General features: G+C 38.9%; 2 protein-coding genes, 2 long non-coding RNA genes, 1 other non-coding gene and 1 pseudogene across 5 annotated transcripts; 4 read left to right on the top strand and 2 right to left on the bottom strand.

Annotated features, from left to right (window-relative positions):
- Positions 1-11,107: 11,107 nt before the first annotated feature.
- Positions 11,108-16,709, bottom strand: LOC103833331. The gene is made up of 4 exons (XR_626166.3): positions 16,488-16,709; positions 16,226-16,410; positions 15,342-15,717; positions 11,108-11,747 (listed from the first exon to the last, which is right to left on the bottom strand). It is a non-coding gene; the product is annotated as an uncharacterized LOC103833331 (long non-coding RNA).
- On the top strand, positions 11,781-15,284 carry LOC103833330. Its single transcript, XM_009109420.3, has 5 exons — positions 11,781-12,836; positions 12,919-13,457; positions 13,563-14,372; positions 14,455-14,573; positions 14,665-15,284. The coding sequence occupies exons 1-5, from the start codon at positions 12,730-12,732 to the stop codon at positions 15,151-15,153; spliced, it is 2,064 nt and encodes a 687-aa protein (XP_009107668.1). The 5' UTR covers positions 11,781-12,729; the 3' UTR covers positions 15,154-15,284.
- On the top strand, positions 15,641-16,180 carry LOC117127316. Its single transcript, XR_004450249.1, has 2 exons — positions 15,641-15,874; positions 15,924-16,180. It is a non-coding gene; the product is annotated as an uncharacterized LOC117127316 (long non-coding RNA).
- Positions 16,710-29,322: 12,613 nt separating the features above from the next.
- Positions 29,323-29,428, top strand: LOC117127551. Its single transcript, XR_004450571.1, has one exon. It is a non-coding gene; the product is annotated as a small nucleolar RNA R71 (small nucleolar RNA).
- Positions 29,429-33,151: 3,723 nt separating this feature from the next.
- On the top strand, positions 33,152-34,316 carry LOC103833382. The gene is made up of 5 exons (XM_009109467.1): positions 33,152-33,213; positions 33,306-33,450; positions 33,529-33,692; positions 33,775-33,895; positions 33,960-34,316. Exons 1-5 carry the CDS (start codon positions 33,152-33,154, stop codon positions 34,314-34,316), a joined length of 849 nt encoding a protein of 282 aa, XP_009107715.1.
- Positions 34,317-49,612: 15,296 nt separating this feature from the next.
- Positions 49,613-50,288, bottom strand: LOC103833332 (annotated as a pseudogene).
- Between the last annotated feature and the right edge of the window lie 10,660 nt (positions 50,289-60,948).

Genomic DNA, 60,948 nt, shown 5'->3' with positions numbered 1-60,948 from the left:
TCTAAGTAAAAAATATTATTATCTTTTAGAAGAATATTTTTAAATTTATATTCACAATTTTTGTGAATCTACGTTATATATATATATATATATATATATATATATATATATATATATATATATATATATATATATATATATATATTAAAAGTTTATATATTGTCCATTTAATTTAGGTTGTTTTAGGTAAATTTAGAAAAATAATTAAAGTTCGTTATATGTAAATTCCCAAATCTATTAACCCTAAACATTCAATCTCTTCAATTATATTGAATACATTCAACCTAATAGTGAAACCACTCAGACATGGAACCAGAAACACAATTCAATATGGAAAACATCATTAGATAAGCAATCGGAGTTTAGGAAATAATCTCTTGCCTCCCCTCAACTCAAAAACCTAATAACCTGCTGCAAAATAAAGCTTAGCCTAAACAATGGCTGAAAATAGTAAATACACGTTAAGACATGACAAAGACTAATTAGGTAATTTAGGATAGTTTCAGGGAAAATCAGAAAGTGCATAATTTTTATTTTTCTCGTCCAGGAGTGGATCGATTGATCTGAAATCTTGAACAATCGATCGGTGTTCCCGTCAGCCTTCTCTTTTCGCTTTATACGGACCACTCTCGGAGGTCTGGTGAAGTACACTCCTCATGTTCATCCTCAGAAGAACCGAATGCTGCTCAATGTAAAATGAAGTATTCCACGACCTAGAGGAAGGAGAAGGAAGCTGACTAGGAGCATGATCACTTTTAAAAACCTTAGTACCTCCTATTTCGGGCTGCAGGATAGAAGATCTGTCATTTTCACCGCAACCGGATCTTCAAATACATAGACTACCGGTCTCAAATACACCACCCGTCTAAGAATCAACACCCGACCTGTCTGACGACCTGAGACACGCCTTGTAGTAACCCTCCCAAAGGGGTAAAATGGTCGAGATCGACAAAGTAAGAATTTGGAGCCGAGCTTTTGGGAATCAAAGCATCTCGAGGAATTTTGAGTTTTGATCATATAAAACTTGACATGATTCGAATAAAATAGAAGATTAGTCGAACATCAACTTGGTGGTCAAATCGCAGGAGATAAGGATCGATCGAGAAGTTTTGAAGTACGAGGTAGTCGAAGAATTGATCGTGGATGAAGCATGAGTCGAACATGACACTCGACCATGGTTAGAAAATGTGATAGATTGATCAGAAGAACGGTTTGGGAGCATAACACTTTTGGAGCACAACGGTTTAGAAGCACAACGTTTTAGAAGCACGACTTTTCTTAAGTACAAAGTTGTCTACAAAACTTCGTATCAGTAAAATAGTACTCCGGAGACATAGTAAGTTGGAAGCAGGACGGGAATCAAGCAGGATGGGACTCAAATACAATGAGATCGAAGCACGACGGGAAAACCTAGAATTGGAGGAAAACCCTAATTTTGGTATTATGGAATTTCTCGGGGAAGCCGGAGGCTCGGGAAATATTTTCCGTCAATATCATAATTCAGTTTGTAATTTATAAAAAAAAATTCGGCTCATCAGAACAGGAGCGGAAATATATTCGGTATTGATCAAAAGCCGATAATTTATCGAAAGAGTCAAAATCAGATTAATAGACTGAGAAGCACGAGGTGGCTTTAGGCATGGGATCAGAACGTGGTGGAAACATTCTGGCAGGTTATAAGGCAAGGGAAGCACAAGGTGTTGCCACACAAGCAACATGAGCATGCGGACTGACATGTAGAAGCACGAGGTGCCGCCTCGCATGCAACCGAAGCATGCGGCCAGCCATGTGTGAGCTGCTGTGGCGCCTTGCATGAGTTCGGTCATGCAGCCTTACATCTGGGAGGAGTGGTGGCGCCCTGCATGAGTCTTGGCCATGCTTAAAGCCATGTGGAGCACGAGGTGCCGCCGTGCATGCGATCGGAGCCCTGCGGACCGACACACGGGCGGCCACCAACCTGAATCTGATTGGCTGCTGTCTTCTATAAATACCCACGACCTCTCTCTCATTTATCCACATCCAGACCACTTCAAAGTCATTTAAAAACATGAGTGAAAAGTAGAAAAAGAAAGCAAGAGTTTTTGAGATATTTCTAGAGTTTTAGAGAGTTACCGAGGTCAGTTTCTCTACCAGTTTTGGGTCGACACCTAGAGGAGTTTCTGTTTAAGTTGAGAGTTGTTCAAGGGAGCCCATTCAGGGTTAGGCACGCCTTTGAGATCAGTTGGGAAAGGAGGCTACTTGAGAAGTTCAAGAAAGGGTTTTGGTCAAGGATTCGGGCAAGGGGTCAAAGCCACAACGAACCAAACACGGTGAGTCACGACAATTGCTTGTTAACTTGTTTTGATGTAGGTTCCCATTACTTGAAGTTATATCATGGCAGGAGGCTGGGTCTAACTTAGTAACGGTTTGATTAGATACTAATTGAGGTTATTGAATCATGATTGATTAGAAACATGCTTAGTTATAGCATGTTGATGGTTAGTATTCCTTGGTTGCTTGGTTAGTTAGCAAATATAGAATGTTAAGATAATATCGCTAGATTGCGGATAGATAAGTCTTATGGAAGTTATCCTTGGTTGATTGCTAGGTTGTTAGATTGCATGCTTAGTTATTGCTTGGTGAATGCTTAGATAACTAGGATGCTTGGTTGATTGCTAGGTTGATAGATTGCATGCTTAGATGATTAGTGCTATTGCGTTATTATCTGTTTGCATACAAGGATTGTGATGATGTTATTGTTTAGTTGATTAGAGCTTAGTACTATGGAATTTAGGTCATCTAGACCGAATTTCAAGTACATATTATTATGGTTGAGTTAGTAGAGGATCTAGGCCGTATAGGCCGAATTTCCTAGTTAGTGTCATACTAAAGGTCCTAGTCCATATAGGCCGGATTCCTGGTACTAGTGGTTATTGTCGAGCTGTGCAGATAGCTTGCTTGATCAGCAATGCTAGGATGATACGCGACAAGGAAAGTTACGTAAGCATGAGCCTACGTGGCTTGGCAGAGAGGTTGCATAAAGCATGCTCTTTACAGAGAGGTTGCTAGAGAGCATGCTCTGTCATGTGATACCTTATCGGGGTTCCATGTCAGTTATATTAGATGTTCTAGCCCGTGTGCCTCTGTGGCTGCAAGTTAGGTGTTTCGGGTCGAGAATGTGAGGAGAAAGCTCGAGTGGGTTATATAGTGTACAAGTGTAGAGTCTTAACGTATATCTATTATTATGCTAATGGTGGGCTATATTCTGCTTCTTATCTTATTTATGTTTATGTTCTTGTTGAGTCACTCGGGTTTCCATGGGATGTCTCGAGTGATGATTATTATTGTTCTTATGTTATTGTTAGATGAACTCCTCGTCTTAGATTGCTTGGGATTGGGATGGCGAAGGGTTGTATTTGTTAGTTTGGGCCACGGCTCATTGAGAGACATTAGGTTACTCATTAAACTCACCAATGGTTGCAGGAAACCTTAGTGGGAGACCGGGTAGCGTGGAAGCTGGACGTTAGGAGCACCAGAAGTACTTTTGCCTTTCCTTTTGAAAAACGGTACTAGTTAAAGTCGTTTGACTCGATATTGGCACTAGGCCTGGATCCATCTATAATCTTTACCTCTTACTTGTAACGAGTCTTTATTATATTAATAAAAGTGATGTTTTATATTCGTTACAATGGTTCTCTGATAAATTCACTTGTCTGGTCTAAACACAACGTTAGGTCTTGGTATGGGTTGAAAAGCCTTAGCCCTCGATCTGATGGAACCGTTAACTCATGGTACGGGTTGCAAGGCCTTAAGCCATGATTTAGCGGGACGTATTAGTGGATGAACATGTCGAAGTTGTGGATTAAGTTCTGTGACTTTGACCGGATTGTCCCAAGCATGTTATGTAGCACTTCCGGACCATGGGGTTGGGTTGGATGGTCAGTCATGTTCTCGTTTGATTGTTTTCTGGCTGGTTTGCCTTTCGTCTCCAACCCTTGGTGTGGGACGTCCGTTGGTAATGTTCTTATTTGATTGTTGGCTGGTGGGTCGACCTATGCCTAGGACGGTTCGGGGATGTTATACGCCTGACTTCAGAGGGATGTCTATTGTTGGAGGTGGATTTCAACCAGTTCTATATCTGGTCTGAGAACCCGGTTCAGCAGCTTTCTGATTCGCATAAAGATATTTGCATAAATATATTTCCATGCCGAGCTCAAAAGATTCACCACGCCGAGTTGACACTTTTAAACCACAACGTAATAAATGTTAAAGCATTGAAGGCAGCTGTAAATGCACCTGATACTTGCTTGAGATCACGTCGCCGTTACGATCCAGTTTTGAAGATCTATAAAAGCAAGACCAAGGGTAGAAGAAAAAGATCCAAATTCATCTAGAGCAATACCGCGTTTTCAATACTTTCATACATCTTTGTTCTTACCTTATGTATTCATATTAGTTTTCTCTAAGTATTATAAATAAACTACATTTTTTTAAATGAAATCATCAATATACAGTATTTAAACATTTCTTTTAATATACATAATCAAAACCCTATTGATTTTGAGATCCATCAGTCATTGCCTTATTGCCATAAATTAATGCAATATTTATCTTCACTAATGCTAATAACGTTTTTGACATTTTGATATACCATGGATTTTACCCATTTTTAACCATAGTATATAGGTGTTTTTAAATACATTATAGTTATTTTGGAGTCTTTTTAGTATGTTTTCGGGTTTTGGAGTGATTTGGGGAAAAAGTAGTGATTTTTGTGCTTTTTGGAGATAAAATGATAAATACCCGTAGCTGACCATCGACCATGACTATCGATCGATGGGCGAAGGCAATAATAGATTGACACACATTCTGTGTTGTCGATCGACATCGAAGCACGGGGAAGCCATATTGGATTCCAGCCGGCTTTAGGCCCAAGTCCTACATGAATTACCAGATTAACCTAATATTTATGTGATGTGCCATTGTTCTAGGCAACACACGCTTTCTACGCTCTCTATACTTTCTTACTTTCATACAGAAAAATACTTAGAGTCTTAGGGTGGAGAGAAGATCCAATAACTCCTTCAGAGATTTGTGATTGGAACTCCAGTTTTTATACTCTATTCTATTCTATTCAGTTTTCTTATCTTATTGTTAAATTGCTTAGCTATGCTGAGTAGTTCATCTTGTTAGATTTATGGTTCAGATATTCATGAGAAATTAGCCCAAAATATAGAATTGCTAAGTGTCAGAAATATGAATCAACTAGACTGTTCTTAATGCATGTGTTATAAAATAGTTAGCTAGGACCTTGCCTTTAGATAGTAGGGCGCAAATGGAAGTTTGGTTATCTTTCTGATTAGTTTAGATTGTGCTACGATTGTTAGAAACAAGCGGAAACTGATTTAGTTTAACCTAGTGAATAAGTCAAACCCGTGCGTAACGCTCCCTGGAAGGAACGTCGATCGACAAGTCACTAGTTGCATCGATCCATGGGCTGAAAGGTGTATCGATCGACACCCCGTTGTTAGAATTGACTGACACTTTCTCAGGACCAACAAGCGACAGCTATGGTCCTGGATCTGGCGATAGATAGTCTAAATATACGAAAGTTGATCGACTATTCTTATTGTTTGAGTTCTAGAATATCCATATATGCTTAGTAATCTATGTCTCTATAATCCTAATTGTTTGAATAGAAACCCTAAGTCTAACGTCTCCCATATCTGTTCACCCCTGCTATTTACAATTTTAAAACCTACTTACCTAGCTTAACTACATAACTAGATAGATCTATTGTGTGCCTTAGCTCCCTGTGAATTCGATTTCTAAGTACTACAATTGAACCTCTTATTTGAGAGAGAGTAAATCACTCATTTGGGTAATTTGAGTGATATCAAATTTGGCACCGTTGCCGAGGAGCTTTGATCGCCATTAGATCAAATTTAGTTAGGTTTAGGCTAGGTTTTTGTTACTTACAAAAACTGATAAAACATTTTCTTGTCTTTTCAAGTGCATGCCCAACAGTACTAGAAACAACAAGAACCATACACTTCTCTTTTCAGATCCTGCACTTCTAGAACGCACCATCCGCATAGGCAAACGGACCGCATCGATCGACAACAGCACCTGCTCGTCAACCGACACTCGCCTTCCACCGTCGACAAAGACCACTCTTCTGTCGACCGCCCATACCCACCCAACATCAATCGACATTCCACTTCGGACATAAATTGACACCGAGTCGCGAAACATGATTACGGCACTAGTTCTAATTCAGGACGCGGCTGTAAACCTACATGACCAGGAGCGTCATATGCGTAATGAAACAGGTCAGAAGATAGATGATCAGGGGGCTGTAATCCTTGATATTGATGTTGATATTGCAGCTTCTCAAGCTATAGAAGAGGCTGCTAGACTGAGGACATTAGCTGATTACAGCATACCAAATCAGTACTACGAGAACAGATCTGACATCCGTCCTCCAGCCATACAGAGGCAAGACTTTGAGTTGAAACCTCAGTGCTTCACACTCGTGGGACAGACACCCTACTGTGGGTTATCACACGAGCATCCTATGGACCACTGGAAAGGTTCGAGGATGTAGTTTATGCTATTAAAGCCAATGAAGTCCCTGAGGACTACCTCTTTTGCAAGCTCTTCAGGTACTCACTTGTTGGAGAGGCTTCGCACTGGCTTAATCAGTTACAACCAGAAACTCTTACATCCCGGGCCAACATCAAGAATGCATTCATATGCCACTTCTTTGATGAAGCACATACTGAAGACTTGAGGAGTCCGATTGCTACATTCAACCAAGAGCTTACAGAATCATTCAGCAGCTCCTGGATAAGATTCAAGTCGTATCAGAGAGACTGTCCACACCATGGATTCAATGAAGTTCAGCTGCTCAGCACTTTCTACAGAAGCATTGCGCTATCATATCAGATGGCTCTTCTAGTGACGGAAACTTTCACATTAGAATTCCAGAGGAGGCAGAGAGGCTTATTGAGAACCTCGTAGCATGTAGTAGTAGCATGGACACTGATTTCAAACGAAGGGAATATCAGCTGCTGCCCTTTGGAGAGAGGAACTGGATGCAATGAAAGTTAAGATGGATAGTGTCTACAAACTGCTCAAAAACCAGAATATCCTTAGAAGGAATGCAGAAACAGAAGATACCAGAGGCTACAGGAGAGATTTTAGACATGTAGATTTCATCAGAACATTCAACAACTCATCTTATTAGAAACCACCTCCAAAGACTGAGGAAAGCAGAATTGAACTGATGCTTGATCAGGTTCTTGAAAACCAAAAAAAGTTTATGGTGAACTTTAATGGCAAGATAGATGATGTCTATACAGACTTGAGCTTGGAGATATAAGCTCTGAATGCAAGACTGAAAAAAGTAGAAGTCGAAGAAATCTTGACTAGAAACAATGTTCAGAGGTATGAAACATACATTCAGAGAAGAAATGATGAGTCACTGAAGCACCACGTGAATGCCATCACGAACGATGATTTCTCACAAATGGTTAAAGAGCAGAAGCTTCGAGACACTACAAGAAAAAAGAACTATTGTGACAGAAATTTGAAGACAAATTTTTTTTGTCACAAATCTGTGACATATTAGAAACATTAATATGACTAAATTGTTATAAATTAGTAATTCTTTAGTAACAGTTTTGTGACGATCTAAATCGTAATAATTTCTTGTCACAATTAGTAACACAAATATGACGAAATATATGTTAGTAACATTTGTGACATAATTGTAACTATGTTTATGGTTGCTATCGGGACAAATTTTTTGACAGAATGATGAGTCTTCAATATTAAAAAGAAAAAAAAAACTAAGTGTTCGTGACAATTTCATATGAACCAGTGGCAGAACAATATTTATTCTTGGGTTCACTCCTTAACTAATAGGATTTTGTTATTTCATATTCGATATCTTTTAAAAAATAAATAAAATATTGTCAAGTTATAATATATATTTAAAATAGAAAGGTAAAAAATAAATAAATAATAGTGGTAGTTACAAGAAAAGAGAATTATTTTAAAAAAAATATTTTTAACATCGTCAGCAAAATATTAAACCATAATTCCTAAACCCCAAACTCTTGGGTAAATTCTAAACTCTTGGGTAAATTTTAAATCCTTGGATAAAATCTTAAAACTCGGAATCAAAAACACTAAACACCAAAATCCTAAACTCTAAACCCTAAATCCTAAACCCTTGAGTGTTTTAGTGTTTAGTGTTTTTTATTAGAGTTTAAGATTTAACCAAGGGTTTAGAATTTCCCAAAGGGTTTAGGGTTTAAAATTTAAGGTTGAGAGTTTAGTGTTTTGTTGACGATGTTAATATTTTTTAAAAAAATCTTATTTTTGTAACTACTATTATCTTTTATTTTTATTTTCTTACCTTTTAATTTTAAAAATGCAATATAACATGACAATAATTTTACTTTTTTAAAAATATTGAATATGAAATAACAAAATCCTATTGGTTGATGGACATAGAGTTTCACTTTAGGGAGGGGTGAATCCAAGAATAACTCGCAGAACAATGTAACACAGAATTAATGACACAATTGTTCATTATGATTCGTGTAAATAACACCACAAACTATTAATCAAATAAAATTTTACACTTATTGTGTGTCAAAATAGTAAATGTAATTCCGATGAAAACAGAACTAGTTCTTTAAAAATCAACAAACATTTTATGAATATGAAAGTGAATCACATATTACTATGAAAGTGATAGTGGGGCTTCTCTGAAATTATGTCACCTGTCTTGACCACTGACTTGGTGAAAATATTTTAATATCATAAACTAACTGCTTATTGATTTCAAGTGATCAATAATGGATCACAAATCCATAATCAATAAAACTCTTGTAACTAGTAAGTTGGATAAGACTTGCGCCTTGTGCACTGAGAATTTATATGAAAATTATTTAAGAAAAAACGTATAGAAAAATAGAATTTATATTCTTGATCGAATTAATATTTTTTGGCCCTTAAACAATTTTTTTAAAAAGATTTTGTTAATTACATAATTTGTTTACTGAAGAGCTGATCCCATTTTTAAAAATATTTTAGGTCAAAAAATCACATATCACATAATAACCTAACGTTTAGGCCGAAGAATCTCCTACTATCTGGTTACAATAAAATTATGTCAGTTCGGTTTATATCATGATTTCGTAATTAAAAGTTAATTATGGTTATGAAAAGTTTACATTACGTGTCAATCCTATCTATCTTAAATATTTTTTCTCATTTTTGTGTCCTTTTTTTCATTTTGGTTTAATATTGATTTTTGAGTTTATTCTCATTTCATTTTTTTATTGGCCTGAGATTTTAAAAGTGTTTAAGGTTTAAAATTATTATAGAGATGCTAGATCCGCACTTTTTGCAGAACAAATATTTTATATTTATTATTTATTTTATGTTTTTCTGCATATTATGAAATAATAAAATAATAATTATATATTAAATAACTAAGATCAGTTACTATTATGTATTAAATTGGCATGCGCATATAAATCAAAAGGCCGCTATTGTTTATTCGCAATCATTTTAGGGTAAATAAATCAAAATAATCAATCTTATCTATCATACATGATATATAATTAAATTTAAACGATATTAACATAGATATATAGTATACTTTTAATATGCATATTTATTAAATAAGGTTTCTACTCATATGATTTTATTATTATTTGCATATTTGTATAACAAAGTTTTACACCAACAATTTTTTTAATGTGGAATGTTTAGTGGTTTTAATAATTTATAATCATTTAAAAAATAATGAAGATTTCAAAATTAAATATTAACTTTTTAATATATGCTCAACGCATATATCAAAATATAAATATGTATTTTCATATGACGTATAGTTTAATTTAACCGATATGAAATATATATTAACATAAACACCTATTAAAATAAAATCATTTATTCATATGATTTATAATCATTGTATCTTATTATAGGAAACAATTTAAACGTTGATCATAAAATTTTATGTGAGACTTTTAACAGTTTTAGTAATTTATACTTGTTTAAAAAAATTCCAAATACAACATATACAAAAATATTTAAATTTTTATTATATGATTAATTTAATTATGTAATTTATTTTAATAATAAATAATTAAAAGAATGATAGAAAGTATACATATTGTTAGTAAATCTTTATTATTTAAAATCATTAACTGTCATATAATATCTTAATCACATTAGGTAATTCCATAGGTTTTATATATGGAAATAATATATAATAATTTTAATTTGATAAATGAAAAGTCCATAATGGACATACTATATAATATAACATTCCCTAAAAAATTAGTTTTATATATGGAAATAATATATAAAAATTTTAATTTGATAACTGAATGGTCCATAATGGACATACTATATAGTATAACATTCCCTAACAATTTAATTTTAGATTAACAAAATTTTTAATTGATTCTCAAGATGCCACGTAGCAAAATTAACATTCTAATTACATGACAATTTAGTAGGACATTTTTTTAATTAGTACAAACTAAAACTAAAGGTTATAATTTTTTTAAATATTTGGGGGATTGTGGTACAATTAGAATGATACCAAACGTAGGGAAAGTTCATATACAAATAGTTTTTCTGCTACAAGATTACATTCTTGCATTTTTAACGTACATGGAGGTTTCACCATCATTTGTAGAAAAATGTTTTGTTAGAAATGCAATATAATTTTTTTGTTACTTCCTATATTTACTAAGCTCGAGTTATTTATTGGTTCATTGGTTATTACTTGAACAAGTGGATCGCTGGTTATCATATGATACGGATCCAAACATTGAAATTTCCCAAATAAAGTTGAAAAAATATCATGGGATTATATATAAATTTAATACAAATAATATTATTGTATTCATACTTATAAAAGTGGGACTTTATTAACGTGGTATATTACGTGATACAAATCTAGATTTTATTTTTATTAGGATCAGCCCGGGAAATTATAAAAAAACACAATTTTATATAAATTTACATTAATTTTATGAAGCATTTAAAAAAAAAATGTAGATTGAAAACAACCCTATTATAAACAAACAAAAAATAAATAGAATTCGGATATAATGTTGTTAATTTAATAAATATTTTTGGACTGAATTAAAATGATAATAACCTTCGATCGAAGAACATTCTAATATAATAAAACTAATGATGCCAGATGATCTTTAACTATCTATCTTTAACTCTGGTTTTGCACTATTAAATCCCTGGTGCCATAATGTTTTCTATTTCTCTCTACTGCTATCACACCGCCTACAAGCTCCATCGTTTTCTTTCTATCTCTCCGTCATCATCTGGCATCTGAAGAATTTATGATTTAGCTTTACTTAGCTTAGGGCTTCCCTGTTTTTAACAAATCCCTACAACTTCTCGACATGGTTCTCAAGTTTGCCACCTTTAAATTCAAATAATATTTTATAAGTATCTTCACCATTTTCACCCAACCTTGCAAACTATCCTTTTTTATCTGTGTATTAATTTCTATCGTCTTGATCTTTGAAACTCTTTCCGGGCAGCTTGCTTACTCACTATCCATCTTATTTCTGAACATCTAACCCCAGCCTTGGTTTTAAAAGGCGACCGCTCCGCTCGCCATGGCGAGTAGCGACCTGAAGCGACCTCCAAAACGACTCAAGACCAATGCTAAGCGAGGTACGTGAGTCGACCGCCTTTCCTCGCTATACCTGTATACACTGAGTCGATCATTGCGTCGCTACGTTGTTGATAATCAAACCGTTAACAAAATTTTGAATTCAAAATAAGTAAAATAGCATATACGTGTATTGTACTCTAAATATCCTCTAAATATCCTCTAAATATACGCTAAATATACTCTAACCGAATGCCCTAATCCATCTAAAGCGTAAAAACCCTAAGTGAAATGTACTATATAATAGTAATACGTCCCCCTTACTTTTTCACAAGTTCTCTTGCTTTCTCTAAGCTACTGACGGCATAAGCTCTTCTTTACTCTATCGGTTTGTTTTGTTAGTTAAAGTTTTAGTGTTTAACACATCATGTTGATCACATATAAGGCTCATAGTGTCATATCTTCTTTATCACATACCATTCATGTCTTCTCTCTTCACGCAAACCTCTTATGTATCACGCATCATTCATTTTGTTTGTTAGAGTTTATTTACGTAGCTTGTGTTAAGAACCTTACATGTTTATGTACCTAGTTTGTATTATACACGTAGCTTAACATTCTGAGATTATTTCTATCATCATGTAAGGTTATCATCATTCATTTTGTTTGTTAGAGTTTATTTACGTAGCTTGTTTATGTAGTTTATTTACGTAGCTTGTGTTAAGAACCTTACATGTTTATGTACTTAGCTTATATTTTTTGCTTTTTCTTTGAAGGTTTATCATGTCTGAGATTGGAGGATCATCCCAAGGAGGCGCAACACAAGGTGGAGCATCACAACAAGGGGCATGTGATGTTGATCCAGGACGTAGTATGGAACCTGTCTGCCTAAAAACAGGAACAAGTGGACGTGCATCTTCTGCAGGAAAGAAACAAATGGAGGTGTTTCACGTCTGAAACACCACTTAATTGGAGACAGCACAAGCGTGATCAGGTGTCCAACTTGTCCCGAGCATGTGAGAATTGAATTGCGAGATTATGCAATAAAAAAAGCTGAGGAAAGAGCAGCTCAGGCCATGCGGTATGAACCTGTCCTGAATGATATCGATGGTGAGGATGTTGAAGGTGAGCCTAAACAGAAAGCTAACACTAACAAGAGAAAGAAGAGAGGTCCACTGGACAGGTATATAGTATTTGTTCTCGCCTTCTTGGTTTGATAGATCATTGAACAAACAAATAACTATATATTCTCTGTTCTTTTACAGGTTTGTGACTTCAACTCCTCCTGACATTTTGAAAGGAAGGAAGGACATGAAGCGTGTGTTTGGAGCTTGTGACAAAGAGCTAAGGGAGAAGGTGTGCGCTGGAATAGCTAGGTGGTTCTATGATGCGGGTATTCCGTTCAATGCTGTCACCTATGACTCTTTCAAAGAGATGACACAGTTCATTGGACAGTATGGAATGGGTTTAAAACCACCTAGTATGCATGAGCTCAGAGTGCCTCTCCTTCAGAGGGAAGTCGCAAACACTCATACCATGCTGCTTCAACACAAGAACGAGTGGGCTGCTAAAGGGTGCTCTATCATGTCAGATGGATGGCGTGACTCGGTGGTCCAAAAGGACATAGTTAACTTTCTAGTTAACTCTCCCAAGGGCTCTGTTTTCATGAAGTCTAAGGAGGTCTCAGAAGTGGTGAAAGATGCAACAATGCTGTTCAAGCTGCTTGATGAGATGGTTGAAGAAGTTGGTGAGAAGAATGTGGTCCAAGTGATCACAGACAATGCTTCTAATTATGTGAAAGCAGGTACTGTCTATCTAATCTTTTTTTTTTCTAGATTACATTCTAAATATTTTTAATGTTAAACCGAGATAGATCATTTATCTAATGAAAGAAAATTTGAAATTTCAGGGAAGTTGCTAGAGGCTAAACGACCAAACCTCTATTGGACTCCTTGTGCAGCACACTGTCTTGATCTTATGCTAGAAGACATTGGGAAGTTGGAGCCGGTTAAGAATGCGTTGAAGAAGTGTATCTTCATGAATGGATACATCTACTGTCGTGTGCCTCTGGTGAATATGATGAGGAGATTCACCGATCAACACAATCTTCATCGGCCAGCTGTAACGAGGTTTGCGACTTCGTTTATCACCATGTCTCAGTTCCACATTCAGCAATCAAACCTGAAGAAGATGGTCACATCTGATGATTGGAACAAGAGCAAATGGCCAAGGGAAGCAGGGGCAAAGAAACTGAAGCAATACATTCTTCAAGAAAGCTTCTGGAGGAATGTTAGCTACGCCCTCAAGCTTACTGGTCCACTGGTGAAGGTGCTTAGGATGGTCGATGGTGATAAGAAGCCGGCTATGGGATACATATATGCGGCTATGGACAGAGCTAAAGAAGCTATTGCAAGGAGTTTCAAAATGAAGCAAGAGAAATATGAAAATGTGTTTGAGATCATTGACAGAAGATGGAATTGTCAGCTTCACCAGCCTCTTCACGCAGCTGGATACTTCCTAAATCCAGCTATCCATTACGCCAATCCCGAGGACGTTTGCTGTGAGGAAGTTGTGACCGGTTTGTACAACTGTATCAACAGGCTTGTCCCGGACAGTGAGATTCAAGACAAGGTGATGCTGGAGCTTGATATGTTTAAGAACGCTGCTGGTCTCTTTGGCCATAACATGGCAATAAGGCAAAGAGAGATGAAAGCACCAGGTAAAAGACTTTGTTTATCACAATTTACTTTGTTTTGCCAACTTTTCTTATAAACTAATCTCATCAAGTATTTTTTTTGTAGCTGATTGGTGGTCTACTTATGGATCATCAGCTCCTAATCTAAGAGACTTTGCTGTGAAAGTACTTAGCTTAACTTGCAGTGCATCTGGATGTGAAAGAAACTGGGGTGTTTTTGAGCTTGTAAGTCTTTTCTATATTTTTCCTATTTCATAGTCAGATTTGATCTTAAGTTCAGTAGCTCACTAATGGTTTGTTGATCGAATTATTATAGCTTCACACAAAGAGGAGGAACCGTTTAGCTCAACATCGTTTGAATGACATGGTATTTGTCAAGTACAACAGAGCTTTGCAGCGTCGCATGAAGAGAAGTGACGCCACGGATCCTATTATCCTAGAGGAGATTGATGAAAGCAATGAATGGTTGATGGGAAAAATGGATGGCACCTCTGACAATGATGAACTAGATGATCATGTCTTCGAGAATGAAGATCTGACATGGACTGCTGTGAGTGAAGCCACTGGAGCTGAGGAACCAACCTACTCTACTAGAGGAACAAAAGCTTCAGCTGCTGAGAAGGGAAAAGGGATAGCATCTTCTTCAACTCAAACAAGAGATAAACGATCTGGTCCAGGTCCCTCTGTTCTATCTATTGTTGATATTGATGAGGATGAACCGGAAATTGATTTGGAATTACAAGCAGGTGGTTTCGGTCAAGATGAGGAATGGGAGTTTCCAGATGACTCTGAAACTGAGTTTTAGAGTGTTGATGTTATGTGTTCTGCTTTGAATTGTTTTTCTCTACTTTGGATTATGTTTTGGTTTTGGTTTTATGCTTTTCATTTGGTGTTTTTACGTTTAAGTTATCAATAAAACTGGTTTTTGGTTTTCTATTTACAATGTATTTTTCAAAAGTTCATATAATTGATGGTATTAGGAATAGAAGGTACCTTTTGAGCGGCTAATACGTGATGCGATCGCCATGAAACGCCATGGCGAGTGGCGAGTGTCGAGCCTCCTTTCGCCAATCCTCGCCACACGACATTTAAAACCAAGACCCCAGCATACCGTCAATATAATTTATAAGCATGTAGGATACAGAAGGAAACACACGGCACTACTGATTTATTAGTAAGAAGCAACAGAGAGAAGACTTAACATTCAAACTTTTATCAGTTAAGATCTCATGAGATTACACAATTGAAGATCGTTTTCATACCTTGGTATACAAAGGCTAAAGGCTAATACAACTTCTGATATTTAGCTTCTAGAGCTACCTTCTCCAGTTTTCCTTGAAATTTTATGATTCAATTCATCAGGTTGGTTCTGCAATGCAAAAAGAAATAGGAATAAGATAATATATTCACCACCAAATATCTTTAAAAACTATATCCAGAACCTGCAAGGCATACAACGATTAGTGCAGGATACTATTAAAAACAACAGTCACTGACAGTTATGGATAGGCAACAGGAAACATAAAGTAAAGATAAGTCACTGACAACTATGGATAGACAACAGGGAAAATAAAGTAAATATTGATCCAAGGTTGTAGAACCCTGTTACTTGGCCAACATATCCTTAGAATCATTCGCACCAGTCCAAATTCGTTTTTGAATGAAAATATATAGAAATAGCTTTTATTATCTGAAAAGCTTAATATAAATATCAATGGTAAGGAAACACCACAACGCTAGATTTAAGTTGCAGACAGAAGAAGGGAGATCAAAGAGGAGGCTGATTCATACTAAGCTTATTACAAAACCAAAAGCAAGAAGCTTACATAACATGAATGCAGAACTGAAATAAAGATTCGAGTTTTAGTGGATCTAACCAGCAACTATTACCGAATCCTACTCTGTTTTGCCTTCTTTTTCGAATTGCTTCAGATCCCAATTGCCATTAACTCACTTAGCATCTTGAAACAATGATTTCCGTCGTGGTGATTGGCAAATCAGTCTCGTCTCCTCCATTATCAGTCACAGAGGCGCTTTTCGTTGGAGATTTAGCCGACACCTCCTGTACATAAAAAGAAGCAGACTTTGGAATCTCCACGGTGGTTGCAGAAACAGTACCAGAAGTGGGTGTTAACATACCATTGTCAGAGAAATCTCGAGAGATGGAGAAGAGAGAGAACACTTGCCGGACTTCAGATCGACGGCATCGAGTCGCCGTCGCACGAAGTGGAAGGAACGGCCTTCGTTTCTCTCAGCAGCCATATTAGGGTTAGAGGCGTCACCCATTCTGTCGGGCCGGACACAACTTCAATTTTTACAGCCCAATCCCACGCGAATGAAGCCCATGACAACCAATTATCTGAATTAATTATAATATATACAGAAAATTTGATTATCCAAATATTTGAAAATAAAAATAAAAATTTCTAATTTCTAATTATTATTCAAAAATTATAACAGTGTAAAGATAATATATATATTTCATTATATAATATAACTATCCGCAAAATTGCGGGAAAACACCTAGTATATAATAAATGAAACGGGGTGTTTTGCTCTCAAGACACATGACGGCTCCAAGATGCACGACTTTCAGATCTGAAATCTGATGTGAAACCCTCAGGAGAGAGAAAACTCAAACTTTATAATAATAGATATTCACTTGAATCTAATCTATTAATTTAGGGTCTTATTTTTATCTACTTACAAATTGGTTGAGTTTTATATCCCTACTTTATCTTTATTTATTTTTAAATCACTAAATTTTACCAAATCATGTTGTAGCTTTACTTTTAAAAATTAAAGTCTACATCAAGTTTTTATTTAGTTTTACCAATCATGCTTTAACTTTATTCTTAAAGCTACAGCAAAAAAATAAATCAAAACTTTTTCTTATGTATTTTAGACAAAAAATGCTACATCATTTTTTATAGGCTGTAGAATCTATAAAATGAAAAAAATAATATCAATAATATCAAATAAATTATATAATCATAATAAAAACTTTTATAAATATTTTAATTTTGAATTTGAGTGTTTTTTAATTATTAAGATATTTAAATAATATAAATATTATTTACATATCACATTTTAAATTACAATAATTTTTTATAATTTATAAAAAATATTAATATAAATTATTTTAATTCATATAAAATAATAATTTTATATATACAACACATATTTCATATATTTTATTTTAAAATATCTACAGCCTATAAATTACAGCTAAAACAACTGCAACAAAAGTTTCTGCAGAAAATATCTACAGTAACAATTTTACAGCTACAACCAATTTATCTACAGCTAAACATATACATCTAAATTTTTAAAGCCACAGTCGAACCAATCATCACCATAGTGTAGGTTGGTCCATTACATTTAACTATTTTTCCTATTAAATCTATTTATACCTAACTTAATTATTATTAAATATATACCCTAACCTAAAATTAAGGAACTAAAAAACTGTTCTATTTTTAAATAATCAATTCAATTTATGTTAACACTATTTTTAAGTAAATAATCAATTTTATTTTATTTAGTAATATAAAAGAATTATATATGCCTACTAATTCATATATACAGTTGTACTTTAATTCAAATGCAAAAAAACAAATTCTTTAACACCCTCACCAAATACATAATAATATATTTTTTATACATAAAGTATTAAAATAAGATATATATATGCATTTGATAAAATAAATAGTAATAGTCGTTAATATATAATGATATGTTAGAACATGTTATCATTGATATTTTTTATGAGTATAGTTTTAGGGGTTATTCCAACACACATAAAATATTTATCAAATATAAAATTAATTGAACAAAACATAAAACATACTTAAAGTTATGCTTGAGCGTTCAGGTACCCGTTGCGATATGGATTGGGTTTTTGGAATTTAGATTCTAATTTATTTCACATCTTAGGTCTCATTCTGTTAAATTTGTAAGTACATAACAAGTTCGGATATAGCACATAGGTTTAACTTCTAAATTGTATCACATCTAAAATCCATAAAGCAACAATATATTGTTCCGATTTAGGTTATATGGGTTCGGATATATCCGAAGTTAAATCCAAAACTGAAAAGCAAAACATAAGAAATAGGATTGGATATTTAAGGTACTCATTGAAGATTTAAATACTTATATATATATAATTTAAAAATAAATATAGAATTGAATGTTTGAAGTAAATATTTATGTTTCATATATTTATATTTGCAATTGATTTAGAATTTTGGTCGGTTTTTGGATTTTTTTTGGTTTTTTGTTTTTTTCGTTCGGGTTCGGCTAATAATACTTCGGGTTCAAATATTTGATGTACCACACTATAAGACCTATTTTGGTATTTCTTATATTTTGGATTGGGTAGTGATCACGTTTTTTTGGTTTGAGTTTGGTTGGACTTTGGGTTGTAGATTTTATGTCCAGACCTATTTTAAATGAAGAGAAAATGAGATTATATAGAAAATTTACCAAAAAAATTATCCCGCGCTAAAGCGCGGATAAAAATCTAGTATTGAATTAATGTTGACTTACATCGCAAGATTTTGAAAAGTAATAAGGAGATATTTCCATAGTTTAATTAGGGAAACAATTTTTATTTTAGAAGATAATATCAAATTAAGAGTGACTACAAAGGAAAACAAATCAAAACAAACTAATTTAATATAAACAAATTAATTAGAGAATCAAAATGGGTTTAAAATCCCGGTAAAAAGGCATAATATTGGAGTTGTTACCAACTTAAACCTCATTAATATCTTAAGATTTAGTCAAATATCTAACACTACTAAAAGCCAGATATGGTGAGCAGCGAGCGTGCCACGTAGGATGGGAAATTCCAGCCAATCAGGTTCATGTGATTCGACACGTCAAACGGCGCCTCACGGTTTTCTTTCGTCTAAAGTCGACCAATATATCTCGTGGGCTTCGTGATTACAATTTGGGCTTTATGGGATTGCCATTTGGGCTTCAGGGTGTTTCGTGTTTGCGACAAAAATCACTAAGTAGAACCGAACCGTCGAAAGATGACGATTCTCCTCACCCTTACCACTTTGTTTTCTCCGATCGAAGAGCAACGAACCCTAGAATCAATCGATTCAATCCTACGCAATCAATACTTTTGTTTCGATCAATCAATACCTACATTATGATTTCGTTTCACCTCCCTCTTTTCCTCCTCCTTTATATGCTGATCTTTCTTCTTCGTACTAAACAAAACCCTAGAACCACTCAAATCTCAAGCCATGGCGATGAAACGAAATGGGAAGTCTCCTGCCTCTTCCGACTCTAACGAAAAAGTGATGTTCTTCAACGATGTCTCTCTAGGTCCCCATGAAACCCAGTTGCGCTTCCGACTCATCCATTTCTGGGAGGCTCGGAACCCGGTGAAGAAGACCCTTATTGGCCTGGAAATGCTCCTCATCGATGAGCAGGTACGTCAATTCTCTAAAAATTGTTTCTAGACCGTGAGATCTGTGTTAGGGTTAATTAGTTATGTTAGATTAGTTAATTAAATTTTGAACTGTGATTTTGACGTTTCTTTAAACTTTGAAGACAAAGCTAGGGTTAATTAGTTATTGATACCACTCAAATTATCCTAAGGAGTGTTACTCTCATCAAAAGAGGTTCAGATGTAGTACTTAGGGATCAAATCCACAAGGAGCTAGGGAACAATTAAATCTAGTGTTTATTAATTCTAAAGGTTACAAATGTTTAAATGAAATAACAATAGTCACAAGTAAATAATAAATGTAACTTGGTTGGAAATGATATTAGATGCATGGCCACTATTCAGGTGTTGGAGATTATAATACCTATAGATGCCTAACTGTTGCATGCATGATATATTAGAGCTCAATCGCTTAACTCAGTGATCAGCTGTCGCATGTTTCACTGGTTAACAGACTAGATCTCGTGTCTCAACGGTTAGTATGTCGACAATGAGAGAGTGTCGATCGATGGTCTATTAAGACGTCAACCGATACACCTTTGCCAACGTCGATCGATAGTCAGTTGAGGACATCGATCGACGGGTTCTAGCCAGACCTATGCGCGAGTATGATATGCCCTACTAAGATACTAAATTGGCGGTTATCCCTCTTTAGAAATCCTAATATGATAGATAGATGTCAGGATGGGATAACAAGGGTGCTTGAGTATGCAATCCTATGATCAAGTTCTAGTTAGCAAGGCTAAAACAAGCAATGAATACAAATCTATCATGAATATCACAACAAGGCAGATCTATAGTTTGGGGCTAATCCCACAAACCTATCTGAACCCTGGATCTAATAATTGAAACTTAGACATAGCAAAGCAATTTATAACAATAAAGAAATAGAAACTCATAGTATAGATGAAAAGAAATGAAAACAAGGAGTTCCAATCACAAGTGATCTTCTTTCCAAAAACTCTCTTCTCTCTCTCAAAATGAAACTTGTAACAAAACTAGGTCTAGAAAAACTCTTCTGCCGTCGAAACACTTAGGCAGTATATAATCTACTAGTTTAAAAACTCGTCAGGGCATTTTGGTAATTTGGCTTGGCCTTGGGTTTTAAGTCTGCTGAGTCCAAATGTCGCGTGTCTGATGTCTCGACATCGATCGATGGTACTTGTGTACATCAATCGATATTAATCTTCATCTGTCGATGCATCTCCTGGTATCGATCGATAGCACTGGTGCGCATCGATCGATTAATCTTCCTCTCGTCGACCTATACGTGGTCCGCTCGGGTGAAATGTCCTTTAAGCTCCAAAATGCTCCAAAGTCATAGCTTTACTCCGAAATGCACCTGAACCTGAAAACATACCTAGAAGAGTAGAAAACATAGATATATTGATATGTGGTGTTTTTAATACCAATACTAGATTTTGACCCGCGCTTAAGAAGCGCAAGTATTTTTTTGGTAACCGTAAACTCAAATATTAAATGAATTTATATTTATTATTAGATATCTAAAATATTTAAAAGCTGTTCTATTATTATTATTTCAGTCCGGTACAATGTTTTCATTGAGTTTTCATATCTGAATCAGACTTGTGGTCGAACCGTAAGATCTAGTAACTCATATATAGTGGGATAGAATATAATAAAATGAATATAGTAAAAGTATTTGAAAATTAAAAAGACCGTTATTAACCCACTGAGAAAAATATAATTTGTTTTTTGTTTTATAAATTTTTGATATATTAATATATATTTGACTTGTATAAGAAAATTCTTTTAACAAATATTGTTAAGTTTATTTATAAATATATTAATTATCAATCTACCAAAATAGTGAATCAAGTATTATTTTTTGTTTTCCTTTTTTAATTTTCTATCAAACTATTATCAATTAAAAAAAAACAGTTTGTGACAGATATTTTATTATTAGAAATCCATACAATTTAAATAATGTTACATTTATATGTATTTATGTATAAAATGGTCTTTATAATTTGGGATTTTGTAAAAAAGGGTCTAAAGTTAATTTGGTTAATTTTTTTTCTGTAACAAAAGTTAATTGGATTTATAATTTTCTTTTCTGAATGGGTTGTATCAGTTAAATTATTCTTTTTAAGTTAAAAGCCCAAAGTCCAATTAATAATATTTATTTTGCTGATAACAAAGTGAGATTAAATAGGGATAACATATAATATATAAGGAAGACCAAAAAAAAAAAAAAAAAGGTCCAAACAACTTTTTAAGTAGATTTATTTAAACTCATTCCCTTTTAATAGTATTGATATGTGCACTTTGAGCTCATTCTCACTCCTAATTCGTGCTTAATTTTCATCATTCCAGGTTGGAAGCATGTGAAAGAGTAAAGAAGAGAGATTCAGGAAGTCAGATGCCGTTTTGAAGGATTCAACGTTGAACAGTCATTTAGAACAACCCAAGGGTTGCTCCCGAAGAGATCAAGCATTTGACTGCTCCCGATCATTAAGGAAACTTCCTATTCCGGGAGTTTGCCCTAGTTTCGACTTTCTCTTTCTCTTATTTTCCTATCACTAGCGCCTCCCTATAAAAGGCCTAGGCTATCATTTCTTTTACTTACGCTAGTTTTGCAAGAAACCTAGACAATTCTCTTGGATTTACGCAACTTGTAAGGGAGAAGACTCCATCTCTCATTCTCATGAGAAGATTATTCTGAACCCTTGTCTTTCTACTTATTTTATATGCAATATTATTCAGAAATCATGTCTGTGTCATCCTGCATTATGATTGAGTAGTAGGCTAAGCTTGCTTAGGGTTGTAGGGTGTTAGCCGCATGAACTGAACACAAATAAGTGATCTCAACTGTTCTTCATTCATATTGATCTTACTGCCTGCATTGAACTGATCACTTAATGTTGGTTCTTTGATTTAATCCTCTAGCTAACCGTTAGGAGATAAGTTGACATATATTGAATGAGCTTTGTATCCCTAATCAGCGAGAGTAGATATTAGGGTATTAAGTGAACAAATCAGATCTTGCATCTAAGGCTTGCTATCGCGTCTTTTTCCAAGCAAGAGCTTAGGATTCAAGACCGACACCATAGGGAACAAGATCACGATAGTGAGTTATTCCAGCCGAGTGATTTGAGTTCTAGACCGCATTTCATCGCACTTGAATAGTTGTTCAGTTCTGCAATTAACATCCGATCATTGACCCTAAGCCAGCTTCATTTAAATTGAATTCGAATTACCTAGGCATTCTTGTTACTTTTGTCACAATTAATTCTCAAAACCCACTTGTTTCTCAGCTTAACATTGAACTCATAAGAGTAAAGAGTAAACTGGTCCTCTGGATTGAATCTCAAATATTACAATTACCACTGTTAACTTGACAGTAGCAAAGATTCATTTTTAGTGTATCATATATATATAGTAAAACACCTATATACCATGGATGAAACGGGTCAAATCCAAGGTATATCAACTCCCCCAGACTTACCCTTTTGCTTGTCCTCAAGCAAAACATACAGGCAATCTCTCTGAAAGAGGTTTGAAAATATTGGGGACTTAAGATTTTAAAGCAAGAAATCTTTCCTCAACAATTTTGCAACCACATTTAAAAAAATCCTAATCACAAAAGCACACTATGCAATATCCTAGCTTAGCAACCATTTCTAACATAACACTACTCATCAATTCACGTCTGACATCCCCTCTACTGATTTCATTTCTTAGCATAAATATAAAGTGAATGCTTTACCTTGGGAGTATTGATCACAGGATGCAAGGATTTCAGACAGGTATCTGGAGCTGCAGGTAAAAGTTAGTTTCTAGTTTCTCTCTCTCTAATTTTCTCTCTTGACTTAAAGTCTGCTTCCATTGCAGGATCAGTGACCAAGATTGGACAGGCTTCCATGAATCAAAACTTAATGGTGGTTGCCACCAAGTTCTGTTCACTTCTTTTTGACCTATATCCAAGAGTTCTTTGCGAAAGCGAGCCTTGAAGATTGCCGCCTCCAAGTCCCGTTTCGAACTCTTTTATTGGAGTATTTATGAATCAAGCCTTAATGGTTTTAGCCACCAAGTCCTGTTCAGACTCATCCAAATTAAAAAATAGATCTTATTTATATATATATATATATATATATATATTTATTATTATTATTATTATTATTATTATTATATATATTATTAGAACTCACTAACTAATCTAGGGTCGAAATTTAGAGAGAGAAAATGTGATAAATAATCTACACCAGGTGTTACCTTCCAGACCTGTCTGAAGAATCCAATCCAATGTATACCAAGCCCCAAAACAAGCGGTTATGTCAGGTTTAGCGTTGGAAATCAGCTTTGGTTACTTCATACGGTTCAAGGCAAGTGTGTAGTTGATAGGTTGATCTGCTTTAGCATCTTTAGTGTTATCTGCAATCAGTAAATCTTAAAATGGTGCTAAAGATTGGTTAGATATTCAAGTTTAAATCAATATAAGATTATAGTCCTTATTTTCAATAGCTAAGCATAATTTATTAAAATTCATTTTTATATAAGAATAAAATAAATTATATCAGTAAATCTCCCCCTGACTTAAATTACACTGTCCCAGTGTAACTCAGCCGGAGTTATGATGACAATAGTTCATGATGTACGAAATGTAACAAGTAGGGAAGATACATCTGACCGGATTAGATATCGATCGATGTGTAAGTGTTACATCGATCGTCATGTGATTGTCTATGTCGAGCGATGTCGACATCTCGTCGTCGGTCGATATTCAGGTCCTCCTACTTGGGTCTCCTAAATCTGAAAGAAATAAAACGAAAGCAAATAAATGCTAGCTAATAAAACCAAAATAAAATACCTAATAGTGGGTTGCCTCCCACTCAGCGCTTAGTTATAGTCATTTAGCCTGACTGTGGTAGTGATTGGCTATTGGGTGGAGAAACAACTGCTTGTTGGAAAACAAGCATCCACGTCATCTCTGCACATTCTGGACCAAGATGCAATGAAACTTCTTGTGGCCTCATCATTTCTTGTCCATTTGTCATCCATCTTCTCAAGTAAATTGGAGATGTTCTGTAGCTTTTCTTGAACGTTGTCAATGCTGACCTGGTGCTAGAGTATGTTGTCATAGGCGTATGCTGAAAGATCTGTCAGTTCCTTTTGCATTGACTCTATCGTCTTGTGTATCAGTTGCTCGCCGATTGGTGTAGACTCGGCATCGATCGATGCGATTATCTGTTCGTTGGTCGATCTCGGCGAGTTGCCATCGATCGATTTCGCTTGTGTCCTGTCGATCGATACTAATATCTGATGTTGAGCTGCGAGTTGCCTCTGAATGGCTTTGACTTCTTTCTGTAGCCATTTTGCGTGGCTGTCTAGTCCACTGATTTTGTTGTCGAATGGAAAGTATATGTCATCGCAGCGTTTGTCAAGTCGTTCCTCCATGGTGTCTAGAGCAGTGTAGATCTTGGATGTTATCTTGTCAACCTCTGCTGCTGTGTAAGGAAGTAACTCCACAGGTTTCTTGCCATCGATCCAAAGCCCTCGTAGCCTGTCGATCGATGCTGATTTTGCCTGGAAAATTTTTTGATTAGTAATGTTCTCAATATCCTTTTGGGCATGAAGTAATTGACTAGAAAATTTGTTTAAATCTATCATGACTGGTGATATAAAGCGGTCATGCATGTCCTCGTAAGTCATCAGCCTCTCATTCATGGCTGAGACTTTAGCGTCGAGCGATGTGAAGGTACACGTGTCGATCGATGTGGCTGGTTGTTGGTCCTTCTTGCGAATGGTGTCCAGATCTTGCTGTCGTAGCTCGATTTTAGTGCTTAGCCAGTCCACGTTGTTGTTGAGAGGGCAGAAAACGTCGTTTATCCTCGTGTCGATGTACGAGACTTCCCATCCATCCCTGTGTTGTGTTGAACATTGCGGTTCTGCAGGGATCTGGGCTGTAGGAAGACTGACGTCGATCGATGTTGCATGTGGTGCATCGATCGGTGCTGAGGTCGTAGCTTCCTTCTCAAGTTGCTGACGTAAACTCTCAATTTCTGTCCTCATTTCTGCCATACTTCTGAAAAGCACATTGTAGCCTCTATCCAAAGGCTGATGTGTATCTTCTACCAATGTTTTGAGCTCCTCTCCCAGTTTCTCCTGAGCTCCACAAATACCAAACACCATTTCATCGATTTCATCTTTGGTGTAGAGTTCTGGTGCCAGTCTTGTGAATGTGAAGGAAGTGGCATATTCTGGAAGATAGATGTGGCTCTCTTCAAAAAGAGATGCTCTTTCCAGTAATTTCCTGATGTCGTCCTTTGTGACAGGTATCATCTCACCAGCTACGTCTCGTGCGTGTCCACACTCATCTCTGTAGACTCCATACTCGTCCCTTTGTTCCCAAGTGAACTTTCTGGCTCCGTACATGTCAAAAGCGCGGTTCCCAAATTCGTACCGTCTGTCGATCGACGTCGGATCATCTCTATCGATCGACGTTGGTGTTACCCTGTCGATCGATGTCTCCGTTGTTCCGTCGATCGATGCTTGCCCTTTTGGTTGGCGTGATAGATCTGGATTGATTTCTGTTGTGGCGACTCCTAAATGGTTGTTAGGATCTGTTTGAATGACGTCTGGAGTACCACGTTGCTATGAGAATAGGTTGTCAAGTCCATTGGCTACTTGAAGGATGTCTGCTATGTCCTCTCTGGACACTTGTAAGATCCTTCCATCCATTGCACGTGCGTTGGCATCTGGGTCCCTGAAAATACCAAATTCATCAGGTGTTAGAAAACTGTAATCAATGTTTGCATAATCATTCAATTTAGAAATACAAAGATTAGGGTTTAGAGTAGTATCGATCGATGTAGATTCAGTTGCATCAATCGATAGCAGAGTAAGTTCTGCAGAACTTGTGTTCTTAAGATGATTGATCTTCATAGATTGTTCTGTTGGTGTAGATGGAAGAGTGTTCATCGTTTTTGCTTGTGTGTTTGCTCAGGTATGTGGAGGTGGTTTCGGGGGTGCAAAACGATTTATATAGGTATCTATAAACCTAGTTGGGAAGGGAATATTCTCCTACTCCTGAATTTTCGCTGCGCCGCGAATATCGATCGATGTTCCAATGTAGGTGTCGATCGATGTGAGCGGTTGTTTTGCTGGACAAGGATGGGTATCGACCGATATGGAGTGCACAGCGTCGAACGATGTTGGAATCGTGTTGGTGAACTCATGTGTTTCGAATCTTTCATCCTGCAAAGATATTTCTATTGCACGTTCTTTTCAATAATCCTCATCGTATTCCTCTGTATATTCCTCATTAGCTGAAGTAATTACAGTGTCAACTGCAAAACTTTCATGGAAACCACTGTATGCCCAACTGCCTATGGAATAATAATCATGTCCTCTCTTGCTTGGAGGTTGGAAGGCAAAATGTTGGTAACAATGAATAGGTGAAGCGAAATGGTCAACTGGGTGCGTTACGTCGAGTGACGTGTTGTTGCGGTCATCGGTCACCGTTAACTAATTGGAATCGATCGATGGAAAGGTTGGGGTGTCGATCGATTTCGAGTACTCTGTTTCATACTCCGATCCACACTCTGCTCCACAATGGCATGCACCAATGAAGCCAAGTTCTTTCCCGTAATCCACATAATTAATGACCTTTCTCTTAGGTCGGATGGGGTCGTAGTGGATGTTTGGGTCTATGAGCGTTAGACCCAATTTGTTTTTGTTCATATCACATACAGCTCCTACTGTAGCTAGGAAAGATCTTCCAAGCAGAAGTGAAGAGTTCCAGTTAAGCTCGATGTCTAGGACATGAAAATCTAGAGGGACAAGGGCATTACCAATCTGTACCTCCAGATCTCTTAATATTCCTCCTGATCGTTTCTCTGAAAGATCCACGAAGTTGAAGGATTCCGTTGAAGGTTCGATGGTCAAACCAAGCTGGTCTGCCATGATCCTAGGGAGGATACTAACTGATGCTCCTAGGGAGGATACTAACTGATGCTCCTGTGTCACACATTGAATGGGGAAATTCAACACCCTTAACTACGCATGGTATTGCAAACTTCCCAGGATCACTCTTCTTCGTCAATGTGATCCTGTGTTTCATCTTCTCTCTGACTTGATGAAACATTCTCCTAATGTCCTCCTCAGTTACCTTTTTTTCTCTGAACAACATCCACAACCGGTGTGTGAAGTAAGCTTCATCAAAAGGTTTTTCGATTGGGATTCTGAGGACTCTTTTAGTGAAACCATCCATCTCCTTATCGTTAGCTTCCCTCTTAAGGTTCTTAGGAATCTTCTCCTTTCTTTACTTAACCTTCTCCCTTCAGCTTCTTGTTCTTCTTGAACTGATTCTGGTGAACTATTTAAAGGGTTGGGTTTTGGTTCGGGTGGGTTAGCTAATGGTTTAGGTGGTGGTCTGAGTGCGTTGATGTAATCATTATCGATTGAGGGTAACCGCACTCGGTATGTCAGAGGTGCATGTCGATCGATGGGAGGTGTGTCGTGATGGTTGGCTTAACCGATCGATCGATTTTATCATAGAAAGGGGAGGGTGGGTGAGGATGCTTAGCTGCGAATTCTTCATGAGTTAGAATTCGAACCGCAATGCATTCAGTCGATTTAGCGGACGACGTCGATCGATGACTGGAGTAATCCGTCCATTGATCTTCATCATGGTCTGTCGATCGATGCGAGTTCATCGACATCGGTCGACACCATTGAGAGCTGCCAAGACACATGGAGCTTTCGATTTCGAAGTCTCCTTCCTCAAGCTTTTTATTTCTCACCACTTGCCAGAAATCATCATCTATGATGGCATTTACATGGTGTTTCCCTTTGTCGGCTCCTGCCTCTCTAGCAAAAGCTTCTTGCCTCTTTATAGTCTCACCCGTCTGAATTACTTGGGTTTCAAGTTTTCTCACCTGAGTCCCTAAGGTCTCGATTTTGTTGTTCAGATTGTTGTAGGCGGAGTCTATTTTACCGTTGAAATCCATGGTGATTTGTTGTTGTCCCAACAGTACTCGATCAAGCATTTCTTCGATATTGCTTTCCTGAGTCTGGGGTGGTGGATTTTGGTTGTAAGAGTTCGAGTAGCTTTTGCTGTTGTTGAAGGGTTTTTGAAATTGTGAACTTTGGTTACTTCTTTGACCATTTCCAAAGAAGTTTATGTTTCCGCCCTGGTTTCCAAATTTCTGGAATCCGATACCTCCGATGTTGTTCACATTTTCTTCTCCTTCTGTATCTGTTATTTCTCCTTCAGCTGAACAGACTTGCTTCCTAAGAAGTTCGTGCACCACATCTAACTTAGCTCTTACTTCGTCCATCTGTTCCTTCCCAATAGAGGCTACAGACTTCTTCCGTTTAGAGTCAGTGTTTTTGGTGCTGATGCTATTAGCAAAGTATTTGATAAGTCTCACAGCTTCCAACGGATTCCGAGTAGTGAAGTTTCCTTCACTCGCTGTATCAAGAGCCATTTGATACTGTAAGGCGAGACCTCGGAAAAAAGTGCTTAGCAGCTGCACTTCGTTAAATCCGTGGTGTGGACAGTCTCGCTGGAAGAACCTAAATCTAATCCACGCATCTTTGAAGGACTCTCCAGCCTTCTGCGAGAATGTGGAAATTTTGTTCCGAAGTTCTTCAGCGCGCGCCTCATCGAAGAAGTTTCGTAAGAAAGCATTCTTGATGTCGGTCCAGGATGTTAAAGATCATGTGGGTTGCTGCCTAAGCCAGTGGATCGCTTCTCCATTCAGCGTGTATCTGAAGAGCTTGCACAGCAGGTAATCTTCGGGGACTCCTTCCATCCGAATAGCAGCGATTAGAGCCTCGAACCGTTCCAGATGGTCCATAGGATGCTCGTGCGGGTAACCTAGAGTAGGGTATATGCGACACGAGAGTGTAGTATTGAGGCTTCAGCTCGAAATTCTGCTTCTGGATCTCCGGAAGTCGAATAGCTGATCTGTTGGAATAGTACTCATCTGGGCGATTGTAGTCGGCCAGTGGTTTCGATCGAGCGTCCGCATCTACAGGTTGAGCAGCTCCTGTAGCATCACCATCAGGGATTACAGTCCCCTGAGCATCTATTTTCTGACCTGTTGCATTACGCAGATGACCGGCCTGGTCATACAGGTTTACGTTCTCGTCATGTGTTAGAATAATAATGTTTACCATTTTTGACGACACGGTATCGATCGACGTAACGCGGCGTAGTATCGATCGTTGTCGAACGATTAGGATCGATCGACGATGATGGTCTGGTGTCGGTCGACGGTTGGTTGTGCGTATCGATCGACGACGAAGTTGTTGCGTCGAGCGATGTGGAACGTTGACCTCTACGAATGGTGCGTTCCAAATGAGCAGGATCGTCTGAGAACAGCAAGTCTTTCTCCTTGTTGCTTCTGGTACCGCTGGGCATGCACCTGAAAAGACAAGAAAAATATTATTAGAAAGGGGGTAGAGAAAAGAATAAAAATCAATAAAACTAAATCTAATGGCGATCAAAGCTCCCCGGCAACGGCGCCAAATTTGATACCACTCAAATTACCCTAAGGAGTGTTACTCTCATCAAAAGAGGTTCAGATGTAGTACTTAGGGATCGAATCCACAAGGAGCTAGGGAACAATTAAATCTAGTGTTTATTAATTCTAAAGGTTGCAAATGTTTAAATGAAATAGCAATAGTAACAAACGAGTAAATAATAAATGTAACTTGGTTGGAAATGATATTAGATGCAGGGCCACTATTCAGGTGTTGGAGATTATAATACCTATAGATGCCTAACTGTTGCATGCATGATATATTAGAGCTCAATCGCTTAACTCAGTGATCAGCTGTCGCATGTTTCCATGGTTGACAGACTAGATCTCGTGTCTCAACGGTTAGTATGTCGACAACGAGAGAGTGTCGATCGATGGTCTATTAAGACGTCGACCGATACACCTTTGCCAACGTCGATCGATAGTCAGTTGAGGACATCGATCGACGGGTTCTAGCAAGGCCTATGCGCGAGTATGATATGCCCTACTAAGATACTAAATTGGCGGTCAGCCCTCTCTAGAAATCTTAATATGATAGATAGATGTCAGGATGGGATAACAAGGGTGCTTGAGTATGCAATCCTATGATCAAGTTCTCGTTAGCAAGGCTAAAACAAGCAATGAATACAAATCTATCATGAATATCACAACAAGGCAGATCTATAGTTTGGGGCTAATCCCACAAACCTATCTGAACCCTGGATCTAATAATTGAACTACTCAGACATAGTAAAGCAATTTATAACAATAAAAAAATAGAAACTCATAGTATATATGAAAAGAAATGAAAACAAGGAGTTCCAATCACAAGTGATCTTCTCTCCAAAACTCTCTTCTCTCTCTCAAAATAAAACTTGTAACAAAACTAGGTCTAGAAAAACTCTTCTGCCGTCAAAACACTTAGGCAGTATATAATCTACTAGGTTAAAAACTCGTCAGGGCATTTTGGTAATTTGGCTTGGCCTTGGGTTTTAAGTCTGCTGAGTCCAAATGTCGCGTGTCTGATGTCTCGACATCGATCGATGGTACTTGTGTACATCGATCAATATTATTCTTCATCTGTCGAGGCATCTCCTGGTATCGATCGATAGCACTGGTGTGCATCGATCGATTAATATTCCTCTCGTCGACCTCTACATGGTCAGCTCGGGTGAAATGTCCTTTAAGCTCCAAAATGCTCCAAAGTCATAGATTTACTCCGAAATACACCTGAACCTGAAAACATACCTAGAAGAGTAGAAAACATAGATATATAAATAGTAAAACACATATATACCATGGATGAAAACGGGTCAAATCCAAGGTATATCAGTTATGTTAATAAAACTTTAAACTTTGATTTTGACATTTTGTTATACGATTGGTTAGTTAGTTTGTAGGGTTTGGTATTGTATTTGTTTAAAATCTGAGGTTTAATTCTCATTTCGTGATTTGTTATTCTTTTCCGACAATAAAAATTGTTTCTAGACCGTGAGATCTGTGTTAGGGTTAATTAGTTATGTTAGATTAGTTAATTAAACTTTGAACTGTGATTTTGACGTTTCTTTAAACTTTGAAGGCGAAGCTAGGGTTAATTAGTTATGGTAATAAAACTTTAAATTTTGATTTTGACGTTTTGTTATACGATTGGTAAGTTAGTTAGTAGGGTTTGGAATCGTATTTGTTTAAATTCTGAGGTTTAATTCTCATTTCGTGATTTGTTATTCTTTTCCGACAATAGGGAACTGTCATTCAAGGACTCATCCCACCAAGACATATTAAGAAATACTTGCCTGAGATGAAACAAGGATCAGTTTACAAACTCATCAACTTCTACGGATCGAAAAACAAACCGATGTATCGGGTTGCTGATCATATCGCAACCGTGTCTTTCACATGGAACTCTGAGATGTCGGTTCTTCTCGACATTCCAATCCCTTTTGATGAAGACCGTTTCATGTTTCATTCATATGCAGATTTTGAGGCTAACTGTGATCTCAAAGGTGACCTCTACGGTAAGCATACTAATTTTACAAATCATAACTCAGTTACATTGCTATATTTTGATGCAGTTTTAGTCTATCTTCATGTTTGGTAAAGAATTGTAGAATTTTGTTGGGTTAAGTAATTAGTTCAAGTATTTTGTTTCTTTAGTTTTATATTAGCCATCTGAATTCCACTCTTCATGATAAATGTTATAGATGTTGTTGGCCACATGAAGCTGGTCGATCGTCCCACCCTTGATGAAGCGAAGATCGCTACCACTCCGCACATTATGGTTCATGTGCAATCACATGAGTAAGTGTGTTCTTTTATTTTCAATATACCATCTCTCTTTAGTTCCTAAGTCCCTAAGAGATTATTTTTTGCAGCGGACCTGTCATGAAGATCTACTTTTGGGACCAGACTGCAACAGACTTCTGCAAGAAGTTTTTTTTAATGCTTTTTTTTTTATTTTTTTTTCTAAAATGTCTAATATCTTTTTTACATCTTCTATGTGAAAATGTTAAGTCCTATGAAAACACTCTCACAGTACTTTTGGTCACAGCTATTAACACTAAACGTCTCGGAGGTAATCATTTATCTCTTTAGATTCAGGTTTTCACAGATAATTGTGATAATTGTGACATGTTTTCCTAAGACGTTTACTTATTTGTCGTTGGTTGCTAATTATTCAGTCAATCATTTATCTCTTTGGTTTGACGTTTTCACTGATCATTGTGTCATGTTTTAGCTTATTAAACATTCTAAAAACGTTTTCTTCTTTTATATTGGCTGCTAATTTTACACTCTATCATTTTTAATGCTTCTTCGGTTATTGAACATGTACCCTGGCACTGACGTCTATGTCTCCCACACGGGTTTTCATGGACTATGATGTCCAACCAACCATTGATTACTTCACCTGGTATCTACCCACATCTATAGAAGTTCATGTTGAGCACACAGTTACACAAATTGAAGTGATTGACTAAAGCAATGCTTTCTATTTTTTGTTAGGCTCGACTCAAACCCAGATATTGCTAAGCAGGTTAGTGCAGAGGTGGTCACTAAGTGGGAGACGCTGACTATAGCTGATATATTCTCTTACATCACAATTATCTGTGAAAACCCAAATCATTTGATGACTCAAGAATCTGCAAAGGTAAATACAAAGCTAAATATTACTTACCCATTTTTAAACGCTTAGATATTTATTTCAAATGCTTTTGAACTGTTGCAGGATGCCTTTTTTGAGTGCACTGCTACGATTGATGATGTTGTTCATGGATCTGCTTGGTACTATATTGCATGCACTGAGTGCCATAGTAAGTCTACCAAAGGTGCAAACTCATTGATTTGCACGAACACAAGATGTGTGAAGTATAACACAGCTGGAGTTGCACAGTATGTTCGCTGGCCTCAATATTCAATTACACTTTCTCTTATATTAGTTTTGGATTATTAACTTCTGATTCTTTCATAACAGGTACCGTGCAAAGATTTCTGTTTATGACAGCAGTGAACAAGCTTTTTTTGTCATGCTTGGTGATGCTGGTCATGAGTTGACTGGGAGGCACGCATCTGAGTTGGTTAGCAGCTACTTTGAGGTAAATGTCTATCAGTTTATACTCTCAACTGATTTAAACTCACACTATTGTACTTGAATGCAAGGCTAATGAAAACAAAGGCCCTGACCATGAGGTGCCTGTCCCGGAAGCTCTAATCAGTACAATCGGACAGACCCATAAGTTTTGTGTGAAAGTTACAGACCATAACTTCTCTAGCAACACCCGAGCTATAACTGTCACCAAGATCCTCTCTCTAGACACACCACCACCCACAGAAGCCTCTCTTGGAAACGACATTGCTGCAACGTCCGAGGAAACAATGCAGACTGGAAGTGACGTGTGTGAGCCTTCAAAAGCCGTGGAGATTCTGCAGATGAGGAGAGTAAGAGGACGTTTGACAGTGTTGATCCAGAGAAAGTCAAACGGCCAAGATGTGAGAATTGAAGCTTCAGTTCATTGATGTTTAAGTCTTTGCTTTGAAGTTCAAGTATTGCGTTGGTTTTTAAAAGTTTGCTTCAGTTTAAGTACTATTTTCGTTTCTATAAAGACATTGCTTTGTTTCATTTCATTTCAGACTTTGTCTTTTAATCAATTGAACTATCTTTCTTATATAGATTTCCCGTCTCTTTCAAATCAATTGATTTCATGTTTTGAATTCAATTAGCAAATCCAAACGGTTTGGACTCATAAGATAACTCGCTGGATTTAGTTATCTCCATAGCCCATATCCATTTTGATCTCCATGTCGCCGTCACACACGCACATCACACAGCAGAATAATCCTTGACTATATCCCATATTTGAATCCTCTTAAAATCCCAAATTCCATATGATCTCATATTTATGTTAAATCTCATCTGAAAAGGAAAGTAATATATTTCATTCAACCAGCAATTACAATCTTTGACTATATCCTTTCAAAGGGAAAGAAAAATGCATAAGAAAATCAAACTCTCCCAAAAACTCATCCTTCTCTTGAGTTAGAAATAAGAAGACTTAAGAAAAATCCAAGAACTCATCTGTCTCTTCTATACGTCCAAGCAATTTATTTTCTTTTGGGTTACAATTAATTTGTAGCCACGGAATATGAATGTTCAATCAAAATTTAACCATAAATTAGTTTTAGTTAGCAATTCTACTCATTCACCATATAAAGTTGCAAAGCTACTTTCTAAATCAAAATCTTTCATATAAGAATTGCCCAAAAACTTTACGTTATTTATATTATTTAAATTTTATACATGTTTTTCAAAGACTAAAAACACCATGCTATTCTTATAATTATTTATGTTTTTTCATTACGTTGGAATTATAAGTTATGAATATAAGTGAGAATTTATTAGTCAAGGATATATAGTGACTATATAATATATGCTTCATAAAAAACCAGTATATTGTATGTTTAGTGGTTTTGTTTACAGAGACAATCTTTAATTAGTTAGACAAACTATAACTATATACTGAAATATCATGAGTCTGTGTTTTGCTTGAAAATGAACGATCGGATCTAATGACTCCCACCTTATCCTCCCTTTGTATATGAAACCTTTGCTTTTAAAATCCTCCAAGTTGATGATCACCTCAAAATTGTCATATTAACCAAAATATATAACACATTTTAATATAGATATCTATTAAATAAAAATTATTAATCGTATGGCTTTACAATTTTATGCATATTTTATAATACAAATTGTAAGCTCGTGAAAAAAAAATAATGTGAGATTTTTAATAATTCATAACAGCTCTTATAGGGTATATAATATTTTGAATATCTATTAACTGAAAATTTTCATTCATATGTTTTACGATTATTTATATTTTCTACACTACAATTTTAAAACCCTTGGTCACAAATTTAAATGTGAGAATTTGAATAATATTAGAATTTTATAGTAATTTTCTAAAATTCAAATAATAAAATATACGAAAATGTTACTTTTTGTTATATGGTCGGTATGATATGTTTATTTTTTTTCTTTATATCAAATTATAATAACATTATAGATGTTTTATGAAATATTTATATTTCTTATATTATATATTTATTTAGTATTTATTTTATCTTATATTATTAACTTACTTATTTAAATATTACTTTACATGCTTAATGTAATATTTATATTCATATTTACTTCTTTTTTTGGCACAATATTCATATTTACTTACTATTTATTTTACTATACATTTTTCAGATCGATGTGTAATTTAGTTTTTCCATTTCTTATATTGTTTATTTTTTCTTGCTTTTATATTGATTTTCAAATGTTAATTATCTCACTGTTCTTATATTCTATATTTATTAATTTTAATTTTCTTGCTTTTAAATCAATTGATAATATTATAGTAGTCTTTTAATGTAATATTTAATTATTATTTATTTTATTATACATTTTGCAGATAAATTTTTAATATACTTTTCTATTTTTATATAATATATTTATTTATTTATTTTTCTAATATTGTACATTTAGTAATTTTAATATTACGCAAGATGTTTAATGTAATATTTATATTTTTATATTGTATATTTATTTATTGCTTATTTTTCTTATATTGTATATTTACTTATTCTAATTTTCTGATATCAAATGATAATATTACGATAGAAGTTTTATGTAATATTTATGTTACTCATATTAAATATTAACTTATTTTTTTATATTGTATATTTATTTATTATCTATTTTTAATACCACGTGACTTCTTTTGAAAAATAGGTTTTTTTATATATATGTGGACGGTCTATAGAAAACACTTAGTTTTTAATATGAAAAATAGATAATTAACTATTAAATGGTAAATTCTTATAAATTTAACAATTTCATAAAAAAACACAGATGCAATGTTTACAATTAAAAGATAATTCTTTTACATTCTTTTGGATTCCTATTATGGATAGATTACTCTTGATTAATTTATACCAACTCTATTTTGACTAATGTAGTATTTATATTACTTTTTCATGTAGCATTTTTATTTTTGAAATTGTGTACTTAATTATTACTTTTTGTATATTATATATTTACATATTTACGGTCGCTACTTAACCATGTTTGGTTAAGGACATTGAGTTTCCATGTGCGTTGTGTGACACAGGTTCATTAGTCATCATACTACCCAAGGTAATGGCAGACCATCTACGTCTGAAGATAGAGCCTTTGGAGGATTCATTCACTTTTGTGGATCATTCTACGAGGAACTCCGGAGGAATTATTAGAGATCTTGAGGTGCATATTGGCAATGCACTAGTTCCAGTTGACTTCCATGTCCTGGAAAACAAGCAGAACAAGAATCATTCTTTACTACTTAGGAGAGCTTTCATGGCTACTGTAGGAACAGTTTGCAACATGCAAACCAATCAGTTGTGTCTAACACTGATAAATTCTGATGTCCACTATGATCCAGTCAGAGTTGTGAGGCCACAAACGTCCAACATTGGAGTTAACACATGATTCATTGTAGCATTGCCACTGCAATTATGAGGATGAATTCGAAACTGAGTATTCAAGATTGATCGATAGCGGGACTCCACCATCGATCGACATTGCAATTCTTCCACTGATCTACGACACGTCGAGAGAATCGATTGATAATAGTCCTGCAAATGAGACTTTCGCTTTGCCAACACACTGCTATCCGAACTTTGAAGTTGCTACCCAGCCTAAGACATCGATTAATTACCACTACAGTGATACGCTCAGCGGACAGGGTGGCTATTCTATCGGCATTTGGGCAGACGAGAGCTTTTCAGTAGACACTGCATTACCTGAAATGCAGTCTGATGAGTATGATGAGGACTACCACAGAGAGAGGAACATTGAGTACCGTAGTCTTGCCATGGATGATAGAGGAATTCTCCACACATCATATGCACATACAACATCAACATCGATCGACAGCGACATCCAGCCATCGATCCATGCTCATCACAGACCAAATTCCAAATTACATGTTACAGATAATACAAATTATGATTATCTAACTCCGGATGAATTTGGTATTTTCAGGGTAAAAGAAGGCCAAGCAAGAGAAATGGATGGACGCATCTCAACATATCCAAGGAGGAAGATGAAACCTCGTTGGGAGAACATAAAGGTATCCATACCGACCGCGCTAGAGCAGAACAGCTACAACAAAGCAGAAATTGATGAGTTAGTAGCAGAGATCTACAGAGCCATTAAAACTTTAGATGATTATCATTCGAAGAGGCTCGATGACATCTACCTGTTCGACAACAGTATCAGCTGGTTGACTGCATGCATGGATGGGATGAAGCAAGACGTGGCCATGATTCAGAAACTACATGTAGTCGACGTAGGACGATCAACATCGAGCACCACTCACGCTCGCCCATCAATCAAGACTTGCTGAAAGAAGATGTCTACCAAGAGCTGAAGAACATCTCAGAATCAACTTATGCCAGACTTGGAATGCAACAGCGCAGCAGCATTGGGAATCTTCAGCATAGGATGCATGCAAGTGAGGTTGCTAGAGAAAGATTGAAAAATCAGTGGACCAGAGGAGATGAGGCCATAAGAAGCTTCATTGGCACTTGGTTCCAGATGAACAAAGATGAAGTGGACACTTGCTTAAAATCAGTGGACCAGAGGAGATGAGGCCATAAGAAGCTTCATTGGCAGTTGGTTCCAGATGAACAAAGATGAAGTGGACACTTGCTTACAACCAAGTAATCACTTTGATCATTACTAGCCAAACAACCTCTAAAGTCAAGCTAAATGACTATAACAAAACGCTGAGTGGAGGCAATCCACTATTAGGTAATTTCTTATAGCTTTATTTACAAGTTATTTATTTTCATTTTTACCTTATTGCAGGTCTAAAAAAAATAGAAAAACCAGGAAAACAACAAAAGAGAACCAAGGCGAGGTTACTTGTCATCCACCGATGAGACCAGGTCGACATCGATCGACAGTGCAACACCAACACCGATCGATAGACACATTCCCGTGTCGATCGACATCGACATTAGCGATCAGGTATGTTGTTCTCCTTGTTACATTCAGTACTTATGATTTATATTCTCATGAAACTCTGACTAGATATACAGTAGGGACAGTGTTTTTTAAGTCTGGAGGGAGGTTTATTGATATTAAGTTTACCTATGAGTTTTATAAAAGATTTCAAAAAGTTTTTATTGAGCCAAGAAGGAATGAACTTTTACAATTTTCCTTACTTATCTAACCACTCTTTAGCACTATTCTTAGATTTATTGACTGCAGTTTATACTATAGATGCTAAAGTGGATCATCCTTCCAATTATTCATACTTGCTGAGAATGTTTAAAAGAACCAAGCTGACCTCAAACCTAATTGAGCTCAATTCGTTTGTCTTGGGGCTTGGTATACATTGGATCAGAATCCTCCTGCAAGTCTGGAAGGTATTAGACTTAGTGTCCCTGGTTTTCCTTCCACCTCTCTTTGGCATCGATATATATTTACAAACAACTGAAATGATTTCTTGCGGTGTAGAGGGGTAAGAGTGTCTCATGCGACTCCATTATTCTACTCTAATAGAATGATCACAAATTGTTTGGAAACGAGGAATAGATACATTATCGATGACCCTACTATTCGCTTACAACTTTTCCCAGTAAAAAAAACTAATCGGATTCAGAGAAGAGAGAAGGGAAGTCAGAAAGCGTTACTTGTAGGTCCAGATAATTGCTTGAATTGATTCCATGTGTTCAGTGATCGATACTATCAAGGTAAAGCCTACAACTTTTACTTACATGTGTTAAATTAGGTCAGTAGAGGGGTTATTCAGACATGATTTGCTAAGTTATTGGATGAATGAAATTGGTTGCTAAACTAGTATATTGCATATTGTTTTGATATGGTTGCAATATTGTTGAGGTGATGATAGTAAGTTCTTAAATTATGTGAGTCCGTGCTATTTTCAAAAACATCTTTCAGAGAGACTGCTCATTGTTTTGTTTGAGCACAAGCAAAAGAGTAAGTCTGGGGGTGTTGTTATATCATGATTTTACCCATTTTTATCCTGGTATATAGGTGTTTTTAAATACTTTATAGTTGTTTTGGAGTCTTTTTAGTATGTTTTCAGGTTTTGGAGTGATTTGGAGGAAACCGGTGATTTTGGTGTTTTTTGGAGATAAAATGATAAAGCTCCGTAGCTGAGCATCGACCATGACTATCGATCCATGGGCGAAGGCAATAATCGATCGACATACACTCTGTGTTGTCGATCGACAGCGAAGCGCGCAGAAGCCAGATTGGATTCCAGCCGACTTTAACCCGAAGTCACACAAGAATTACTAAATTACCTCTGACGAGTTTTAACCTAAGATTTATGTGCTCTGCCATTTTTCTAGGCAACACACGCTTTCTACGTTTTCTATACTTTCTTACTTTCATACAGTAAAATACTTAGAGTCTTAGGGTGGAGAGAAAATCCAATAACTCCTTCAGAGATTTGTGATTGGAACTCCAGTTTTTCTACTATATTCTATTCTATGCAGTTTTCTTATCTTATTGTTATGAATTGCTTAGCTATGTCTGAGTAGTTCATCTTGTTAGATTTAGGGTTCATATATTCTCGAGGGATTAGTCCAAAATATATAATTTCTAAGTGTCAGGAATATGAATCAACTAGACTGTTCTTAAAGCATGTGTTCTAGAGTAGCTAACTAGGACCTTGTCTTTAGATAGTTGGGCGCAAGCAAAATTTTGGTTCTCTATCTGATCAGTTTAGATTGTGTTAGGATTGTTAGAAACAAGAGGAATATGATTTAGTTCTGATAGACCATATATTTTACCCATTTTTAATCATGGTTTATAAGTGTTTTAAAGTGTTTTAAGATACAATTATTATGTCTTAGAGTCTACTTGGAGTATTTACAGGTTCAGGGACGCTTAGGAGAAATATGGTGATTTTGGAGTCTTTTGGAGCCTTTGGAAGTGCAGAGTTGCACAGACGCGTCAGATGTTTAGCTATAGATGGAGACTTTCTGACCGTTAGATTGAGCCTATATTTTGACACAAGATATAGATTTGAGTTAGCTTTCCAATTCCACCGGTATCAGGTCAATCAGCATCCTTTAGCAGAAGTTATGCCCGTTTTACTGAAGCGTAGTCAGTCTGCCTCGCGAGAGGAAGCTGCCGAGAAGAGGAAGCCACGTCGATCGATGCAGCACTCTGCACGTCAATCGATGGAGATCCCAGATTGTGGACCTTGTATATTTTATGACTGCGTGAAGCTCAGAAGTAACCACAAATTACCAGAATGCCCTTGAATGCCCTTGGACGACCAGAAACCCTATTTATGTTATTTCTAAGCCATTGTTGACGGCTACGCTTTTTACACACTTTCTTTGATTCATAGTTTTGTTAGGAGAGAAGGGAGGAACTTCTATCAGAGTCCTCCTGGAACTCCTTTGGTTTTATTCATCTATTTCATTTCAGTATTTCTATCTATTCAACTATGATTTCTGTTTTCATGTCTGAGTAGATCCACCTGTTAGATCCAGGGTTCAGATAGGTTTGTAGGATTAGCCCCAAACTATAGATCTGCCTTGTGGTGATATTCATGATAGATCTATACTTATTGATTGTTCTAGAGTAATTAACTAGAATATTGATCATAGGATTGCATACCCAAGCATCCTTGTTATTCCATCCTGACATCTATCTATCATATTAAGATTGCTAGAGAGGGCTAACCGCCAATTTAGCATCCTAATAGGGCAAATCATCTCGCGCATAGGCCTGGCTAAAACCCGTCGATCAATGTCCTCAACTGACTATCGGTCGATGTAGGTAAATGTGTATCGGTCGATGTCCCAATAGGACCATCGGTCGACACTCTTTCGTGATCAAGATACTAACCGTTGAGACACGAGATCTAGCGAGTTACCCAGTGAAACATGAGACAACTGATCACTGAGTTAAGCGGTTGAGCTCTAACATATCATGCATGCAACAAATAGTTACCTATAGGAATTATAATCTCCAACACCTGAATAGAAATCCTAGATCTAGCAACCATCCTTCCATCGAACAACCCTTGCCAAGCTGAACAATTGATTTGTTAAACTTGTTTACTGATTTGTTTATTTAATTGCTATTTTACTGCTTTATAATCTATTAGCCTAGTTTATTATAAATTGTTTAGATCTAATCGGTTTCCTAGCTCCTTGTGGATTCGATCCCTAAGTACTATAACTCGACCTCTTTTGATGAGAGTAACACTCTTTAGGGTAATTTGAGTGATATCAAGTTCAACCTAGTGAACACGTTAAAGCCGTGTGTAACGCTTCCTAGAAGGAACGTCGATCGGCAACTCACTAGTTGCATCGATCGACGGGCTGAAAGGTGTATCGATCCACACCCCGTTGTTGGATCGATCAACACTTTCTCATGACCAACAAGCGACAGCTGAGGTCTTATATTCGGCGATAAATAGTCTAAATATACAAAAATTGATCGGCTATTGTTATTGTTTGAGTTCTAAAATATTCATATATGCTTAGTAATCTATGTCTCTATCATCCTGATTGTTTGAATAGAAACCTTAAGTCTAACGTCTCTCATATTTGTCTTAAAACCCCCAATCAATCAATCGATCGAACAATTACCTGTTCACCCCTACTATTTACTGTTTTAAAACCTACTTACCTAGCTTAACTACATGACTAGATAGATCTATTGTGTGCCCTAACTCCTTGTGAATTCGATCCCTATGTACTACAGTTGAACTTCCTATTCGAGAGAGTAAATCATTCATTAAGATAATTTGAGTGATATCACATTTCTTAAGCTATATAGTGTTTTCTCAATCATATTCCATTAGAGAACTTAAACAAAAACAATTTATTTCATTTGTTTCTTTTTATTTTATATATATTCAACAATATTTCTATATATATACAATGTTTTTCATGAATTATCCTACAATTATTCGGATTGTGTCTCTTTATAAATTAAGATCCTACATTCTTCTCCTTTGCTCTACTACTATTGCATATGTAATCTTTACCCTTTTGCTTAGCCGTCTTGTAATTGGATGAATAAAATAAAATGAAATTTGGATGAGTCGTTCTTGTTGACGAAATCGACATGTCAAACTCTATACTACAAGCAATACGTTATAATTGTATTCATTTTTCTTTTGATGTAGTCGATAACTTGTAGATTGTGATTGTCCATGTGACTCTTAAGCTGGTGTCAAATACCTACTCAAAGCATGTGGTCACTGTCTTCGATCTATAATGCTGATTGTTTGCACTTCGTATTGCATAGGAAACCTACTTTCGATTAATCAAATTCAGCAGATGGGCTTAGTTTGATTCCAGGTTATGACATTTTAAGCCGTGGCATTTGCATTTGGATACTGGTTCTCTAAGATCCATGCTTTTAGGCAATGCATACAACTTTGTTGAATATGATGAATATTAAATAGAAGTGATGACAAACATAATCAGAATCCTTAACTTATCAGGCAAGTGGAAGAGGTTAGATGAACCATATCGATTTGCATAGAAATGCAGAGCTTAGACTCTAGCAGGTCATTTAGCAACCCAGTTAGTTGAAAGCAGCCAAGCGGTGCCACCAGGTTGTCCGGTGGTTGTGATATCCATCATGGGACTATACCTTGCCTCACTCTCGAAAATGGGTTTCAAATCAGAGACGTTCAATCTTTACGAACCATGCCATATCAGAATAGTCATTCACATGCCAGTAAGCATGAAACCACACTGGGAGCTGTTCCGCACAGAACAACTTTGTATTCAACGATAGGATCCATAACTATGAAACCGCTCACTCACTTATGACGCACAAAAATCTTTGGGGAATGGGGAGGTTTACAAAATATTTGACAAATAGTGTAGAGATGTCCCGATGAAAGTACAGCAATATGTTGTGCTCTACAAATTAAGTTTTAAATTTCGTTAGCAAGTTTAGCAGAGAATACGTCACTGATTCTTACACTATCCACGAACAATAAACCTTACATGTTACTGTTAACCAGCTTGTTCACAACTAAAAAAATTAGATTCCACGAGAGAGAGACTCAATAGTCAATTTAAAGCAGTGCGATAAATAATAGCCCAACGTTAAATCCATATTCTCTCCCAGATCAGTGATCAAACAGCTCCGGAGTTATGAAACCTTGCACAATAAATCGCAACAGATATATTCCACAAGTAAAGCCAAAAACCACAAATGTTTTCACTTACGAGCTTAGAGGTTGTGGATTTCTTAGCTCACTCAACTAGATGATGCGAAGCCAAATGATTCTAAAACTAGTCGCAAACCAAGTAAGATTCACATGATCATTTCCTATGTTGTTAATTCTTCAGCTGTCAATAAGAATCAAAGCTTTTGTATATTGATCTAATTCTAAGCACAAACAAGAACTCAAACTTTATTATTGAAACTGATAGAACCAAAGGTGTATATTGATAGAACCGCCCAACCTCCCACTCTTGATCTCTACAAACCAGAGACTCAAGCCAATACGATCTTGCTCACAAAGAGAAGCAAGCTCAAGACTCACCAACTAACTGACTCACATATTCCTCTTGGGTCCTCTTATATAGTGTGAGGCCCAATAACAACTGTAACAAACTCTATACCACTTGTGTAACCTTTTATTAAACTCATAACAACTCCTCTTCTCTCTCTACTCTTCATTCTCCTCTCCTCTCTTCCTCCTCACGTACACTCTCTGTAGCATATCAATACCCCCATTCGCAAGATTCAGCTTGTCCTCAATTGAAAATCATGGAAACTGATTCTTCAACTCGCCAACCTTCATCCAAGACGTCTCATGGTCCGGTAAATTCCTCCATTTCAGCAACACCTCCAAATGGCCTGTCTCATTATAACGGGTCTCTAGTATCTCTTCCGGCTCAATCACCAGCTCTGTCTCCATAGCCTCGAGCAATACTGTTGTGACCACAGAATCACCGATCACCGGTTTCAACTGGGACACATGAAAAACCGGGTGAACCCGTGATGTCTCAGGTAACTGCAACCGATAAGCAACCTTCCCCACTCGACCCGTAACCACAAATGGGCCATAATATCTCGCAGCAAGCTTCTGAAACAATCGTTTACTCACCGACTGTTGACGATACGGTCTCAATTTCAGAAAAACCTTAGACCCTACCTCAAACTCTAACTCCCTCCTGTGCTTATCTGCATTATTCTTCATTCGTTCTTGAGCTCGTAACAGGTTTTCTTTAATGGAACTCAAGAACTTCTCTCTTTCCAACAACATCGCCTCTACTTCAAAGTTTTGCGTCGCACCCATCTCATAGTTCAACAAAGAAGGTGGTTCTCTCCCATAAACTAGCTGAAACGGCGTACACTTCAAAGCTGTGTGATACGAAGTATTGTACCACAACTCTGCCCATGGAATGAATTTGGACCACGTCTTCGGGTGAGTTGAAGCAAAGCCCTTAAAAATGTCTCCAAACATCTGTTGAGAACTTCCGTTTGCCCATCGGATTGAGGATGAAAGGCTGTGCTAAACCGTAAACGTGTCCCTGACACTCGAAAACACTCCTTCCAAAACGAACTCAAAAAGATCTTATCTCTGTCTGAAATTATCGATTTTGGATATCCATGTAAGCGGATCACTTCTTTAACAAACTTCTGAGCGATGTCAATGGCTGTGAACGGATGTTTCAGCGTAATGAAATGACCATATTTGCTCAAACGATCGACCACCACCAAGATTACATTGACGCCATTTGAAGTTGGTAATCCTTCAATGAAATCCATAGCCACATCCTCCCAAATCTTTACCGGTAAATCAATAGGTTGAAGCAACCCTGCTGGTGATAATGTTGAATACTTGTGTGATTGGCACACCATACAAGCAGCCACATAGTCCTGAATTCGCTTTCTCATCTTGGACCAATAGAAGATTGCTTTAACCCTTTGCAATGTCCGCAACACCCCTGCGTGACCGCCTAACATACTGTCATGACATTCCCTCAAAATCAGCGGTATCTGTTTAGAGTTTGCCGGAATAACCAACTTGTTCTTATATATCAAACGGCCACTGACAATCACAAACCCACTCTTCACGTCCTTCCCCTCCTGCAACTTCAACAACACCTCCTGTATCTCCTTATCCTCATCAATTTCCTGATATAGATCCTGAAGTTGTAAGTAAGATGGAACTGTCAACGCCAACAACTCCGCAGATTGTATTGTCACCGCTGAGTAATCAATGCGAGATAGGCCATTAGCTACCTTGTTTTCACTCCCCACCTTGTACTCAATGTCAAACTCATACCCCAAAATTCGTGTTAACCACCTTTGATAATCCAAAGTGATTTCTCGCTGCTCCAGTAAATATTTCAGACTCTGCTGATCAGTTCTCACAAGAAATCTTCTCCCCAACAAATAATGTCGCCATTTCTGTATAGACATCACAATAGCCATCAACTCCCGCTCATATATGGGCTTCTGCTGCTCTTTCTGAGTCAACCCGCGACTAAAAAATGCTATCGGATGATTGTCCTGCATGAGCACTGCGCCTAACCCGAATCCCGACGCGTCAGACTCCACGATAAACAGCTTGTTGAAGTCCGGTAGAGCCAGTACCGGAGCTGATACCATAGCCTCCTTCAACGTCACAAATGCTGTTTCCGCAAATTTAGACCAATCGAACTGATCTTTCTTCAACAGCTCTGTTAACGGCTTTGCTATAGACCCATATGCTTGCACAAATTTCCTGTAATACCCCGTCAGACCAAGGAATCCTCTCAAATCCTTCACCGTCTTCGGAATAGGCCATTTCACCACTGCTTCAATCTTACTTCCATCTGTAGACACTCCTAAGCTGGATATTATATGGCGTAAATACTCAACCTTTTCTTGAGCAAAAGCACATTTCTTTTTATTTGCGAACAATTTCTGCTCCACAAACACTTCTAACACCAGCTTAAGATGTTCCACATGCTCTTCCAATGAATTGCTATAAATGAGAATGTCGTCGAAGAAGACCAAGACAAAACGTCTCAGAAATTTTCGAAACAAATCATTCATTAGCGCTTGAAACGTCGACGGTGCATTTGTCAACCCAAATGGCATGACGAGAAACTCGAAATGACCATCGTGCGTTCTGAAAGCTGTCTTCTCAATATCCTTCTCAGTCATCCTTATCTGATGATACCCAGCTCTCAGATCTAAGTTCGAAAATACCTTTGCTCCATGTAACTCATCTAGCAACTGGTCGATCATAGGTATCGGATATTTATCTGCAACGGTTGCTCTGTTCAAAGCCCTGTAGTCTACACAAAATCTGTGTGAATTATCCTTCTTCTTTACTAAAAGGACTGGGCTTGAATACGGACTCTGACTCGGTCGCACCAACCCTTCTTCCAACATCTCCTGTACCAACTTCTCCATGGCCTCTTTGTGCGCATGAGGGTATCGATAGGGCCTCACGCTAATAGACTGAGAGTTTGGTTGTAGAGTAATAGAATGTTCTCTGCCTCTCATTGGCGGTAAGCCTTTTGGTTTCTGGAACACTTCCTCATAATGCTTCAATGTCTGCTCAATGATCGCCGGTAACTGCTCCCCTACGCCCTCCGTAATCTCCATATTAAGCATTCCCTTCTTCGCTTCTTTCCTCACGCTATTGGATAGAGTTTTTAATGACATATTCTGCGCATGTAACGATGGATCTCCCTTCAACGTCACCATCTTCCCTTGATAATAGAAAGACCATTCGTTGTTCTCCCAATCCACATTGCACTTGCCCAATGTCCGCAACCACTGTACTCCCAATATAACATCTACATTGCCCAGCTCCAGTACTATAAAATCATCTGAGAATGACATCTCCGGTAACACCACCTGCACACCCTGACAGACACCTGTTCCCTGCACTGATACACCCGTTCCCAACAGCACATTTAGGTTGTCATACCTAGTAGCTGTGAGTTTGATCTTTTGAACTGCTGCCGGTGAGATAAAGTTGTGTGTTGCGCCGCTATCGATCATCACTACCACGCTGTTCTTCTTAATCAATCCTCTGAGTTTTGTTGTCGTCGGAGAAGATAACCCCAAAAACGAACTGAAAGACAATTCCATCATTGAAGCCTCTGTACCTTCTACTTCCTCCTCGACCTCTATCAATGACTGATCCAATATCTCCATTTCCAAACCATTAACCATCGTAAGCACTTGTAAGGCTCGATTTGAACACCAATGTTGTCTTGACCACTTTTCATCACATGTAAAGCACAATCCCAATCGTTTCTTCTCTGCAATTTGCGCTTCAGTTAAACGTAGCTGTGGTCTCTGATTACTTGTTTCGCCTTGTTAAACTTGCGGAGGTTTAGGTGTCCAACCTGAGCTGCTTTTAGAGGACGTAAACGACTTAGTAAACGTTCCTTTCTGACCTGCCTTTGCGTCTTGTTGCCGCTCCCGACAAACAACTCGATACAGTACACTGTCTTCCATCTAATACGCTGTTGATATCATCTCCTCCAAATCAACAGGCTTGCACATATTAACCACTTCTCTCATCTCAGCCTTCAGACCATTCATGAATATCCCTTCCAGTTGACGATCAGTTAACCCTGTAACTTGTGTTGAGAGATCTTCAAAAGTGTGAATGTATTGTGCTACTGAGCCTGTCTGTGTTACCGCAAAGAACGGCTGACTGGGATCTCTGAACTTTTCTTTACTGAACCTCGCTATCATCTTTTCTTTAAACTCCATCCAACTTCGAAAGGTTCTTCTATGCATCTCACTGTTGAACCAGCTTAATACATCTTTCGCTAAGCTCACAGATACAACCTCCAGCTTCGTTCTTTCACCAAAACCTCCAATCCGAAAAAATCTTTCCGCTAAAGCAAACCAACCATAAGGATCCGTACCATCAAAGATTGGTAACTCTACTCTCTTCAACATACGTTCCCTACTCCCCACAATCGAGTTCCGATCTCCCATTTCATCCATTCGCACGCTACGGCCAGGTTCCATATTCGAATGATGTACCTGATAATTCGGATGGCGATACGGAGGTGGCGAATCGTCGGGAACCTCGATGCTCTTCGACAGTTTCTTCTCCAAACGCGCACACATCTTCTCATAGCACTCGTCAATCTTCGCCTCCAACGAAGCCTCGATTCGCGACTCCATTGCTATCGCGTTTTTCTCCAACTCACAAAACGAATCCGTAAATAGACGATTCGTCGCGATCTGAGATGCCGTATGCTCCTGAAGTGTCGACGCTAGGCCGTCCAAGGTTATCGGCAGCTCCGATTGCGAATCTCCGCCATCTCTCGTCTTCTTCGTCATCGCGCGCGATTGTCGCGAAGTCTCGATCCAGAACGATCACGACGCACCAATTTGATAGAACCAAAGGTGTATATTGATAGAACCGCCCAACCTCCCACTCTTGATCTCTACAAACCAGAGACTCAAGCCAATACGATCTTGCTCACAAAGAGAAGCAAGCTCAAGACTCACCAACTAACTGACTCACATATTCCTCTTGGGTCCTCTTATATAGTGCGAGGCCCAATAACAACTGTAACAAACTCTATACCACTTGTGTAACCTTTTATTAAACTCATAACAACTCCTCTTCTCTCTCTACTCTTCATTCTCCTCTCCTCTCTTCCTCCTCACGTACACTCTCTGTAGCATATCAGAAACCAACAAAAATATAGTACTCTCAATAAATACTGAAAACAACAATCTCCAAATACCCAAAACCTCATAAGATCCATCCATTCGCCAGCTATCATCTGCTATTGTTGAGAATGGAACCCAAAGTACCCAAAACAGCAAAAGCAAGCAAAGGGCTACCATCAACGTATCAAACACGAGAGGGATTATGTTCCTGAAGAGATTGAGATAAGGATCACAAAGATCTCTAATGGCGGACAGAGGCTGACGATCCCAAGGAATGTTGGGGAACCAACTGAGCAAAACTCTGACCATCAATACACCACTGTAAATATCAAGCCACTTGGATAAAACCGCTGCAACAACTGTCAACGGCGTGTTGAGATAACCAGCGGGACGGTCGCGAATCGACGCGAAGAACAACGGACCGGAGATTCGGAAAGATGCTTGGAACTATGGGGATAAGGTTACAACCGCGGCGGAGAGTTTGCGAATTAGGGATTTTGTTACGATCCCAGCTAGAATCGCGAGGGTTGTGATTGATTTGGTTGAGTCGGAGAAGGGGAATCCAGTGGAGAGTGTCGGATATGGGGATGCGACGGTGGAGACAATGGATTTACGGGTTTTGTGGGAGAGATTGAAGGTGGGTTTATGGGGAAGAGAGAGGCGGAGAGGAGGATTACAGTTGATGAGGAATGCAGAGCGAAGAGAGAGGATGTTGGTGATGGAAAAGAAAGCCATTTTGGTTGTTTGGAGCTGGAGAATACTCTCTTCTGTCAAAACTGTCAAATGTTGATATTCTTTTGTTCACGGGGTTTTTATATAGCCTCATGGGCTAAAAACAAAGAGTACAAATTTAAAATTTATAAAGCCCAACATATAACCAACTTTAGAATAAATATTGATATCTAAACCACACATACAACATATCTATACAAGCTTGGTTTACTATGAGATCCATATATTTTCTCGGTACCGAGTATCTATGCTAATATGGACTACTTATTCTAGAGAAGAACAGTATTATCAAGCCAGATTTACACATGGATCTTTATCCTTGTATAATCTGGAATATTTGGAAGGCACGAAATGATAAACTCTTCAAAGGAATAAACAGAGACCCACTAGAGCTAGTAAGATATGCAGCGAGTGAGTGTTAGGCCTGGTTCAATACAGACAAGATATTACCATCTAACCCACAAGTTCACAGCAATGAAGAACCCCAAATCCTAAGCTTGGGTAATATCTGCATGACTGATGGGTCATGGACATCCATGTCACAGTTCAGTTGATGTGGATGGGCTTGGATGGACAACTTGGAAAAGATTCAACTTATAGGGATACGAAATTATCCACGGAGTCTGTCATGCATTCTGAAGTGGAAGCACTACTATGGGCAATAGAGAGTGTTGGGGTCAAAATCGGTAACGATGAAGTCAATGCCAGAAAGTTCTCGAGAAACCTTTCTATGAAGAAAATAAGAAGGGATATCGATCGATGCACCTTTTACCCCACCGATCGATTATTCAAGTGTGATATCGATCGACGCGCTCTAGTCAAGCTTTATGTGCGAGTTGAATAATAGCTTACTAAGCTCACTATATAAGCTCTCGCCTTACTCGTAGCAAGAAACATAGTTTTATTAGAATGTTTTCAGGATGAGATTAAAGCTCTCGCTTTTATGAATCGAATCCAAGGGCAGTTTCTGTAAGACCCGTTCTTGGTCTCTCGACCCAACTGGATACAAATGCTTACTTATTAATTTCTTTGCTTGTCTGATTCATTCTAAGTCTTTTATTTACTAAGTCATATTCGAATATGAGGTTCATAAACAAATGAACAGATTGCACAGCGGAATAATAATGTGTTAACTTTGTATTACTTAGAAACATGAGATCCAATACACAACTTCTTAACAGTTTCATAGACAATCACTAGTTCGTCCCTAGCATCATCTACCCACACGTTACACAGCCTCTCACTGACCGAGCCTTCACGGCTCCTTGGCTTGACCAGAACCATCCTTAGTTCCTGAAACCACAACCAGATAAGCATTAATCATAACCGAGAATAGGACCGATTGATTCTACAATGCTTGGCTTGGTTCCTAGAACTTAGATAAACCCCAGTCAACTTAATCATAAAAAGTATGAACCTATCTACCGTATCCTAAGTCATTCAACCAACCACCCCTTGACTTAGAATCATATAGATAGTCCAGAATGGATAAACAGAACACACGAACAGATCCGGATCGTCCCTAAAGACCAATCCGTCTAACCGGATAGAATCTAGGTGCGAGCGGCCAATGGAGTCCGGCTCGATGGCCCAACGGACTCCCTTACCTGATCCGGCCTTAGGCCTGGATCCAATCAGCCGAGTAAGCCTCAAGCCTTATCCGGAAGGCTTAGCAACCGGTCAGACCTTGCGACTCTACCTTGGCTTAGACAAACCGTGACCTTGTCTTACTTAAACAAGCCATAGGCTGATCCATAAGGATCGGTCATAACCTGTCCCGAAAGACACCGTTTGGAACATGCACCCTTTGGCCATTCGTACCTCTTAATCCTCGTAGCTTTTGATGTTCGTAACCGTTGGCATGTCGTACCTTTTGGTCACTAACACCCTTTGGCAACTCACAACCTTTGGACACTCATGAGTCTTGACAACTCGTTCCCTTTGGGTCATACCCAACCGTTCGTCCTAACCGCCCAGTCTTGGTGCGATCGGATCGTCCGACTAACCGACCAGTGTCTACGCTATTGGTTTGATTATGTTCGGCCAAAGCCTAGGGACGTGTCCCTTGGTCTCAACCAACACAACCTTTCGTGTTTAACCAGAGAGAAGAGAAGAGAAACGAATTGAAACATATAAGGAGAGCCGGATGGGACTTAAGAACCGAGCAGAGCCGTGGTGCGGTCGCATGGACCGTCCGTTCGGTCTGATGGAGCCACGGCCCATCACATACCTTGTGAACCACGTCTGGGTTCTCCATGCTCTTCTCCTTGTCTTGATCTCCCATTCTTGACCGGAGTTAGTTCCCAAACGATCAGAGTCGCCGGAACACAACACCACCACACTCGGCTTTTCTCTTGGCCGGAACTCTCTCTTTCTCTCTTTCTTTCTCCCTACGTTTTTCTCTGAGTATTTTTACTCTGGAATTGGATAATGAAATCGACCAGAGAGCCCCCATATTTATAGAAAACGAGGGGGTAAGTGTTGCCCCACGAACAGGCACGACTTGCTAGCGAATGGGCACCATCGGTCAAGGGTTGTCCCCTTTCGGCCACTTGCATCCCTTCGCCCTTTCTGACTGGGTTTGGGGTCGGTCATAAGCCCAACCCACGCCCCAAGCCTCCTGGACTTAGCCCACGACCTTGTCCAAAGACCCAACAGCCCATGGCCTCACGGCCGGATCTCACAGCCCGCCACTGACCCGGACCCGGACCATCGGCCTAAAGCCCGAACAGTTGTGAGAACCGAAATTCGCACTGTCGATTTCCATTTAAATAAGGAAACTAGGAAAACCCTAATTTCCCAGAGGACCCGGATATCTGCTAATTACCACACGTCAAGCAATCAGAACACGAGAATAACAACGATAAAGTATAAGAAATCGAAAAAGAGAGCAAAGAAAATCTTATTCCGAATTTGCGTATGAGCGTTTACAACAAGGTATAAGCCTGGGCTCGAGAGCTGTCGGCGAGATTCCTAGTTCTAGCAACCCTAAGATGGCTAAACCTAATTGAGTCGCAGCTCGAAATAACAAAAACGGAAAATTGCCTAAATTGCTCTAAGTGCTAAGTTTGCTCTGAAAAAGTTCTCCTCTCATGCTCCTCGCCTAGGATTCCTTATATACTAGCTCCAAGGTCGGTTTACGTGTTTACTCTTCTGCCCTTAAGCCGTCATAGCATAAAAAATGGAGATATTCCAATTTTCCCGATCTTCACAATTATCTTCAAAACTTCCGTATTTATCCGCGGAAACTTGACATTTATCCTTCCTTGCGGACCAAGCGTAAACCGTGCTGTGGTTTACGGGCTTTTGGTTAAGAAATCGTAGGATGGGCCTCGAGTCGTGTTTTAGGCCCCTTTTGGGCCGTCTCCCGACTCGAAGCGTTTACTATGATTTCTTTCGATAAAGAATGAACTTTCCGCGGTTTGTAATCCGCGAAGTTTGATCGATGATTTAAAATAGCGGAAAACATGGACTGAGCTTGCTACGGTCTTCGGGAGATAGCATTTGAAGGTTTGACGAGAATGCATGGACTGGTGTCGTATCGATGTTCGGAAGAGCCTGGTCGCTATGCAATGACCGAACTTTGGCTCGAGCCCGGTCGCTATGTAGCGACCGAGCGAGACGGATGCTCGGTCGCTACGTAGCGACCGAGCGGGACGGACGCTCGGTCGCTGCGTAACGACCTGTTTTGAGCTTTCGTCGGACGTCTCGATTCTTTCTTCCGTAAAGATTTTTCGTAAGAAAGAATCTATTTCGAAAAGTATTCATCGGGAAAATTCTTATTCTCTTCCTCGAACGTTTTGAATGTTAAATTTGTCGCAACCGTTTTTGACCCCAACAGTTAGCCCCCCAGCCCGTTAGAGTCGTGACTCTAGCGGGCGGATAGATGATTTTGACAAGGTTAAGCGTATTGGACGAAATTCACACTTTAAACTCCGCGGAAGAAAAGTTATCGAGACAGTATGTGTGTTACGAATTCTGAACCCATACTTCTATAAGTATTCCGAACCCATACTTCTATAAGTAGTGAGCTCTTGTCATTCATTTTCTTCACACCTTCCCTTCTTCATACCTTCAAAAACCTCTCTAGTTCCAAAACCTTTCCTTTCAACATGTCTTCCTCCCAAGGTGATAAGAGAGATTCCGACGTCGAGATGGGCGAGGCCACTTCTCCGGCTCCGGTTCTGACTTCTCCGGCTGAAGCGCCGGCTTGTGTTGCCGGTCATCTCTCCTTCCGAGAGAAACTAGTTCGTCGCCAAGCCGAGAAAGAACTGGCTCAAGCTGGCTCCGAGTTCCCATCTTCTTCTTCGCGGGTCGTTACCCTGGGTCATGGGACCGAGGTCATGGCTCCTCTTCCGCAAGCCCTACCTGCGTGATCTTCCACGACTCTGATCCTCGTCGAGGACAAGGAGAAGGCCGCTGACTCTATGCCTCCTCCTCCAGCCAGGAAAGAAATCGTTCTCGCGTTGCGCGGTCCTAGCGCTGTTCCGGTTGCTCAGCCTAAGAGTCGGAAGAGGAAACTTGCTAAGAGTGGTGACGGGGAGACTTCGCAGAAAGGTGGATCGAGCCTAGCATCGGGACTTCGCGGAAAGGTTTGTCTCTTGCTTGAATTCTCGATCGTCTTATGTACATTCTTTCTCGGACTTAGTCTTAAGAATTTTTACCGTTTGCAGTTCATATCGTTGATCGATGGGATGATCAGCGAGTGTGGTTCTGAGACCAGTCGCCTTGCCGGGGAGTTGGTGGAGCTTCAGGGTAGATGGTCTGAAACCGAGACTATGCTGACGGCTGTCCAAGATTCCCACTCCGCGAAAGTGTCGAAGCTCGAGGTCGCGATAGGGGAGCTTGAGAGGGATCTTGGGAAGACGGCGAGTTCCCTGCTTAAGGAGAAAAAGGCCAGGAAGGCCAAATCCTCGGAGGTGCGTCGGCTCCAGCGTCAGATCGAGGGTGATGCGGGACTGGCAAGCCGCGGGATCCAAGATGCCACGGATGCTCTTCGCGCAGAGTTTCAGGCTCGCTTGGCGAAGATTTCTGCTTCCCTGGGTTCTCTCGAGTGTATCCGGAGTATGGACCTAGCTTTGGCGACGATTGAGGGCGGGATGGCCGTGGTTCGGTCGTTCCAAAGTGAGAATCCCCCGACCTTGGAGGCCGAAGAGGCCCGACTGTCCGGTTGCAAGGGAGATATGGCGGCTGTGGATGGAGATTTCGATATCATCCTGGCTGACCTGAAATCCGTATGCTTCCTTCCGACGTGTTCAGAAGACCCAGAGGGGAAAGACCCGACGGTTGGAGAAAACGGAGGTGATGCGGCTCCAGGCTCGGATGAGGCGTTGGGTAAAGAGGGGGCGTGAGTTCTGAGGCTGACTTGGGTTAGATCTCTTGCGAGAGATTTTTTTATGTTTTTATGTTTCGGCCTTGAATGGCCTTGTTTTGTATTTCGGGACTGGCCGTGTGTGGCTTTGCGGAGGAAGGTGATGAGTTGTCGTCTCATATCCTTCTTCGATTGTGAGATGTTTCATTCGAGATCTGTTTCGAGAGTTCTTCCGCGAGACGTGAGCTCTGCGGAGGCGCTGAAGATGTCAAATATAAACATAGAGGCATGGTTTAGGAATCTCTTATCTTTCGATATCATGCCTTGAGATGTTAGAGACCAGTGCGCTGGGTTTAGGGCAAGACCTAGGTTTACTTTCGGTTTAAGGATTGTGCAGTGACTAGCCGGCTATCGTTTTTCCTGTTGCGATTTCTTCCTGATTCGTATCGATTTAAAGTCCGCGATAGGTTCTCGGCTTATACGACTTGTTTGATACGAATCGAGCATCTCTCCGGAGACCGGAAGTGCTGGACCAAAATTTCGGATTTCTTTTATAGCGCTATTATCCTTGTGTCCGATGTAAGAGAGTCATCTTCGTGAGATGGCTATGTCTGTTTAGGACGTTTGTGAGTTCGATGTGATCAGCATCGGACTTGGTGGCGCGTGCCGTTGTTTCGAATTTTTGCGCAAAATAAGTTTTAATGTGTGCATATATATGTTTTTTTTGTGACGGAGGTTTCGTTTGTTCGGAAGAAATAACCTTTGAGGCATCTTTTGCAACGTCTCGCGATGCTAAAGGTTGCTTCTCCTAAACGGCCGACTAATTTCCGAAGACCTCGTACTGATTTTACGGGTGAGGATGTTCTGATAATTCGAAAACAACAAGAGCGTGGTAAGAAGTTTTTTCAATTTTTGGGAGTATACGAGTATACGTACCCACTCCCCCCCCTTTTTAATGAGGGGGGACAGCTGAATTTGCCTTTCGGCAAACTGCCTACGTACTCCTTGCGGAGATCAAGCCATCTCGTAGTTCAATGATGGCGAGTTGGTTTGTTTAATGATAATACTTTTTGAGATGCATCGCGTTCCAGGTTCTAGGAATTTTTATGCCTTTCATGTTGGCTATTTCGTAAGAACCTGGTCGGACAACTTTTTCGATTTTATAGTGACCTTCCCAGTTCGCTCCAAGTTTTCCCGTGTTTCGTTCAGCGGTGTTTTGGAAGACTTTGCGAAGGACCAGATCTCCATGATTAAACCTACGATTTAGTACGTTGGAATTATAGTATTTTGCAGCGGCGTGTTGGTAATTTTGGATTTGGATGAGCGCTCGATCTCGGCGCTCGTTAATGAGATCGAGATCATCCAGGAGCATGGCATCGTTGAGTTCCTCTCGTTCGGGTAGTAACCTTCTTCGAACGCCGGGGAACTCTACTTCTAAGGGAATCATGCATTACGTGCCGTATACCAGAGCGAAGGGAGTTTCTCCCGTTGCTCGCCTTGGGGTGGTACGGTGAGACCAGAGGACTCCCTCGAGTTCGTCGTCCCACCTGCCTTTTTTGGCCTCTAAGCGTTTCTTCAGTCCGTCGAAAATGGTCTTGTTGATTGTTTCAGCATGTCCGTCGCACTGCGGATATCTGGGAGTTGACTTGTTGAGTCGTATCTTCCATTTTTCGTAGAATGCCTCAAACCGGGTGGAGATGAACTGAGACCCGTTATCGGTTACGATTTCGTAAGGAACTCCATGCCTACAGATGATGTTTTTCCATACGAAATTTTCGACTTGGACATCTTTTATACTTGCGTATGAGTCCGCCTTTACCCATTTTGAGAAAAAATTGGTAAGGACTAGAAGGAAACACTTTTGTTTTGAATTATGCAGAGGTCCGACAATATCCATGGCCCAGCGCATAAAGGGGTAAGGCGATGTGATGAAGGAAAGAAGTTCTGCCGGTTGTCGGATGGTTGGTGCATGCCTTTGGCATTTTTCGCATTTTCGTGCGAACTTCTCGCAATCTCCGATCATTGTTGGCCAGTAGTATCCATGGCGTTTGATTTTCACGGCTAGCGATCTTCCACCAGAATGGTTGCCGCAGGAACCGGAATGTATTTCCTCCTTTACTTTTCTCGCTTTTTCCCCTTCCAGGCACGTCATGAGTGGTCCGGAGAATCTCCATTTGTAAATTTCGCCGTCCACTGTCACGTAGCGTGCGGCCTGTGTTCGGACCTTGCGAGCTGCTCATTTTTCAGCGGGCAGTTGCCCGTCGATAATGTAGTCTCGAATCGTCTGAAGTCATGGGGTATCACAGCCGTAATCAGATTGCTCCGATGGTGGTTGTATCGTAATTTCTTCTTCCTCGTCATCTTGACCCTCTATGAGGTTGACGATGATTGGTGGTCCGATGCTTGGATGTTCGATGAATTCGACTGGAATTACCCTTTTAAGTCCTGGGTCGGAACTTGATGCTAGGGCCGCGAGGGCGACTGCCTGGACGTTCTCGGAACGGGGGATTCGCGTAAGGGCAAAACAGTCGAAGTCTTGAGCTAGACCTTGGACCAGTTTGAGGTACGCGTCCATCCGTTCATCTCTGGCTTCGTACTCTCCGCTGAATTGACTGGCCACTAACTGGGAGTCGCGGTAAGCGTGGAGATTACGTATTTTTAAGCCGTGATTCAAACGTGGTCCTGCGATTAGTGCTTCGTATTCGGCCTCGTTGTTCGAGGCGTGGAATTCCAGCCTGAACGATTGTTCCAAGATCTCGCTCGTTGGAGATGTGAGACGGATTCCGATACCCGATCCCTGCTTGGATGAGGATCCGTCGACGAGGAGGAGCCAGATGGAATTTGGTTCCTCATTGGTTATTGTTCCCGTTGGAAGTACAACCAAGAAGTCTGCGAGCACTTGTGACTTTGCGCTCGTCCTTGGTCGGTACTCGATGTCGTATTCGCTCAACTCGACCGCCCACTTGGCCAGTCGGCCTGACTGACTTGGGCTATGAAAAATTGTCTGTAGGGGAAAAGTCGTGAGGATGACGATTGTGAGGGATTGGAAATATGGTCTTAGTTTTCGGGCCGATGTTACGACCGCGCATGCCAATTTTTCCATCAATGGGTACCTAGATTCGGCATCCAGGAAGGTTTTGCTTATGTAGAAAATAAGTTTCTGCTCCCCGCGTTCTTCCCTGATCAGGACTCCACTTACGACCGTTGCCGACACAGCGATGTATAAGAATAAAGGCTCCCCTTCCACGGGTTTTGCGAGGACTGGAGGAGTAGCTAAATAACGCTTCAGCTGTTGGAAGGTGTTTTCGCACTCTTCCGACCATTCGAATTTTTTATTTCCTCGCAGGACATCGTAGAAGGGCAGGCACTTGTCTGTTGATCGTGAAATAAATCGGTTAAGCGCTGGGATTCTGCCGGTCAAGCTTTGGACTTCCCGCTTATTCTTTGGAGAAGCCATCTCGATTAGTGCGTTGATCTGTTTCGGATTTGCTTCGATGCAGCTGTATGTGACCAAGTAGCCGAGGAATTCCCCTGATGCCACGGTGAATCTACATTTTGTCGGGTTGAGCTTCATGTTATGGAAATTTAATTGTGCAAAACATTCTTCGAGATGTGACACGTGATCTTTTGCTTTGAGGGATTTGACGAGCATGTCGTCGATATAAACCTCCATCGTTTTTCCGAGTTGTTTGGAGAACATTCGGTTCACGAGTCGTTGGAAAGTTGCGCCGGCGTTTTAGAGGCCAAAGGGCATTACCTTATAGCAATAAGTTCCGCGATCGGTAATGAACGCAGTCTTATCGCGATCGTCGGGATTCATCCTAATTTGATTATAACCTGAGAAGGCATCCATGAAGGATAAGAGTTCGTTGCCCGCTGTTGCTTCTACCAATCGATCGATATGTGGTAGAGGGAAGCTATCCTTTGGACATGCTTTGTTTAGGTCGGTAAAATCCACGCAAACTCGCCACTTCCCGTTCTTCTTTTTGACTACTACAGGGTTGGCGAGCCAGTCTGGGTATCTTACTTCTGTTATCGACCCAACTTTAAGCAATTTTTCGACCTCATCGTTTACTGCGGCAGCACGTTCGGGTCCTAGCTTCCGTCTTTTTTGTTTGACAGGTTTGAATGTTGGGTCGATATTAAGCTTGTGACATGTTATGTTAATGTCGATTCCCGGCATATCTTCCGCAGCCCATGCGAAAGTATTGAGGTTTTTTTTAAGACAGGTTACGAGTTCTGTCCTTAAAGGCTCGCGGAGATTGGCTCCAATCTCGACGCAGCGTTCTGGGAAGGCTTCGTCGAGACAGATCGTTACCACGGGTTCGCATGTTGGCTCGTGTTTTTCATCTAGAGCTGCGATGCTGCGAGATTGCCAGAAGAATTCTGCTGAATCCTGACTTCGCGTATCTTTGCTGGAGGTCTTTTTCTCCACTTTTCTAGGAGTGATCTCGAGGATCGGTCATTTTCGGTTTAGTTCTGCGGCGAAACAAACCTGTGAGACTCTCGAATTTCCCCATATTACCTCGACTCCGTTAGGGGTCGGGAACTTGAGGCAAAGATGGTACGTTGATGGGATTGTGCGCATGGCGTTCAACCATGGGGTCCCCATGATAACGTTGTAAGATGCGTGACGGTCGACGACCAGAAATTCTGTGACGTTCGTCACGGTTCCGGCTTTGACAGCGAGATTAATCGATCCATAGGTCATGGTTGTTTCACCCGAAAGTCCCAGCAGCGGGCTTGGGCATTTCGTGACTTCGGATTGATTGATTCCCATCTTTTCGAGAGTGTCTTTGAAGATGATATCAGCCAAACTTCCGGTGTCGATTAGCACCCTAGCGACGTCGATATCTCGAATCGTCAGCTCGATAACAAGGAGATCGTTTCGAGGTTTGGCTCGATCGATCGTTGCTCCCCCCTTGAATGAGATGACGTTCGCGCACGTCGAATCTTGCATACCGTTCCTGATCGTTGAGTGGCTTTTGCGGGTTAGATTGATCCGTTGTTCCCCCTCCTTCTAGCGCCAAACTGTGGGAACCGAAATTCGCACTGTCGATTTCCGTTTAAATAAGGAAACTAGGAAAACCCTAATTTCCCAGAGGACCCGAATATCTGCTAATTACCACACGTCAAGCAATCAGAACACGAGAATAACAACGATAAAGTATAAGAAATCGAAAAAGAGAGCAAAGAAGATCTTATTCCAAATTTGCGTATGAGCGTTTACAACAAGGTATAAGCCTGGGCTCGAGAGCTGTCGGTGAGATTCCTAGTTCTAGCAACCCTAAGACGGCTAAACCTAATTGAGTCGCAGCTCGAAATAACAAAAACGGAAAATTGCCTAAATTGCTCTAAGTGCTAAGTTTGCTCTGAAAAAGTTCTCCTCTCATGCTCCTCGC

The sequence above is a fragment of the Brassica rapa genome, chromosome A08 (assembly GCF_000309985.2).
Source record: "Brassica rapa cultivar Chiifu-401-42 chromosome A08, CAAS_Brap_v3.01, whole genome shotgun sequence".
Lineage (NCBI taxonomy): Eukaryota > Viridiplantae > Streptophyta > Magnoliopsida > Brassicales > Brassicaceae > Brassica > Brassica rapa.
The sequence above is the reverse complement of the archived record's forward strand: the minus strand, read 5'-3'. Positions and strand labels throughout refer to the sequence as shown.

Coding starts and splice junctions, on each gene's coding strand:
- LOC103833330 (XM_009109420.3), top strand. CDS start 12,730: ATGCGGTATGAACCTGTCCTGAATGATATCGATGGTGAGGATGTTGAA. Junction 13,458..13,562: donor TTCTAATTATGTGAAAGCAG/GTACTGTCTATC, acceptor TTGAAATTTCAG/GGAAGTTGCTAGAGGCTAAA. Junction 14,373..14,454: donor AAGAGAGATGAAAGCACCAG/GTAAAAGACTTT, acceptor TTTTTTTTGTAG/CTGATTGGTGGTCTACTTAT.
- LOC103833382 (XM_009109467.1), top strand. CDS start 33,152: ATGTCTCCCACACGGGTTTTCATGGACTATGATGTCCAACCAACCATT. Junction 33,214..33,305: donor ACCATTGATTACTTCACCTG/GTATCTACCCAC, acceptor ATTTTTTGTTAG/GCTCGACTCAAACCCAGATA. Junction 33,451..33,528: donor TGACTCAAGAATCTGCAAAG/GTAAATACAAAG, acceptor GAACTGTTGCAG/GATGCCTTTTTTGAGTGCAC.